We start from the raw sequence: 71207 nt of genomic DNA, 5'->3' as shown, positions 1-71207 counted from the left end.
CCAAGCTTTTGGATGTACCGCTTTTTATTGAAGGAAAACCAGTCCACATTCGTGAGCTCCTACTGTGCAAAGTATACAGATATACACAAACAAAAACTAACACTAGGTAACATGCACCCAGCCCTGTTCGGGGTACACAGGGACAACACAGCAGTTTAAATAGCCCCCCCCCCCTTTTTTTTTTCCCCTAACTCTACCCCCTCCCAAGTCCCAAAGGTATATGAAAGCACGAACTATGCTACATTTCAGAGGAGTTAAAATTCTGCATTGCTCTCTAGAACTGCCATTTCCTCCATCCTTTCTTACATCCGTAAGACATATTGGTCTGGGCATTTTACCAGTCTCATCCCCAGAGCTAGATAATATTCTGTAGACGGATGAATGCTGGGAAGCCTGAACTGAATACGGACACTGCAACAGCCTTCCTTTTACGCCACCTCCGTCGTGGTTTAAAGCCCCAAGCACCAGTCACAATGCACTTAATGAACACGGACCAAGGGCATACCCGCTAAGCCTCGACTTTCTCATCCGTAAAATGGAGCCAAACCAATCTCCTAGTGATGAAGATGACAACGCCTAACACAGTGTCCTGGGTAAACTAAGAGTTCAAGATATCACCTCCAATACCGTTATTCCGGAAAAGCCACCTTTCCCCCTTCTTCCTAAGACACACAAGCGGGTGTGACCGAGGGGGAGGAACAAAGGATCCAAAAATTTTTTAAGAATCAAAACCAAGACAGCTCAGAAAACCCCTCTTCATTCTTGGGAGCGGAGAGGAGACACCAAAAGGAACCGATTTCCTCAGTTCCGGCCGCAGAGGCTGGCAGAGCAAACAGGAACGGTCGTGCGCCGAGGTAAACAAACCCCGTGGCGCCGCCCCGAGCTCCTGGGGCTGAGGAGGTGGCGCGGGGCCGCCCTGAGGCGACTCGGGCCGGGGCGCCTGGAAAACCCTTCCCCTGCCCGGTTCCCGCGAGACCCCCGAGACCCCTCCTTCACCTCCACCAGCTGGCAGTTCCCGGGAACAAAGTGGACGGAGAACTCCTTCTCCCGCCCCACCATGCCTGCCGCCTTCGCGTCGCCGCGGCAGCGATGACCACCAGCTCCAGCCCAGAACCGCGCCAGCCGCCGCTCTGAGGCCTCGGCCCGCCTCCCCTCGGTCCCGGCCGACCTGCTCACAGCTTCCGGCTTCCGCCGCCAAGACCGCTTCCGGTGATTGGCCACGCCGTGCGGAAACCCCGGAAAGGGGCGGGCACGCTGGGGGGAGCTCTCCGCCCATGCGCCAACTGTTAAAGGGACACGCAAAACAAAGGCCTTGGCCTCAAGCCATGAATACAAGCTTTGTTTGGGTGTGGGAGGAGGAAGGCTGTTTATTTTATGTATTTTCCTTTTTTTTTTTTCTTTGACTAGGGGAGGATTGAATTGTATCGCGTGGAGTTTCAAGTCTGTAGACTGCGCAGTGCATAAAGAATCAATCTGAAACTAATACAAATACAAAATAATACCGAATATAAACTGCCATTGAAAAACATAATTTTAAAAAATCAACTGGGCGTGTAATACATAAAGTGGGATAAGACGTTTTACAAAGTCATAGCGGGGGGCGGTGAGGCAAGAGGGAGAAGGAAAGCACAATAGACATGCATCCCTGGAGCCTTAGGAGTGTTTTTTGAGAGATTCAGAAGAGACAAGAAAAATACAAGTGTTGGCAAATGAGCCATTACCACCTCAAGAGCCTGTTTGTCTTTCGGGGATGCTAAAAAGTAGGACCAAGAGTTGAAGAAGGTACCAAGGGAGGGGAGAATAATGCTGAGCACCCTGCATCACGCTTTTTAAAGTGACAAATCAGGTGACTTTCACTTCAAAACGCTTGTCCTATTTCCAAAATCCTTTTTGCTTTAGAGCCTAAGCAGCCTTTTGCAAAAGTCCTGTGACTTTCCTACCCAGCCCCCCTGCCCCCCAACAAGAACTCATGCCTTATTTGTGGGAACAGTTAACGTTAGAGAGCCCGAGGACCCTCACTTTTCATCCAGACTGTCCCTGTTCATCACTGTAGCATTTATTTCGAGTGAGAGCACTGCCCCAGCCCCAAAGGGCAGTGGGGGACTGAGGGAGAAGATTCCAGATCCTCTTAGTTCTTACTTTAAAAACTGGGGAGTTTTAAAAAGTCTCTAGTTGCCATCTAATCTATGAAAAATGAAATTAAGTATTCAATGTGGAGAAGAGTTAAGGGCAAGCCCATGCAATTAGCGCTTTGATTCTCAGAGAAGAGAGAAACAAAAAGTTTACTGCCTGCATTTGAGAATCTAGTTTTTTGATATTTGCAGGAAAAACGTAGGGGTAGTTCTAGGGGTACATGTGTGTGTAATCATATTCTTTAAAGATGGAAGTTTCTGTGTGGAAAAAAAAAAAAAGCCATCATTTTACAGGCACTGTCCAAGTTCGTGCTGTGGCTAAGTCTATAAATTTAAAGAGAGCGACCTGGAGCTAAAAGTTATGTTAGCAGATTCCATTCACGCCAAGACAAAGAAAGGCTGGAGCGTACACTGTGGATAGAATCCTCATTTATACAGACCCTGCACCTGCATCACTGCATTCAATCGTGTAAATGAAATTGCTGTTCTGTTCTGCATTTCCCCCTCCCCCCACCCCCCATTAATGAGACTTAGCTGAGTTCTCCATACAGGGTCAATAATTAAAGTTAGTTTATTCTTTCATGTCCCAAAGTTCTATGTTTTAAAGAAATGAATGGCACCCATGCATTTCGGCTTTTAGCAGACATTCACCAAGATGCTTTTAAAGAAACTCCAACTCCAGAATGCCTCATTTCCTGAACTGTTAGCTCTTACCTGTTCCATGTTCTCCGGCATTTCAGGCATGGTTCCAAAATGATCTCAGGAAAACAGATTTGGGGTGAGTTTTCAGCCTCTGGTCTTCTCTGGCCGGCTCTTTGTTCTTTCTGCCGAGAGTGCAGGCAGGGAAAACGTGAGCCGCGGTTTCACTCTACCTTTTAAATTAGCATTTTGATGCCAATCCCAGAAACTCGTGCAGTTTTCAACATTGCAGTAAACTGGCAGCTGATTCCCCGTGGCAGTCTTGAAAATACCCAATGAGAAGTTTCCTGTTCCATGGCCAGACTAGTGAGGGTCCATTAGCAAGACCATTAGGAGAACCAACTTTTTTTTTTTTTTTTTTTTTAAAGAAACAAGAGCAATAAAACCTCTCAGTGAAGACCTTGCAATTTTCTCTTGCAGAAGAAAAGCAAGAGCCAGCCTTTGGAAAGCACTCACACCAATGCAACTGATTCCCGTTTTGAAATATTGTATTATTATGCCTCCTTACAACAGAATCTATTGAGCAAACTTTCCCATTGTGTTTCCCCCTCAGTGCTTTTTAACTATTTCAGAGGTCAGCAGAAGTCAGGTGGCAACAGCATGCAGAAATTCAAATGCAACAGGTCATTTCCACTGATATTTTCCTGCCCTCTGTTCCAGAAAATGGCATGTGGTTGAGCCGTAAGTTTGGCCAAGCATGACCGACTTAGAGATCAGTGATTCCTAAACCTGTCTGCACCACGGAGCAAATGAAACATCAATCTGAAGGAATGGCGCACAGTGGTCTTACTTTTAACTATTTCAAGGAAGATGAATATGCTCAATTAAATTTTGAACCACTGCTCCGGATTATTGGCTCTCTAACAATTGAACAACAAAATGGCTATTCAGATAAACCTAAAAATATCACTTAACTCTTGATATATTACCCACTTAGAGTACACACCTGGCACACGGTAAACTCTATGTAGCATGCAGAGAGAGAGTCTGAGCAATGAAAAACTTACAATTTTTTTAAAAAGTGATGTTAAAATTCAACAACATTTAAAGTTCTGTTCATCAAAAGATACTATTTAAAACATGAATCAGAAAAGCACAGACTGGGAAAATGGTCTTGATACATATATCTGCAAAGAACTAATATTCAGATAAAGAACTCCTACAATTCAGTAATTTTTTAAAAATCATTTAAAAATGAGCGTAAGTTTTGAACAGATATGTCACAAAATGAAAACACAGAATAATCACATAAAATGTAACACAGGACAAGGGTCTCAAGGTCTAGATGGTTCTTACTAAATACTATTCTTGCTAAATATGAAAATGTAGCGCAGTATTTTGCAGACTCAGCTGTAACCAGATGAGCTTGACCAGAACCAAACCTGATACCTTTTGCCAGCTCCAAAGAAGTCGACATGTAATTAACCAAATAGTATATACAGTGGAGTTTAATTCATTCCAAGACTAAGGAGCTCGTTAACTCAAATTACTCTGTCAACTCAATGCAAAAAATAAGACAGCTGGTATCTCAAAAAACTCGTTAGTCGGGACACTCATAAGTCAAGGCCCCACTGTACAAGCAATGGCTGAGCCTCCCCTTCTGGGAGGCAGAGCTTTGGATGTGAATCTCCTGTCTCCTTTACTTGCTGCAAGCAAATAAAACTACCTAAGGACAATCAAGTCTTCTCAAATAAAATACCCCAAGCAGCGAACCCCTATGTTCAACGTCAGGGAAAAGTAAATTATAACAACAGTGAAATGCCATTACACACTTAGCAGAACGGCTAAAGTTAGAAAGACTGATACCATCAGATGCTAACAAACATTTTGAGCAACTAGAATACTCACTCACTGCTACTGTGAGTATAACATAATAAAACCACTGTAGAAAACTGTTTGGCAATTTATTATAAAGTGAAATATATACCTACCCCTTGATCCAGGAATTCCATTTCTAGGTCCTTACCCAAGAGAAATGAAAGCAAATATCCCTAAAGACTTGCACAAGAGTATTTATAGCAGCTCAATTCAAATAACCTAAAGCTGGAAACAACCCAAACATCTCTCAACAGATAAAGGGGTAGACAAATCGTGGTATGTCCATACTGTGGAATATTGCTCAGCTATACAAAGAAATGAACCACATGAATTAATCTGAAAATCATTATGCTGAGTGAAAGAAGCTGGACACGAAGGAGTATGATTTCATTTATGTGAAATTTTAAAGTAGGTGAAAGAAATTCTTTCCTTAGAGGAAAGGTAGAGATTGACTGTGAAGGCCAAAAATGAACTTTCTGAGGTAATGGAACTGTTTTACATCTTGATAGGGGCGTGGGGAACATGGTTAAATATGTTTACCAAAACTCATCTAACTAAGACAAGACCTGTTCATTGCATTGTCTGTATGACTGTATGTAACTTATAGGTCAATTTTAAAAGTGATAGTCACATTTTGAATCATTTGGGTAACAATCTTAGACTCAGTCAACAACTTCCAAAATACTAGGTTAAGGTAATGTTATCCATTGCATTGGTATTGAGTGATGAACTAAATGAACAGTATTAAATTTCTGAACTCATTAGGATCTAAGAAATCAAAATCTTTTCCTCTGATAGGATATCCATATTTTTTTTTTCAAGTTTGAGAAATATATCTCGAAGTTATTATAATACCCCAAGGGTAGGAACAACAGGTTTTGTTTTTTCTTTTTTACAACCTCCCCTCTCTTTGTAAACTACATTTGGCTTTGACCATCCCAGCTGTTCCCATTTCCATTACTGTGACACCCACCCACATGAATGGCTTTGACCTTAATTCTCTCCCAAGCTAGGGTTTTCCTATTGCACATGCCTCAAAGGCATCTTTACCTGTATGTTCCTCTGGCATATCAAACTCGCAGGTCCAAGAAACTAAAAGTAAATCTAATATCAATTCATTATCTTGTTCTCCAAAGCCAGTCTTCCTCTTAACCTTCCAGGTTTGTGTGAAAGATGTTATTGGAGGGACAGGACAGGGACCTGCCCTGAGCAGGTCTGCCTCCGGCCAGCCTGTAGTGAGTGGGTTCTTGACTTCGTGTAGGAAAGATTTCACAAGACGAGTCCAGATGGATTTGACAATATGTTTAAATGCTGGGGACAATGAAACAAAGGAAGACATTAGGGTAGAAGGCACAACAGGGAGAGCCTAGACGGGGCTCTGCTTTGGCTTTCTAGAAATGTTATTGGGAAGAAGTGGACCAAGGTGGGGCTGCTGTTAGCTCACTGGGAAGTGAAGGTCACTGTGATAGAAGTGAGCCAAGGCAGGGACAAGGGGGCCTTGGAGACAGGATCAGGGGGTGAGCCTGGGTGGAGCTGCCCTGCCCATTGCTCCCCTGGCTGCGGGTTTCATGGGGACCTTTACAAATCAAAAGTTCATGCCTGGGAAGGGGAATGGGCCTGCTCTAGAGTGAGCCTGTATTTGCTATTGAATAGTAAGAAGCTAGGAAAATTCCAGGACAAGCAGAATAGGGAAACTAAGAGAGTTAAACAGCAGTTTGCAGCCACCTAGGAAATCCTATCTTCCCTAAACTAAGGATGCTTAAGAGTAAATGGTTTGCATATCTCCCCAACCAGAGGGTAAATAGCTTAAATCACCCTACTTGGGGAGACAGATAACAGAAATCCAATTAGTGCCAATTGCCACCCACACCCAAGAACAGATAAATTAAGAGAATAAATCTCACTTTGGTACATCAAAGCTGATGAATAGTCTATTGATCCACACCTAAGATCTTCCCTAAATGCCCAGCCTTTAAAACTCCTGAAAACAAGTCCATCACTCTCCCTCCAGCCCTCCAGGGAACATACCTTTTCCATTCCCTCCTCACCACGCATGGGGAAATAGGAGGCTGGGGTGGGACTCCACTGTCTGGGGAACAAGGTTGTTAATCTTTCCAGTTCTTGAATGAGAATGGTTCCAAGGTTGATTCCCAGGTCCAAGGTTGACTCCCAGGTCCTGGGGGCCTACAACTCCCAGAAGGTCAGAATGTCCTTTAACCAACACAAGGCAATCATGGTTAACAGAGCATGATTACTATTTCTCATAACCATAGCTAGTCCCAATATTCTATTTTTGCCCTAACAGTATTAAAGATATCTCCCATTTCCCCATCTTCCCCCTTACTCCCCTCCTCCCAGCCCCTACCAAACACCCCCCCCCCACCGCCCACCCCAAGTCAATAAATTCTTCCTTGCTTTTCTACATTTTGTCTCTTTTTTTTTTATATATATATATTTTATTGATTTTTTACAGAGAGGAAGAGAGAGAGAGAGATAGAGTTAGAAACATCGATGGGAGAGAAACATCGATCAGCCGCCTCCTGCACATCTCCTACTGGGGATGTGCCCGCAACCGAGGTACATGCCCTTGACCGGAATCGAACCTGGGACCTTTGAGTCCGCAGGCCGACGCTCTATCCACTGAGCCAAACCGGTTTCGGCTACATTTTGTCTCTTGATTGAAATCTTTCCTTCAAGAAGAAAAGAACATTGAGTCTTTGTCCTGAGGGCTTTTTATACTTTTTTTTTTTTTTCTGCAGGTGAGAATCTTATGGGAGGGTTTCAGTAGAATCTTCATCAGCTTTCAAGTGCATTTTCTTTCTTTTTTAAAAAATTTCTTGATTAAGGTATTACATATGTATCCTTATCTCCCCATTACCCCCTCCCCACTCATGCTCTCACCCCTCTGTTGTCTGTGTCCATTGGTTAGGCTTATATGCATGCATACAAGTTTTTTGGTTGATCTCTCCGCCTTACCCCCACCCTCCCCTACCTTCCCTCTGAGTTTTGGCGGTCTGATCAATGCTTCTCTGTCTCTGGATCTGTTTTTGTTCATCAGGTGCATTTTCAATATGCTGATGTATTAAAATGAGTGTATAAGGGAGTTTTGATTATTCTTGCTATGTTTTACTTTTATCTTATGTCTGTTTGGCATTAATGGGGTTTTTGTTGCTTGTTCCCAACTTCATCTGTCCTTGGGTTTAACGGGCACAAATGGCATTTATTGGGCCTTTGTTCTCTATTTTCCCAGACCAGAGTGATTTAAACTATGTATTCTCTGATTAGGGAGGAGGATACATACCATTTGCTCTCAAGTGTCCGTGGTTAGGGAAGACAAGGTCTTGCAGTTCACAAGCTGGGTGAACTGTTCGGCCTTGTTTAATTTTCTTGTCTCGGTTTCCCCATTCCACTTGCCCAGGGATTTTCTAGCTTCTTGCTATCCTGCTACAAAAGATACTATAATGTTAAGTAACTCGGCTAGACTTCAATATGCATATGGGAGTTTATGAGGGGATAAAGAAAACAATTAAAAAATGAATCATTAAAACCAACAAGGCTGGATTCCTAATTTACTTATACTAAAATAAGTTCTTGACAGATTAACAATGTTTAAATTAAAATGTGGAACAAAATTACTGAAGGAAGGCTTTGTTAAACAAAACAGTCTTGAGCCCTGGCCAGATAGCTCAGTTGGTTAGAGCAGTGGTCGGCAAACCGTGGCTCTCGAGCCACATGCGGCTCTTTGGCCCCTTGAGTGTGGCTCTTCCACAAAATACCACGTGTGGGCGCGCACGTACAGTGTGATTGAAACTTCATGGCCCAGGCGCAGAAGTTGGTTTTCAGCCTGGGCGAGTCTATTTTGAAGAAGTGGCGTTAGAAGAAGTGGGGTTATGTTCGCTGAGGTCGACCCCTCAGATTGAGGATGTTTACAGGAAAGGCCAGCTTAGGAGTACCCTAATTAATAACAATGTACCTGCCTATATAGTTTAAGTTTAAAAAATTTGGCTCTCAAAAGAAATTTCAATCGTTGTACTGTTGATATTTGGCTCTGTTGACTAATGAGTTTGCCGACCACTGGGTTAGAGCATTCTGCCAATGCACCAAAGTTGAGGGTTAGATCCCCTTAGGACAGCGGTTCTCAACCTGTGGGTCGCGACCCCTTTGGGGGGCTAATGACCCTTTCACAGGGGTTGCCTAAGACCATCGGAAAACACATATATAATTACATATTGTTTTTGTGATTAATCACTATGCTTTAATTATGTTCAATTTGTAATAATGAAATTGGGGGTCACCACAACATGAGGAACTGTATTAAAGGGTCATGGCATTAGGAAGGTTGAGAACCACTGCCTTAGGGCACATATAAGAATCAACCAACAAATGCACAAACAAGTGGGATAACAACAAATCTCCCCCCACTTCCCTTTCTCTCTCTCTAATAATCTATCGATAAATAAAAAATCTTGAGTCCAAAAGTTGTCCTGAAAGAAAGGGTTTATTGCCCAGCTGGTGTGGTTCAGTGGTTGAGCATCAACCTATGAACCAAGAGGTCACAGTTTGATTCCCAGTCAGGGCTCAACCACTGAGCCACAGCGGCCAGGCTAAGTCTAACCCTTTTGAGTTGTTTTTCCTATGTATGGTTTAAGGTAAGGTTCCCATTTCATTCTTTTGCATTTGGACAGAGTTTCCCCAACACTATTTGTTGAAGAGGCTGTCCTTTCTCCATTGTGTGTTCTTGTCACCCTCAGCTAGTTTCTGGAATTCTCTCAGTTTCTGTATTGTGGTTGAATCAGTGTGTCCTTGGGGAGAAAGAGGATCCAGGGCTTCCTGATCATCTTGTTGACGTCACCTCTCAGTTGGTGTATCTTTTCACATCCTTTTATTTTTTCATCTATTTTTGTCTTTATACTTGAAGTGCATTTTATGGGCAACCTATAGTCAATTTTGCTTTTTAATTTAATTTGGCCATTTTTGTATTTTAATTGGAGTATATGGACTATTTATATTTAATGTTAACGATTGAAATAGTTAAATTTAATTTAATTTTACCATATTGCAATTTGATTTCTTTTTGCCCATTTGTCATTTGTTTTTGTTTTTATTAATTCTTTTTTTTTTTTTAAGAGAGAGGAAGGGACATAGATCAGCTGCCTCCTGCATGCCCCCTACTAGGGATCAAGCCTCAACTAGGCATGTGCCCTGACTGGGAATCGAACCCGGTGACCTATGGTGAATGGGATGACAATCAACAGAGCCACACCAGCCAGCACTGTTCTTCGTTTTCCTTTTTTTTTAGAAGTAAAAATTTATTTTTTTCCAAGAAAAACGATTTTAAATATAAAAATGTTACATGCAATAAACATTAATATTTCAAGAAAAATGATCTTAAATATGTTACATGCAATAAACACTAATATCTCAAGAAAAACAAATTTAAATGTTACATGCAATAAACACCAATTATTAAAGAAAAAATGATCTTACATATAATATTACATGCAATAAACATTAATATTTCAAGAATAAAAGGATTTTAGGTATAATAATATTGTCAAAACTGTACTAACATAGTATGATATCACAAAAGTTGTGGGAAATATTAAAAATCTGCAAATAACAGGATTACTTCTATTAGATTCTAAAATATTTCCCCTCCACTGGCTCTATTTTGTTCATCAGTTTATGTTCTTCATTATATTCCACAAATGAGTGAGGTCATGTCATATTTATCTTTCTCCATCTGGCTTATTTTGCTTAGCATAATGCTCTCCAGGTCCACCCATGCTGTTGCAAATGGTAGGAGTTCCTTCTTTTTTACAGCAGCATAATATTCCATTGTGTAGATGTACCACAGTTTTCTAATCCACTCATCTGCTGATGGGCACTTAGGCTGTTTCCAAATCTTAGCTGTTGTAAATTGTGCTGCTATGAACATAGGGGTGCATATATCTTTTCTGATTGGTGTTTCTGATTTCTTGGAATATAGTCCTACAAGTGGGATCACTGGGTCAAATGGGAGTTCCATTTTTAGTTTTTTGAGGTAACTCCAAACTGTTTTTTCCACAGTGGCTGCACCAGCCTGCATTCCCACCAGCAGTGCACGGGGGTTCTTTTTTCTTGTTGTTTTCCTTTCCCTCTTTTTCTGCCTTCTTTTGAATAAAAATTTTTTTTCTGATTCTATTTTATCTTCTGTTTTGACTTCTGGCTACAAGTTTTTTATGTTAGTGATTTCCTTAGGGTTTACCAAATACATTATTAACATCACAATCTATTCCTAGATAACATACCACTTTACATATACTTAAGAACGTTACAATCACATACTTCTATTTTCCCCTCCTGAACTTTGAGCTTGCTGTCATGCTCTAATTTTAAATATGTGTAAACTCCAAACTACGTTATTTTTGCTTAAACAATTATCTTTTTAAAAGAATAAAGTAGTAAGAAAAGAAGACCAAACGAGTCATATATTTACCCATGCAGTTACTATTTCTAGTGCTCTTCATTCCTTGGTGTATTCTTTTATTAAAAAAAACCACTTTATTGATTTCAGAGAGGAAGGGAGAGGGAGAGATAGAAATATTATGCTGAAAGAGAATCATTGATCAGTTGTCTCTCACATGCCCCTTACTGGGGATTGAGCCCATAGTCCAGGCTTGTGCCCTTGACCAGAATCTAACCCGGGACGCTCTACCCACTGAGCGAAACCAGCTAGGGCATTCCTTCGTGTATTCTTATTTCCATTTGGCATCACTTTTCTCCTGCCTGAAGGACCTTTCAGATTTCTCCTAGGGTGGATCTGCTGGTGATAATTTTTTAGTCTTTTTATGTCTATAATAATTTTATCATCTTTGTTCCTAAAAACTATTTTGGTTCTAGGCTGACAGTTTTCTTCATCACTGCTTTTCAGCAATTTGATTGTGATGATCATATTTCTTATTCTTAGGATTCATTGTGTTCCTTGGCTCTTCAGGCTTACAGTTTTCATTGTAATTGGAAAATGCTTCCACCAGTAATTCTTCAAATAATTTTTCTGTCCCCTCCTTTCCTCCTCTGGGAATTCCAATTACACATATATCAGCCTGCCTGAAGTGGTCCCAGAGCACCTTGGTGCTTTGTTCATTTTAAAATCTTGTTTCTGCGTTTCATTTTGGACAGTTCCTACTGCCGTTGCCAAGTTCACTAATCGTTCCTTTTGCAATGCCTAATCTGCTGTCATTCCCATTGAGAGTACTATTTTTCCATCTCACACATTGTAGTTTTTGCAAGTTTGATTTGGGTCTTATTTCTGTTACATGTTTTTACTAGGTGTGGGTATGTATGGTTTTGATGCCCTCTGGTAATTATAACCTCTGTGTTAGCCCTGGGTGGATTATTTTCTTCATTAGGGGTAGTGTTTTCTGCCTTTCTACAGAACTGGATGTTAGAAACTGAGAAATTTACCTTTGTAAGTGCTTCATATTTTAATAATCCTGTACTATTCTTGAGCTTTGTTCCAAGGTGTAATAGCATTGTCTAAAAAACACACAAACGTACCTTAATTAAAAAACACTTTATTGCTTAAAAATGCTAATAATCATCTGAGGTTTCAGCAAGTCATAATCTTTTTGGTATCAATAGACTTGCTTGACATAGGGTTGCCACTAACCATCAATTCGTAAAAAACACATCATCTGCAAAGTACAATAAAGTGAAGTGCAATAAAATGAGGTATACCTATATTCCCCAATACTGAGGCTAAATCCTTCTGTACATCCTACTCAACGCCTTATACATCCTTAGGTTTGTCCAGCTTGGCTGGTAGTCACAGGCAGTATTTCTAGCCTTGTGTCAGCTTTGAGCACTGTTACTTCTAATTTTGGGGGGTGCTTCTCTCCCTGGCCTCAAGTAGTTTCCTCACATGCACAACTGATGAAAACTTAAGGGACCCTTGGCTGACCTCGAGTTTTCTCTCTGTGCAATTTTCTCCTTTCTCGTACTCTGTCCTGCTCACTCTGGCCACTTTGGTCTCCTCCCATCTCAGCTCTGTCTTTTCAACTCTGGTCCTTGGGTGGGCTCTGCCTGCGTTCCCCTCTCCTACATCCTTCGAAAATTCTCTCAAGGCTGTAATCAGGGAACAATGATAGGGCTCACCTTGATTTTTCCCATTGCTCAGGGATTGTTGTCTCATGCCTAGCATCTTGAAACTCATTATTTTGTATATCTAGTCTAGTTTTTGATAGTGTTAGGTGTGTGTGTGTGTGTGTGTGTGTGTGTGTGTGTGTGTGTGGGGTAGGGTGAGGAACAATAAATTTGATCCCTGTTACTCCATTTTTAGTAAAAGCAGAAGTCTTGGAACTATTTGATTTTATTATACAAATTTCCTAATTTCTACATTTCCTCTGAACTTAACTAAAATGACATTTAAAAATTCAACTATGTATTAAGTTCCAATAAAATCATTTATTGTGGCCCTAACCGGTTTGGCTCAGTGGATTGAGCATCGGCCTGCAGACTGAAGGGTCCCAGGTTCGATTCCGGTCAAGGGCATGTACCTTGGTTGCGGGCACATCCCCATTAGGGGGTGTGCAGGAGGCAGCTGATCAATGTTTCTTTCTCACCAATGTTTCTAACTCTCTATCCCTCTCCCTTCCTCCCTGTAAAAAAAATCAATAAAATATATTTTAAAAAATCACTTATTGTGAAAAGCTATTCTGATTGTAATAATCTTTGTTGGTCCCTCAAGGGGGAGATATTATTTTAAAAGGTGGATTATAATGTACTAACTGTGTAAGTCAGAAACTTTAGATGGAGTATTACCACTCTCTAAATAGTATACTGCCATTTGTAATTCTAGAGACAAGGTAGGTCGGGGAGGGCAGAGATAATAAATATACCTTAAATGGAAGCATTAATGTAACTTCATATAATATGAGTTAATGACTTAATGTGTGATCTTTATTTCACATTTCAGAAATACTAATCCACCATCCAATAGTCAGGCCGATGCCAAGCAATAGAAGAATAATTCTATTTAGTTAAGTGCTCTCCCCCTCCTAGGAGCATGCTGGTGCCTTTCCCTTCCCCCTGTTCTTCCCACAGGCCTGCATCTCCTAAACTTGAAGGGTCCCCATGAAACTTGCAACCAGGGGAGCAGTGGGCAGCAACAACTCGTCCTGGGCTAACCCCCTGTACCTGTCCCCAAGGGCCCCTCTCCTCTGACTTCTCAATGAGCCAAAGCAGCCCTTCTGAGGCTCTCCTGTTGTTTCTTCTGTCCTAAACCCTTCCTTATGTCACTGTTCCCAGCTTTAATAAACAGCCTCTCAAAATAAAAAAAGTTATTTCAGATTTTTAGTGTTTCTCAGGTTTTTTATGCATTCAAGAATTAACTGCAGAGTTTGTTTCAAATGCAGATGTGTTTCATCCCAAAACTCAGATTTTAATTTAGTAGGACTGGGATAGAGTCTAGAAATCTGCAAATTATTGACCAGCTCAGTAAGATGACTATGGAATTAGGCATGCCCTTACTTCTTGCTTGAACTGGATAAATGGGCGATGGGTAAAACACACTGAACATTTTTTTAGGAGAATAAATGTAGAGGCAAGAACAAGCCAAGGTATTTTGTCTTAGCTGAAGAGATTCAGATCAGAAAAGCCATCCAGGATCAAACTAAAAAACTGGGTATTAGAATCTTGAAACCACCTTTAGTTTCAGAATAGGGGAGTAATAACATAAAAGTGATTTTTAAAGGAAGGCTAATTGCTGGGACGAGTTGTAAAGCTGGAAAGCCAAGCAGAAGGTTTACAATGAAGTGATGAAAATGAACATCAGGGAGGAGGTACTGACAAGAGAAAATAAAATGTCAGAAGACATATGGGTAAAAACGTTGAACTTGCTTTCAGATACCTAAAAATAGGAAGTTAATATTAAATACATTTTTAAAGTATGCATTACAAACAGCAACAATAACAACAACAAGAATAAGAATAAAATAATCTTCAACTTGGTTTTTCAGATCTTTACTTGCATGATTCTTGAAACTCCATAGGAGCTCAGTAGCAGTTTGTATTGCCTGGAGGGATTATTAAAAAGAGGTGTTAGTGTCCTAAATCAACACCAGTTCATCAGTCAGTATAAACTAAAAACGGGCATCTGCTATCTTTTGTAAGGTGGACGAAGCAATGTTCACATTCTGTAGCATGGTTTTATTTATATTTCTTCATTCACTGTTTCAACCCATTTTGATTTATTGTCAATGATACCAAGATTCACAATCAAGAGAGAATACCTACTTCTCCAAAACTACAAATTAGACATTGAGGTTAAAATGCTAAGGGTGTGTTACAGGGAATAGTTCTGGTTGGGGGGCAGGTAGGAGCAAAAAAGTCAGACAAGGCTTCAAGGAAGCTGGAGTTTCAATGGGCTTGAGGGACAGATGGGATCTGGAGACATGGAAAATATAAAGTATGGAAGGAGGAAAGAAAAGGCATCTCACACAAAAATTTCAGAATTTCTTTCATAACAGAAACTGTAAACAATTTTTCAGTTCATAAAAATGATTAATTTGCTAAATGTTCTAAAAGCAAATCCAAAGGAAGATGACACTTCTATGCATTCATTTCTTACCTTCTTTTAATGGGGTTTTCAGAACAAAATTTTCTTTACTTTCATGAAGAAAAGCCTTTGAAGGATCAAAGCGTCTGATGCCCAGAACTTTATTCAACTCCTCCTGAAGGTTTCTCTCACTTTGCTTTATTTTAGCAAGCTGAGAGCGGAGTTTTGACACCTCCTGTGTAAAAAAAAAAAGTAGACAATAAACAATTATTTAAGATCACGTTGGTAAAATGTGTAACCAATGTCACTGACAAATTCCAAAGTCCCTCAGATATCAAACCAAATGGCAAAAATCACTACTAGATAGAGGCTTTCAGACTATGAAGTTAGCCCGGCCGGCGGGACTCAATTGGTTGGGCATTGTCCTATGCACCCAAAGGTTGCTGGTTCTAATCCTGGTCAGGGTACATGCCCGAGTTGCAGGCTCCATCTCTGGTAGGGGGTGTGCGGGAGGCAGCTGATCAACTTTTCACTCCCACACCAATGTTTCTCTCTCTTCCTCTCTCTCTAAAATTCAGTAATAAATGCTGAGATCAACTTCCAGCATGAGGACCTGAGGGGCTCCACTGACCTGCTTCCTAGTGAAACTAAACATTAGAAAAAGGCAGAAAGGGAGGAGTGGATGAGAAGATAGGGAGATAATAGCTAAAGGGTAAGGGGTTTCATTTTGAGGTAATAAAAATGTTCTAAAATTGATTGTGGTGATTGATGGCTGTAGCTATCTGTACATATACTAAAAACCACTGAGTTGTACACATTAATGGTGTGTGAATTATCTATATGTGTGAATTATCTATATATGTAAAAGCCTAAGCGACCGTTAGGACTGGACAACTGGACGACCGGCCAGTAGCTATGATGCGCACTGACCACCAGGGAGCAGATGCTCAACGCAGGAGCTGCGCCCTGGTGGTCAGTGTACTCTGGCAGCCAACCTCCTGTAGTCCCTCCCCGCAGCCAAACTCCTTTGGTTCCCCCCCTCCCCACCCTGCAGGCCCAAATCACCCCGATTGCCCACTAGGCCAAGGGACCCCACCCATGCACGAATTCGTGCACCGGGCCTCTAGTATTTCAATAAAGCTGTTAAAAAACTTAAATGCCTAACTAGTTTTGAACACTGCCTATTGTTATAGTATTTACTTACATCAAGGATTTTTCTACTTTACAAATAGAAATGGATATGTAAACCTTTCTGAATCTTTCCAATCATTTTTTAGAGAGAATGGAAGGGAAGGGGAAAGACAGAGTGAAACAGCGATGTCAGAGAAACACATTGATTTGTTGCCTCCCACATGTGCCCCGGCCAGGGCCAGGAACCGAGCCTGCAACCGAGGTATGTGCCCTTCACCAGAATCGAACCTACAACCCTTCAGTTTGTGGGGCGACACTCTAACCACCAAGCCAAATCGGCTAGGGCTCTAGTAATTTTCAACATACTAATGAAGTAGTTAGAAAATCTGAGAACATTAATACCCATCTGGTCAACACTCTAAAATAAAATAAAATAAATCCTTAATTGTTAGATGGACTATCACTTTTTTCTGATACCAAAGTCCTTCATTTTACTTAAATGTTATAAATAGAATAAAAAATACCCCACCCCAATATCTTCAGTAGGACTGTGTTATTTTACAAACCGATTTGAGTTGGCTATTTTCATCTTTCAATTTCACAACATGCTTGATTTTTTGCTTTAGATTCTGATGGCCCAATAATTTAGCATAAGAATCTCTTAGTTTATTTAGTTGGTCCTGAGCTGCACCATGTTCATTCAACAAAGCCTGTTTCTCTGCTTCAAATGCATCCAGTTGTAGCTGAAAAATAGTTTTTTTTTATATAAAGTTAAAACTTAAAACTGTTAAATCTTACTTGTCTATATAAATTATATAGAAGACAAAGTTAAAATAAAATTTAAAAATGAACAAAAACAGATTTTGTTAACATATTCTCAGAGCTCTCCATAAATGAGACTTTAAAAAATTTTTTTGTGTTTTTCATTTCAAATATCATAAAAACAGGGAAAGAAACAACAAGACTAGGCTGGCCAGCCTAATTTGTATCAACTGGATCATATTATAACCAGAACTCCTAATCTACTGAAGTGCCAAGATTAGCATTTATCCTTTGGCTATCTTAAGATCAGTGTATTAACTTGAGATACACTGAGAAAGATCATAACAAAATAATTATCACAAATTTACATAGATTAATGATCAAAAGAAACTTCTAAGCTATTAACTTTAAGTCTCTTATTAGGAGGTATTTTCTAGACCAGCCGTGGGCAAACTACGGCCCGTTTGAAATGAATAAAACTAAAAAAAAAAAAAAAAAAAAAAGACCGTACCCTTTTATGTAATGATGTTTACTTTGAATTTATATTAGTTCACACAAACACTCCATCCATGCTTTTGTTCCGGCCCGCCGGTCCAGTTTAAGAACCCATTGTGGCCCTCGCGTCAAAAAGTTTGCCCACCCCTGTTCTAGACTATAAAGGCTTTACTAAAATATGTATGCATAATAATTTGACAAAATTTATAAGCCTTCTTTAATAGGAAGTTAAATTGGCACTAGATGCACAGCAAAATGGTCTTTCAGAAAAACCAAGTCACTGTCGTGATAAAGCGCATAGCTAAAACAAACATGAGTTCAGTTCAGTCCTATGTGACACACCTGAAAAGGCTTTGTTTTATTATATAGCTCTTCATAAAGGAGACGCCACTTATTCATTTCCTCAGTTAATTCTGCCACTGTATTTTCTTTTCCAGCTTTTCTGTAACAGAAAATTAAATTAAAGACACAGTGTATTCGAAAAAAATAAATTGAGGCGTGTGGCACCTGGGTTCTGAAGCGTGATTACCTCGCTGCTTCCTCTTCCAGCTGCTTCTTAAAGTCTTCACCTTGTTGCTTGAGCTGGTTCTCCAAATCACTTATTTTTTGGAGAGAAGAAACTGTGATTTCTTTAATTTCTGCTTCTTTAAGTGCTGCTCTGGTCTGCAGATCTAGAAGCATCCTAGATGTTTGAGAGAGAAGAGTCCACTAAACATTTTACAGCCATTTAATTACCTTTTGTCCTTTTCCTTCATTTATTTTTTTAAAATTTAAGGACTTCTTTGAGAACTTTATATTTTTACCTAAATTCTTTTTAAAATATATATTTGTTATTATTGATTTCAGAGGAAGGGAGAGGGAGAGAGAAATAGAAACATCAATGATGAGAATCATGGATTTACTGCCTCCTGCACGCCCCACACTAGGGATCAAGCCCGAAACCCGGGCATGTGCCCTGACTGGGAGTCCAACAGTGACTTCCTGGTTCATAGGTCGATAGATGCTCAGCCATTGAGCCACGCCGGCCGGGCTTAACTAAATTCTTTATTTGCAGTTTGAGATCACCCAAAGCAAGCCATGAAACGAACTACAACTCCTTGCATCACTTGGTAGCTGGCTTTCAACAACATTGTCTTAATGGTTTGAGGGCCACAAGCATGGTTTTATTTTTACTACATACCTTGCATATTCTTGATTTGAGCTCTCAGTTGCCAATATCTGATGCTGAACATCCTCTGCACTTTTCTCGGCCTTGGCCACTTTTTCCTTAAGTGATGAGTTCTCCAGCTTAAGATCTTCTATCTCACTAGCTGTTAATGCTTTATAGCTTATTAACAAGAAGAATAAGTTAACATACACATGACAAATATGTAGCTCATAAATTTATAGTTTATAAAATTTTAGGTAAGGCAAAAAAATTTTTCAGTATCTATTTATGCACTTGTATAAGTAAGAATTCAATGTTCTGAGGTCAGTGCTAATGAGCTTATACTGCATAGGCTTTTCATTCCAATAAAAAAAAATCCAGTGACTCCTATGTGCAGGAAGTATGCATACAGAGATTTAAAAAAACCAACTACCAAACATAAAAATTACTCTAAAACAAAAATTCTACAATCCCTGCACTTTCTGTCAGAGTTATGGTCTTGTGGGGAAGATAGGAAAATGCCTCTCCAGGTTTTCACAGAATATTTGAAAAAATAAGTATATAATTAAATTTGTGGTAAGAATTATGAAGAAAAACTACAGGGCTCCTTAAGCTAATAAAACAGAGTAGACTATATTTTGGTTGGTGATTCAGAAAAGGCCTGAGGAATTCAGTTAAGTTGAGACATGATGGATAAGGAAGATTTTGCCAGGCAGTTAGGGCGAAGTATTTCAGAGGGAAAAGATGCTCAGAGGCAGGTAGACCATAGGGCATGAAAAGATGAGACTGGAATGCTACTAAAATTGGAATGATACAGAGAAGATTAGCATGGCCCCTGTGCGAGGATGATACACAAATTCCATATTTTCAAGCCAAACAAAGAAACAAAAAGAAAAAAGATGAGCCTGGAGCCTAATAAATAAGAGAGGCAAGAGCAGAAGCTAGTGAGGACTGAGGCCACTCATCACTGCAGGGCACCATGAGGTTACCTGAGGTCTCTAAGTGTGTGGACTACTCTGGAGACATGTGGAGAATAGACTGGGGAAGGTGCACCGGTGACACATTGGAAGATTAAATACAAGATAATTATCAGTCCCGGTGAGTGAAAAAGGCTTTGACCAAGGAGCTGGCAATGGAAAGATGTGAGATCTCTTTTTGGAGGCAGAATTTTAAAATTCCAGAAATAGATTAGGTGTTAGGAAAAAGGGAGAGAAAATGATCAAAGATGACACTAAGATTTATGGAATGAGAAGGGAGGAAGATGTCACTGACTGATATAAAAAAGAATGAGAGACTAGAGGTAGAAAGAGATAGAGAGAAGATCAATAGTTGTTTTAGACACATTGCTATTGGAAGATAGTCAGATATCTACTTGGAGATGTCAAGTAGGCAGCTGGGTAGGTGGATACAGAGCTGAATGGAGATGGTGATGGTGAGTGGATTCACAGAATGGCTAAGGCACTATCTTTCAAAGTAGCAAGACGGGAAATTCCTTTACAGGATTGAGAACAACACTAAAACTTGCCTAATATAAAATTTATATAACTTATATGTCTGCTGTGACAGAAAAATTATAATTAAAATAGATACCTACATATATTAGTACAGGATATGTGTGTGCATATGTGTATTATATGTAATATATCACATGAAGATCACTAGGAAAGAAGGTACTATTCAATGAATGGACACTAGGCAATTCATTATCCACATGGAAAAACAAAAATAAATTTCATCCCAATATCACTACACACAGAAATCAGTTCTAGGTGAAAAAGTGAAAAGAGAAACTGAAACTTTTAGAAGAAAAACAGGTGACTGTCTTTATGTTCTTTGGGACAGAAAGAAGTTCTTAAATGAGATGCAAAAGTGTTCACATAAGAATCTACAAACTTAGCCACATTGAAATCAAAGGGAAATTACTATACATACTAAGACTAACATGCAACACTAAAAGCCCATTTATGGTTGGTCATTATGGAATTTAAAGTGATTCCAATAATTTTATTTGTGCAATTGATTTTGTTGTTCAGTTTTTCCTAAGTACCTCTCCCTGCTCTTATTATGTTTGAGAGTACAGGCTCCCAATAAAAATACCTTTCGAATTGAGCAGTAACATCTCCAAGGTTTTGCTCTGCAGTATTACACCTTTCCTGCAAAAGCAGGGTGGCCCGAGTGTGAGCAGCACTACTTCCCTCCAGTTCAGCTTCTTTCCTAAGAAAAATGGAACAATGAAAAGATAAACTACTAACTACAATCATTGCCCTAAAAAAGAGGTTAGTATTTACCTTTGACACTCTTGGTGTCAAAGGTGAATCCCAAAGCTTCCTGTTTACATTAGCTACTGGATAGCTTAGATGTAAATTTATGAACGACTACATCTAAAAGCATGGTTACTATGTAGGACTTCATATTATCTTTCCTGTTCTTTTTTACTTTTGTTGTCATCCTCATTTACTTATTTCCACACTTATCTTTTTATATCACATGTATGTATGTAGTTAAAGATTTTTGGGGAAGTAGGATAAAAAGACTCAAATAGAATCTTAATAGCAACAGCTAAGAATGTGAATTACTAGTTAAAAAGCATTTGTACTAAATAAAATTTAATTTTCTGCGTGTAGACTTTTAAGAAATAGTTAGTACAGTTAAAGATACTTTATTTTAAAAGTTACAGGATTATGTAGATCTATTTTGATTGTATCAATAACCCACATTATAAATTGTTATTCAAAGATTCAACAACTTATTAAATAATATATATTACAAAATGATGATATAATTTTTAGATATGCATATGAGCTTATGAGATCTTTTAAAGAACATTTGGAACTAAAAACTATAAATGAGAAGCATTATTCACTTACAGACTAAGTTTGACACTGAGACAAGATAACAGCTGGTCGAATTCATTCTGTAATGAGTAGGGACTTAAAAAAAATATACACACAGCAGCTAAAAGCAATCAAATCATACTAATGGGTTTATAACAAAATATTATATTTCCTGCCCCCTAGAGGAATCACTTTCAACCATCTTAGTTTTCCTTTTTAGCATAAAATTTCCAGGCTGGAAAAGATGGACCACAGAAACCATCTCATAAAACTATTTTATATATAATGAAATAGAAAAGTATGGAGATTAAGATTATCTTCCTCATAGTTACACAGCTAGTAGCAAAATATTTATCTCCTGACCTCTGGACAGTTCTCTGAGTCAGAATAAATGATTGTGTCCACTTTCTTTCTGAAACTGAAAGCATCTACTCAGGCACTTAAAGCACCTGTCCCCTGAGACTGGCTGCAATATCGAACAATCCCCTAATTACATTCGGTACTGCTCCTGCAAAAGCAGGTATATATATAAAACCTTTATGTGCTTTTTAAAATTTTACTTATTTATTTTACTTTATTTTCTAAAACACCATTTCCCCCCTAACTTTTTCTTTTTTTAAATCACTAAGCATTAAAAAAAGAACAACGACAACAAAAAACACAGAAAAGAAATTAATAACAAAAGTATCCAACAAGAGATACACACAGTTCTAGACATATTACATGTAGGATCATGTCTAGTCTATGCTAGGAAATTTTATAGTGATGAAATCCCAAGGATTCAAGTAATATAATTATTTTATTTGTAATTTGAACTTAATAGTCAACTTGGACATTTTAATTTAAGTAACTGTAGTGGAGGACACATAACATGATGAAAGCAATATGGAACTGGAGTTAAAAAAAGCATGAGATCTCAGTCTATTTCTAATAATACATTTCTTATTACTTTTATATATATGTTATTTATTTCAGAGATAGTAAGGAAGAGGGAGAGATAGATAGAAACATCAATGACGAGAGAGAATCATTGATCGGCTGCCTCCTGTACCCCCGCCGTACTGGGGATCGAGCCCGCAACCCGGGCATGTGCCCTGACCGGGAATCTAACTGTGACCTCCTGGTTCACAGGTTGATGCCCAAACACTGAGCCATGCCGGTGAGCCATTTCTTATTTTTTAATGTTTCCCAGTTCTAGTTGTTTTTTCCCCATTTTGCTTTTTGATTGCTATTTTTGAAGTGTTTGTTCTCCTTCAAAACAGGTAATTAAAGATATAACTCACACTATGTAAACTGATGTACACATATACAAAAATGGAAGTGTTGTCTTATTAAAGGATGGGAAACTTAATTTTGCGGAGTATTTTTCTAAATCTATTATTATTGTAACACTAATGTCCCTTCATTTTTAGAAAATATGAGAGTAATTACAGGATCCACAAAATTTTGGTCATTTAAAAAAAATGTATTTTATTGATTTTACAGAGAGGAAGGGAGAGGGATAGAGAGAAACATTAATCAGCTGCCTCCTGCTCGCCCCCTAGTGGGAATTGAGCCAGCAACCAAGGTACATACTCTTGACCAGAATGGAACCCAGGACCCTTCAGTCCACGGACCCACACTCTATCCACTGAGCCAAACTGGTTAGGGTTGGTCATTTTTGAATTAAAACTCTTAAACCACTGGCTTTAAGTAAAGAAAGGGCTTGGCTTTTATTTTGGCTGTCATACTTAGCTAGATGTACATCCTATGCATGTACTTCTCCTTACTTGCAAAATAATTCTAACCTCACCCACTTGCATATGAGAATCCCGAGAATGTACTGGAAAATACTTTGTAAAATCTGAAGTCATATGTGTAAAGTCCTATTAATACAAACCCCTTCAGCTTTTCTTCCAGAAGTTTCAGTTCTTCAGCTCTAGCTTTTGTCTCTTCTTCCAGCTGTTTGATCAACTTTTCAGATTTTTCCTCCTTCTGCTGTAATTTATCTAGCTCATCCAGAGCTTGCTTTAATTCTTCCTCAAATAGATTCTTCTCTTTCATCATGTCCTCTTGAAAAGAACAGAGCTTCTGCTGAAGACTAGAAGATAATTCCTACATTCAACAGAAAACCACCAAAATAATTCAAAAGGTTTAAATAACTTAATTTAATAATTTATGAGGTTTTATTAAGGACAGAAAAATGTACAGCTAACGAAGTAAGAATATCTAATTCAAGATTCTCAAGGAATTTGAAAATATATGAAGATATCATATTCACTTTGTCAGGGAGTATATCCTATAACTTGTCAACATTGTGATAAATGTTACTTTAGTCTTTTTCCTATGCAACACATATACACAAACCTACTTCTTGTAAAACTAAAATCATAATTCTACAACTGGTGTTTATATCATATTTTTGTCATATGACATTATATAAAAAGGACTGTGATTTCAATGTTATATGAAAATATTTTATTTAATAATCTTTAAATTCTTTATTAGTTAAGGAATTACAAATGTGCCCTCATCCCCCACCATTAACCCCCATCCTCCCTCCCCTCTCCCCCCCACTCATGCTCTCATCCTCCTGTTGTCCATGTGCATTGGTTTGGCTTATATGCATGCATACAAGTCCTTTGGTTGATCTCTTCCCCTTACCCCCACCCTCCCCTACTTTCCCTCTGGGGATTAATAGTCTGATTGCTGTTATATGAAAATATTTTAAAGTTATATGAGTACACACCAATAAAAAGATAAATATAAGTCAATCACAATTGTAAAAATTGTTGACATCATCAATAAAGAGAAAATTGCCTTGACTGCTTCCCATCCCAATCTTACTTTTCCCATTGCAGAGATAACCACTACTTTGATATATATGCTTTAAGGTCTTTTCTTATTACTTATATAATACTTCTTAAAATATGAAAGATATATACTGCGTATATAAAAGTCATTTAAAAAACACAAAATGGTTATTGAGATTTTTAAGTTGGTATATACAGATTTACTTAATTCCTTTAGTCTTTGTAGGTTCCTCAACAATACAATATTTATATAATATTGTCCAACTCTCACCAAGCGTCTTTTTCTATCAAACGTTTAAATTTGTGCCAATCGTATAAGTGAAAAAGAAAAAAAGGATTTCCATTTCTTTGATTACTACTAACGTAGAACATCTAGTAACTGTTACAGGCTATATGAATTTCTATTTCTAAGAATTATGTATTTCCATCCTATGCCCATTCTTTCTTAGTGGACTATCTTTTTTCTCATTGATATGCAAAATGTTTTTTATATAATCTGGACTATAAAAAATTGTCACTTTTGTTTCTCATATAATCATATGCTTTTTTTCAACATAACTGTAAATGCCTATGTAGTACTCTAACAAGAGTGGGCTGGTAAAGATCTTTAAACAGTTTCCTTAATTTTGCTTTCTCTGTTGCTTGTAATTTTTTCACATTATCAATACCCCTGAGGTAAACATTAAAAAAAATGTTGTTTTTTTTTTTTATTTCAGAGAAGGGAGAGAGAGAGAGAGCAATAGAAACATCAATGATGTGAGAGAATCATCAGTCGGCTGCCTCATGCATGCCCCCTACTGGGGATTAAGTCTGAAACCCTGGCATGTGCCCTGACCAGAATTGAACCATGACCTCCTGGTTCACAGTCTGACATTCAATCACTGAGCTATACCAGCCGGACATTAACCCTTTGCAGTTAAATCTGCTGCATAACCATGATTATTTCCTCAGGATAAAATTCTAAAAATAGAATTGGTGGATCACAGGAAATATATACAATTTTAAGGTGTCCTGACCACAAGGAAATGTATGGCATAAAATAAGTACTAGTTTTATTTTCATTATAGAAAACTACCTTCTCTTGTTGCAGAAGTGAATCAATTTGCAACTCCTTTTGTTGTAACTCCTTCTCTTGTTGCAGAAGTGAATCAATTTGCAACTCCTTTTGTTGTAACTCCTTTTCATGTTCTTGTTTTTCAAGAATTAACTTCTCTTTTAAGTTTTGCATTTCAGAATTCAGATGTTCATCCTGTTCTCTGTCCCTGCTGATGAGGTCTTCTAGGAAAGAGAAACGTTAACAATGCTGTACACAGATATGAATACTAACTTTGGACCCAGATTCCCATTATATTTCATTATACATAAGTTTCATTAACATACATAGCATGTTAACAGAGATCAAGTATTTTCAAAGGAAAAAAAAAACCCTCTACAGTTTATATCAGTACTCTATATATCATATAATAACCCCCCACACCTACATCTATGTACCTACCAATTTTAAATGGCTACCGAATGGAGAAGTCAAATAATGCAAAATTGTATATATTTACAAGGTAAGCAACATATTAAATAGAATATACATTATAAAAGACTAAATTCTCATACTAGAACAGAATTTTTTGTCATTTACATAATTATTTTAAAAAGTTGTTTTTAAACATAGCAGTGCTTTTCTTAAATGCTGTATATAGTACTTAGCTGAAGACAGTAAAACTACAAACACTTGAATACCTTTTTCTTTTTCAAGCAGCTGACATTTAGCATTCAGGTCTTTTACTTGTTCAGACAACGTAACAATATTTTCTTCAAGAGACTGCTTAAGGCTTAAAACTTCATAATTCTTCTCTTTCAAATTTTCTTCTAACTGGGCAATGTCTAACTTGTATTTTTCCACTTGATCTGAGGCACAACTGCATTAAAACAAACTATTTTGAAGAGCACATCTATTTAAGCATAGAAAAAATTAACTGAAAAGCGATGAAAATGATGTATTCATCACATTTCAACAAAATGAGGGCTGATTTAAAACTACTATTGATATTACCTTATTTCTTCAATGTATTCCAAGAGTTTTTCCGTTTCAGATTTTTCATCAATCTTTTCTTTCTGTATTGAAACACTAAAAAAAGGGTGTATATATTAATACATACAATGATCACATGATGCTTACTCTGTACCAGATACTGCTGTATCTTGCAGGCTGATGCAAGAGTCTAAACTCTGAACTATTAATTTATGTGACATCTCAAGTTGGCAATTTAACATATGCAAGTAGGAGACCTAAGTTTTTTTAGGTGAGAAGCTTTCCAAATATATACTGATACAAGGGCTGTGATAATGAGAGTCATCATCTACAGCACTCCAAGTGTCAGAAATAATCTTTTTTGTAGCTTTCCTGGCTTCCCCACCCACCACACATACAAAATAGCATCTGTGTGCCATAAAGCCTTTGTTCCAGGCTGCCTTATCTGCAATTACTTATGTGTTTACCTCCTCCAAACACCTCAATTTAAGCAATGGGCAAAAGGCTTACATAGAGACCTTACAAAAGAATATATACGAATGGTCAATAAAAATATAATTGACAGTAATAGCATATAAATTAAAACCACAAATGAGATACTACTTCACAGGGCTGAAATCGCACTGACGTCTAATGTTGGTGAGGGTGTGGAACAACTGGAACTATGATACATTGCTAACTGGGAGTGTAAAATGGTTCATCTACTTTGAGTTTTTGAAAATGTTATACACGTACCCTATGACCCAGGAATTCCATTCCTATTTACTCAAGAGAAATAAAAACATATGTCCACAAAAGGGCATACGTAGCAGTCTCATTCATAATAGTCAGAAACTGGAAACCTAAATGTTGATCAACAGGAGAACAGTAAACAGATGGAGGTTTATACACACATGCCTGCAATAATGAATGTGCCCCCCAAAGCCAAACTAACTTATGACAATGGAAGTCAGAAAGTGGTTGTGGTGTGGGGGGCATTAGCCAGGGAGGAGCAGGAACAGCAGGCATGGAGGAACTCTGTGAAGGGATGGCAGTATTCTCTACCATATTTGGGTGGTGTTTATTCAGGTACATACAACTGTCCAAAGTCATCAAACTGACTACTTGTGATCTGTGTATTTTATTGTACGTCAGTGAGAGCTCAGTAGTAAAGACAAGGCTAGATTTGTGCATTAATCACAGCCTCCTATACCAGTGCTTCTCAATTCGGGTCCACTTTACCACTTCCACAAGATTAGGCTACTAGAAAGCTAGCTTACGAGGCCTCTCCTCATCATTGATTCAGAAGATGTACACAAGTAATAATAATCGCGTATCTTTTCAGCCTAAATTGTTTGGGAATGAGTAAATCTCAACTATTACTTAGGAAAAGAAATAAGGCAACGAGAGGAGGGCCATGAGGTAAGTATTGTGGGAACACTTTCTCTTTCCTTTAGGCACTCACAGTTTCCCCTCGAGCTGTGCTACTTTCCCTTGAGACTCTTCCAGATTCTTCTGGGTGGCCTGCAGTTTCACCTCCATGCCTTGTTGTTTGGCCATCATACTCTACACAACAGAAATATGTTGCAGGAAATAAGGAATCATTCAGATCCACAGAACCAGACGCAGCACACTCAGCAAAGGCATCACTCACCCTCATCTTAGTTTCTCTTTTGTTTCTAAGCTTCATCAGCTCAAGGCTTAGAATTCTCAGGTTCTTCTGGTTACTATCTTCAGAAAACTAAGTACAACAAACGTGAAAGCTTCAGAAATATGTTCTGCTAAGTTATATAACAAATCACTGAAGTATTGATTAATATTGATTAGTACCAGTTACTGGGACTGTTATTTGCCTGCAGCATATTCTAACAGAGCAAACAACCTTTGGCGAACCACAATTACTATTTACACTACTTATTGTTCTTGTCCCTCCTACTTCATGTGACTTTCTGGTTTATTTCTGAAAGTAGTTTGGGTGGTCACCTGCCTCTATATACTGGAAAGTTCATTGCAAGGCTCTAAAATAAACTTCTTGGAGGAGATTTCATAAAGGGTGTTTGCTTAACAAAATGCATTTAAATTGCCTGTTCTACTCTGAAATATGTGAGGGGCACGGAGTCCATCCAAAGCCAACTAAATCAGCTCTTCCTGGATGGGGCCCAGGAATCTGTTCCCTTTCCCATGGTTAATTCATATGCATCCTCACTCCCTTTGTAAGCAAAGAGCCCAGCACATAGGCTGTGAATCGATGGCTCTGAAACTGAACAGTGATTTACAGCCTCCTTCTACTTCAGTAAAAAGTGAAATGACCATGCTAAGACCCATTAGTATTGATAAACACAATTTATTGATTGAACATATTCATTTTGCACTTCATTCCCAAAAGGATTTGAGATGGAAGCCGGCTATCATCCTACTCATTATTTCAAAGAAAGATCTTTAAAGTGACTTCTAGATGCAAATCTGCAACTTTGATTAATGTCCTTATTTATGGAGGTTACTTTGAAAGAGGGGGAGAAAATGTCAGACACTAAAACAAAAAGTAACGTGTTTGTTTATAAATTCTCATGTGCTAGGCAACATAATAAAAAAGATACAATAATAATTCCTATTGGAAACAGCTTAATATTTAAGGTACATTTAGTGAAGGAAAAAAGACTAAACTAGAGTCTAAAATTCCCCCAAAAAATAGTGTATGAGAAAAAACATGTTTATTACTTATTCAATTGTCAATATTATCATGTGGCCCAAATACCTTAGATTTGAGTAGCTCATTAGTCCTGGTTAATTCAGTAAGCTGCTTTTCCAGCGTAGTGTTGCTTGCAGAGAGAGATGTTTTCTCCCTGACTGCAGCGCTGAGCTTTGCTTCCATCTTCTCCAGCTCAGCTTCCAGATCCTGGAGACGCTTGTCCTGAGTACCCCGCTCCTGCAGGAGGACACGAATCTGGATGGAAACAGATGAGGAATGAACGATTCACAAACACGCCAGCGTAACTAGCTGCTACTGGTAATCAAAACATTAAAGTTCTAGGAAAATCTCTTACTGTGGCACGATGCTCTGTGTGAACAATCATATTTAATTTATGACACATCTTAAAAATCTGTAAGCATTCCCAGCCACTGTAGCTCAGTGGTTGAATGTCAAACCATGAATCAAGATGTCACCGGTTCGATTCCCAGTTCCATGCAAGAGGCAGCCCATTGATGTTTCTCTCTCTCTCTCCCTTCCTCTCTTTGTATAAAATCATTAAAAATATTTTTTATTTTAAGAGAAAGATCATTTCAGGAGGAAGACATAGGCTTCAGTTTGTTGTGCACTTATATAACTTTAAAATATAAACAGCAAAAACTGACAGACTTAAAAGGGAAATAGATGAATTCACAGAACTAAAATTTTAAAAGTACCTCTTAGTAACTAATAGAATAATATCAGTATAAATATTTGAACAGAACTATTAACCACCTCGAACTGACATATATGGACCACTATACCTAACAAGTGCATACATATTTTTTTCTAGTGCACAGAAAACATCTACCAAACTAGACTATTTGCTGGGTATAAAAGTATCAAGAAAGCATAGCTGTAGTAAGTCGCATGGAAAGTATTTTGCATTCTTACTGGCTTTGTATTCATACTAATCTCAGTATTTTAAGCCAACATTGCTTAACTAAAAATGTATTAAGCACCACTTATGTGAACTAGAGGCTAGGAACTGACTGGGCTTTAAGAGTCCCTACCATAAGATTCGCTATGCTTACATTATTGCTTTATCAGTGGTGTTTTTAGCATAGTATGATACAGTAGAAAAATAAACACTGAGATAATCTACATCATACTTTTTGCAACTAAAGAAGCTTAAGTTAAAAAAAAAAAAAAAAGGTTTGTAAACTCAAATACCTACATGGCTAAGCAGAAAACATAAACAAGTGAAGAGAGCCAGGTGAGGGCCGAAGTGCAAATGTGGGGATCTAAAGAGGCAGCCCTGCACAGGCCAGGAGGGGAAAGTGGAAACAGTGTTTTCAGATCTGATTTTGCAACAGAAGGCAGAAATTTGAATTTGTTTTGCATGAAACTTTCCATTTAAACACTAACAACCAATTCAAGTTAGAAAAACAACAGCAAATATTTTGGGGCTTAAATAAAATAGAGCTTTATTTGCTAAAAATCTCCATTCTAAAATGCCGGGGTCCAACCCCAGCGGGTCCAGGGGTTCCCCAAAGGTGTGGACGGAGTCGGCGAAGAAGGAATGACATGGAGACAGCGTTCAGTTGATCAGCAACCTAGCCAGGATCTCTAGCCCGGATCTCCAGCCAAGTTCTGGTCTGGATTTCCAGAGAGGTTCTGCTTCGGATTTCCAGCGAGGTTCTGTAGCCATGTTCCCTCGCTAGGTTCTCCAGCCAGGTTCTGTCCAGGCTCTCCAGTCAGGTTCAGTGTCCAGGTTCCAGTCAGGTTCTCCTGCCAATCTCTGTAGTCAGGTTCAGTCCAGGATCCCTTGCCATGTTCTCCCGCTAGGCTCTGTCTCTAGGCTCCGAGGCCAGTCCCTCTCCAGGATCCTCCGGCATGCTCTCTCCAGCAAAGTTCTTCTGTCTCTAGGCTCCGTGTAGGTTCTGTCTTCTTGATTCTGTTCTAAGTTCTGAGTGTTTCTGTCTTGTTACAACTGTATTTATACCAGTTGATTCAATCCTATCAATCTCTATTACAAAGGTTAGGGCGTTTCTTATCTCCATTCCAGGGAGAAAAGATTATGTAGTTTAAGCATGATTGTTCGTAGTTAAAGGGATTAATTACCCGCCTGGCACTTAGTTGAGGGGTTTTATTCCCTCCCTAACTTCAGGGGAAAATCCCTACCTGGGGAAAACAACCTTTCTCAGAGACCTTGGTTAAAACACATAGTGCCAAGAAGGTGAGCAAACATATTAAGAACAGTATGCCATATATGCCAGGTCCCTTGAAACAGCAAGCATGGACCGGCTCCCGGCACTAAAAGATTAACTACCATGTAACAGGGCAGCCCCAAGTGACCAGTTCTAATCCTGGCACTGCCACTTACCTGCTATCTAACTGAGATTCACTGATTACTACCCCCCCCCCCCCCCCGCCCCACCTCCATTCATCCCTTTCATGTATCCTCAATAAAATGATAGCCTGGCCAGCATGGCTCAGTGGTTGAGCATCGACCTATGAGCCTGGAGGTCACAGTTCTATTCCGGGTCAGGGCATATGCCCCGGTTGCAGAATCGATCCCCAGTAGGGGGCGTGCGGGAGGCAGCCAATCAATGATTCTCTCTGACCACTGATGTTTCTATTTCTCTCTCCCTCTCCCTTCCTCTCTGAAATAAACTTAAAAAATAAAATAATAAAAATAAATAAAATGATAACCAATATTATTAAAAATAAATACAAAAGGATCAGATCAACCAGGGCAGAGATTTGCAAAGTTACCTGGATATTTTCTTGGTCCTAAGCCAATATTTTACTGTAATCAATGAAAAGTTTTAATAAATCAAAAGAATATGTCCACCAGAAAGAGTCAGTAATGGAAACATGGAGAAATTACTGCCGGAAAAGCAAAGCTGGCAGTGACCAGCTTAGCCCTGCTTAGGGAAGTAAGTGGTTCCTTAGGTCAGCTCAGCTCAATAGGAATTTCTGCCATGGTGGAGATGCACTGTCCAGTATGGTTGCCTCCCCTCACGTGGGGCTATTGAACACTTGAACTGTGACTAGTGCAACTGAAGAACTGAGTTCTTAACTTAATTTCCTTTAAATAGCCACATGTGGTAAGTAAGTACCATGTAACAAGGCAGCCCTAAATCATTTTATCCTTGAGGGAGGTGTATGCCACTGGTGCAGATGAATACATCAGATTAGCAGAACTCCATTTAACTAACCTGCTAGCATTTTATGCTCACTAAGCAATTCTCCAGTTAGTCATTGTCTTAACATGCAGAGTAGCATACAGGAAAAGTAAATGTAAATACTGGATCTACATATAATTGTAGTAAACCAACATATTGATTTTTCATTATCATTTTTTCATTAAATGGGTTATCTTGAACCTGTCCCTTAGTAGGCTAACAACTTGACTTTGTCAGCATGCCACACAGACACCCAGGCTCTGATACAGGGTCCAAGCCAAGGGATGATACCCTGTAGGCACTGGTCTGAATGGTATATTTGCCATCCAGTGTGGCTCCTCAAACTGCAACAGAATCCCTGTCTCTTAATTCTATGTAACTCTTTCCATTATACACAGCACATTTGTTTTTCAATAAGTTGAAAGCATTGCTTACCTCTTTTTCCAACATCTTCAAGTCTTTATCATTCTTTTGAGATTCCTTCTATTTAAAAGTCAAAGAATAGTGATGATCAAATTTTAGTGCCACAAACATCAAAGCTGAATTTTATTTTTAGTTATCAGAAAAGATTAAGGATTCCAAACAGTTCATTTCTATTTTAAAAATTTCCCTGAGTCTATTACATACTTTGTAGGTGAGTTAGTAAATGAGGGAAAAGGTTCTTTAAATCTCAAAATATTTTAGGCTTAAAAGTTTTTATCTCAATAAAATTAGATTTGTGGGGATTTTTTTGTTTTTTTTCTTAAAAAGTCCAAAGAACAGAGGCGGAGCTTTATGAATAAAGCTACTCACTGCTTCTTTCTAATGTTAAACAGCAATTCATTTTGAATTTTTAATTATGCTATCTCATAAAGAAAAGAATCTTACAAAGAGAAATCAACTTAAACTTACAGGCCCAAAGAAGGGGGAAAATGCAAAGAAATAAAGACAAACTGAAATGGTACAGTTCATAAAACAGGTAGAACGTAAGATCACCTCACCTTTAATCCCAAAGTCTTAACTTTTCTTGCTGAAGCAGGCAAGGTAGTATCTTTGTCAACAGTAAGATTTTGTTGAGATTCTGCAATAAATTGTATCACAGACAAAACACAATTTCAAAATTTCTTATTGCAACTATTAGTGAAGCAATATGTTATTCTTTTCTTGGCTGTACATTTCTAAATAATTAGTTGCACAATATATTTTACACATCTAACATTTTTCTGATTTTCCTAATGTTCCCTGACAGAAGGCTAAGGTAATTAGCAAAAGGGAAATGAGCCCTAGTTGGTTTAGCTCAGTGGATAGAGCGTCAGCCTGTGGACTCAAGGGTCCCAGGTTTGATTTCGGTCAAGGGCACATGCCTGGGTTGTGGGCTTGATCACCAGTAGGGGGCGTGCAGGAGGCAGCCAATCAATAATTCTCTCTGATCATTGATGTTTCTATCTCTCTCTCCCTCTCCCTTCCTTTCTGAAATCAATACTATATATATATAAAGGGAAACAACATATCCTTGTAAGTGTTTTGTATAATTTTCCTGATTATACAACAGTGTAATGATAAAAGTATTATTCTGTAGTAGAATCCATCAAATACAAAACATTTATTTTTCAAATACAAAAATTTAACTATACCTATAGTTTCACATTTTTAGAAATACCATAACAGCTTTAAATGTATATACAATTATTCATAACTTTAAAACTTACGAGATCATATAACCATTATTGTATTTTGGGATCCAGTACCTTTTTGTTTTTTAAATCTTTGTGATTTCTGAAAGGATACTGGTCCTTTCAATACTTCTGAAGTTTTCACATCATAAGCACCTGGAGATGGTGCACAACCTAGAGAAACAGAAAACATTCATATTTCTTCTAACGTCACTTAGAATCCTAAGTTAAAACATGCAAAGCAAAGTGAGTGATATAAATGTAAAAAATGCTATAAATAGACACTTTGTTCTTTCAAATGTAAAAATAGCACCCATTTGATATGAGAAACAATATCATCTTCCCAAATGCCCTTTATTTCAATTGGGTCAAAGGAATACCGGCAACTGAACAAAACAGCAAAGACAGTCTTGGGATGAACATTATGAAAGAACAAGCAACATGGTTTTCTTTTTAAGGATTGACTATAAGAAATTATATATTTGGAATCAAGGCTACTCAGAGTCACTGAGGTTAACTACCATCAGATTCTAGAAATGAAGCAAATGAAAGTGTCTAGCCCTCAAGATTTAGCCTGGAAAAAAATGTATAGTGATAATCCATCTCTGCCTAGTATCAATATATCAAAAAATTTATATCGCCATAGACTATATTTGTATGTCTCAGAAATTTATATTTTATAACCTCATGTAAGTAACTGGAGTCCCAAATTAAAGGCATTTCAGAGTGCTTATGCGTAGCAAATGTAAGATCTGACTTTCAGGACTCATAACAAAAATATCATTAGCATAAACCTTTATTTGATTGGAAATCAATAGAGTTATACTATTCTCTGAAAAGCTATTTACTTCAAAGTTTCATGCAAATAAAACTGGTACATCTTCACCAGCATTTTTTTTTTTAAAGTGAAACAACAGAAAATATCCGTGTACTCACACATAGCAAATTTTTCTCTGAAATCAATAAAAATATATTTGAAAAAAAAAAGCAATAATCAGAAGCTAACACAGGCAGTTCGGCGATACTTTTGTATGCACATAAACATTCTATGCATTGCATTAAATAAATGCTTCAAACTTCCAGAACTTTTTAGTTTCTTTTCCTTCCACCTCGAATGGCTAGTTCACCTGCCATTTTGCCTGGCTAACTCTCACTTATCCTGCAGATCTCAGCCTGATGTCATCTCTTCCAGTTTTCTCTGCATCCTCCAATCAGGTTATAACCACCACACAGCAGCCTGTGCATATCATTCCTCTCATAGAACTTCCCAGGTTTGCAACGGTGTATGGACTTATATAGTGTACTTCTCCACTTCCCCACACTAGACAATGTACTTATCCATCTCCCACATTAGGCAAACTGCTTGGAGGGTAGAGACTGTCTTAATCACGACTGGTTCCCCAGTATTGAGCTCAGGGCTGAGGTGAGCAGTGTGGTGAAAACACAGAAAGTCACTAGGGATGTGGCAGACGGAATAGGGTTTTGTAATCAGCCAGATTAGGATTCAAATCCAGCTTTGTCTGCCAATCAACAGGCATTACTATGTGCCAGATACAGTGTAGTCATTGGGAGATGGTGAATAAGAACATTCCATTTCCATACTGTCTGACGGAGATTAAAGACAGTGACCTCTAAGTGTATGTTATAATGGATAAATCGTGGTTCAGCTCTACCACTTACAGGCTGCTCAGTAGTACAGTTACAAAACCCCCCAATTCCCTCATCTGTAAAATAAGGACAGTACCAGCACCTTCCTCATTTGGCTGTTGGAAAAAATAAACCAGACCTAGGAGGAAAAATCTTAGCACAGTCCCTGCATAAAAAGTCAGCCTGTAATAACTGATGGTCTTACCAACCACATTCAAGGTTTCCTGGTTGTTGCACGTATGCACCTGCAGTGGTTAAGAGCACCGGATGGATTTCGAGAAGGCCCAGTTCGGTTGTGTAACACAGGAAATCTAAGTCTTTGTCATTTTATTAGTAAAATAACGAATAGGATCACCTCTCCAGGATGCTGGGGCATTAAAACAGAACTAATCATCTATGTAAAGATCGTCCCTATTAACTGCCATCACTTCATTTATAGTGTTTCCGATACCACCACAAACTGCCTTTACCAGCCTTCTTTCCTTTATGCCTGAATGGAATATCCAAAAAGAAATCCACACGTACAGACAAAAAGCATGGTCAGGTGTTTCTTTTTTTTAACCGCAAGGCCTTCCGCACTGGACCATCCAATAGCTACCAACGTTTTGTCACACCTATTCCTTCTCTCTGCTTCAGTGTCTACACAGCACCGTTTATAGGCTGTATTCTTATTATCCTAAGTTATGCTTGGCATGTAGTAAATGCTTAATATGTATTTAAGAAGAAAAAAAATTAATCAATTGAATGATCCCCATGTCAGCCCCAAAATCGCCTCCAATTGCCCTCTGACAGGGGGAACCGCCGGGGGCAAGGGGCGTGAGAGCAACTCCGGTCCCCCAGTCCCTTCCCCCGTACGCACCAGAAGGGTCATTGAATCGCTTCAGGGGCGCCTTAGGAAAGGACATGATGACCACCAGCTCCACAAGCCGCTGGGAACTAGCGTTCCTCCACAACTTCCGGGTGCTGAACCTGGCATTACTGGCTTTCAAATTCAAATCTCCCGGCTCGTTACCCGCCCACCCCGACGTTGGCCAATTGGAAAACCAAAAACCTGAGCACACCAATCCAGGAAAGGAACAGGAAAAGAGCATGCGTACTCAGTTCTCGCCGCATCCAATGAGGTAGCTTGTGAGTCTAGGCTACCAGCCTATAGGAGAGCATGACTGTCTTCGCGCCCCGCCCCCTCCCGTGCCCAATCACGGCTGGCGTTACTCAATTGTAATCGACACACTAACAGCATTCGCGCAAGCGCACTTCAAATCGGAGAACTTTGAAAGACGACCAGTGGCGTCACAAAGGTGGCGGTGAGTTCCCGCCTCGCTGGTTCCAACCGTCTCCTATCGCTCCTGGAAATGTAAACTTTTCCGGATTTCACTTGTTTCAAATTTGGCCCTGCCAGCGTCCTAAGTAGCCAATGAAAAGGGAAATACGCGCTGAGATGTCAGCTTACATTCGTGCGCATGAGCGGTGACCCGAGCGGAAACCGGAGCCGGGAGGCCGGGGCGTGGCCCGAGCGTGGGGATTCGGCGCATGCGCTCCGCTCGCTCAGTGCCGCCGCCGCCGCCGGGAGGCACCTGGAGTATGTCGGCCCCTTTCGAGGAGCGCAGTGGGGTGGTTCCGTGCGGGACGCCTTGGGGCCAGTGGTATCAGACTTTGGAGGAGGTGTTCATTGAAGTGCAGGTGCCGCCAGGCACTCGCGCCCAAGATGTCCGGTGCGACCTGCAGAGCCGGCACGTGGCGCTGGCGGTGGGTGGCCGCGAGATCCTCAAGGTAGCGGCCGGTCGGGCTGGTGCCCAGATTCCTCGCGGCCTCCCCAAACCCCCGAGCCCTAGGGCTCCCCGTTTCCGTAGGAAGACTGTGGCGAGGCCGTTGGGCTTTTCTGATTGTGGTCTGGTCGGAGCCCCCACCTCCAGGGCCAGTCCTGATTTGACGCGGAAATTCGAGGAGCCTATTTTTCTGGCTTTATTTCTAAATCGAATGAAATTGCCCCTGTTGTGCCTCTGCGGGTCTTCAGCCGAAGCAACTTAACTAGATCGTCAAAGAAATAAATATTTATATTCCATACACACGCTTCCAGGCGCCGCCCTGTGTGCCGGGATGACAGCGTTGAATGAGACATAACGGCGCTGGTTATGGCAAGTAGGGAAGCATAATGAAAGTAGCATTATTAGTAGCATTTATAGTTAAAATCAATTAAATCCAAGCTAGATTTCTTTCTCAGATTAGCTGCTCCAGATGTTTGACGGCAGCGGTGAAGACTGTTTGCTGGGATGCCTGGTTCTGCCATTTTTCTAGTTTTGAAACCTTGGGCAAGAGATTTTTCAGTGTCTCTAACTTCATCCATAAAGGGCAGTAATTATAGTACCGTTTTTATAGGACTGTTTTGAGCATAACATGGCATCCATGTGCATGAAGAGCTGGGAGGAGTGCCTGCTATGTAATAAGCACGCAGGACATGTTAGCTGTTACTCTTCTATTAAAGTGCTTCAAGTACCTTTGAGAAAAGCACGATTGATTTAAAAGACTTTGATTTCTATCAACGTGGACCCAAATGACCTTACTGAATAGTTATTGCAATTCGTAGTTTCCTGAACAGTGGTTTAAGGTTACAATTCAAATTTCCAATCACTTGGGAATTTAGCAATAACTGTTTAACCCGAGGATTTTAGGTGTATATTTAGACTACTAGGATTTTTTTTTTTTCTCACACGTATTGACATGTGAAAGGAAATATATATTTGTTAACATGATATTTTCTAAAACAAATTTGGCAAAGCAACAAATAAATGGGTTTCAGCATATGCATTCTCTTTTAAACTTACATTTTGCTCTTTACTTAAAACCAGTTTCTGAAGAAAATCAGGAACTACTAATCTTAGATCTGTAGTATGTGCTAAAGTAATTTGTTAATGCCAATTTGCCCAACAAAGAATGAGCCAGTTTGTTTTTGACGGTTTTTTTTTTTTTTTTTTTTTTTTTTAGAATGAGCCAGCTTTTAAAAGTTTATTTTAAAAGACATAATTTCTTCTTAATTTCATCAGGAGAGCTCTTGTATTTTAATTCATAAAGCATTTCGGTTATTCATTTTATATTTGGCTAATCAATGATCAGTAGTATTTCTTTTTTTTTTTTAAATTTTTTATTGCTTAAAGTATTACAAAGCGTATTACATGTGTCTCCCCCCGCTTGACATTCCCCCGGCCTCCCCCAAGTAGTATTTCTTAGTCTTCTAAAAATTAAGGATCCCTGATCTTTCTTTAAAGAGCCCTGTGTTTTCTCTCATAGTAAATATTCCAAGCAGTGCAAACCAGGCTTCATTTCCCTTGCTAGGAGGAAACTTAGGGTTGAGCACCTTTCAATGTGTTGAAATGGTGTAAAAATTTATCTCCCTGTTTTAACCAAATTAGACAATTTTATGTGAATTAGATAGGAGATTAGGTAAGTCTTAAATCATGAAAGCTTTATAAAAATTAATGAAGTTTCTGTATTTTTAGTAACATATGTTTATTTTTCAGGGCAAACTCTTTGATTCTACAATAGCTGATGAGGGAACATGGACTTTGGGTAAGGGCAATCTATTATAAATCCTAGGGTCTTTTCATCAGTTAATTTTGTCTTGGAACTTAGTATGTTTTCCCTGTTGCATTAGGTGTTTTGTCTTTGCAGTTTTGAAAGATATACTAATAGAAATGTATTGAGAGTAATTTTGTGTCAAGATTACCTAATGGTTTTTGAAAATATAAAATTGAATGAACTCTAATTTGTGATTCTTGTTTGTTTAGAGGACAGAAAAATGGTTCGTATTGTTCTTACAAAGACCAAGAGAGATGCAGCAAATTGTTGGACTTCTCTTCTAGAATCTGAATACGCAGCTGATCCTTGGGTGCAAGACCAAATGCAGAGAAAACTTACATTAGAGAGATTCCAGAAAGAAGTAAGTCAGATAAATGTATGCCTATGTGTAGTAAAACATATTAGAAACAGAATAAATATTTTTTGAAATAAAGCCGAACCAGTTTGGCTCAGTGGATAGAGCGTCAGCCTGCGGACTGAAGGGTCCCAGGTTCGATTCCGGTCAAGGGCATGTACCTTGGTTGCGGGCACATCCCCCGTAAGGGGCGTGCAGGAGGCAGCTGATCGATTTCTCTCATTGATGTTTCTAACTCTCTATCCCTCTCCCTTCTTCTCTGTAAAAAATCAATAAAATATAAAAAAAAAAAAGAAAAAAAAAAAAAGAAATTAAAACTCATGAGGTTATAAAAATTACCAAAGTTCTGTAGAGGAATTTTTAAAGTTAAATGCTTAGAAAATGACTGGCCTTTTAATGTATGGGATTTGGTTTTTTTAAAAGATTTTCTTGAGAATTTATGCTATCATGACTTCTAAATTTAAATTTATTTAATGTGCACAGTAATGGCTGAATAATCTCATAAAACTCAATCAACAGAGACCTACATAGTGTAAAAATTCACCAATATCTTTGCTTTCCATGCCTGTGTCTCAGCCTCATCTCATCAGTATATTGACTTGTTTGTTTTGTTTTAACATAAGTGGAGACTCACACTGTATATTGTTTGTATTTCTTTTTTAATAATGCGTCTTGGGTCTCTCTTTTAGTACACATAGAAAAACTCACTTCTTTAACTGCTTCAGGGTGTTTTCTAGTTTGAATGTATTGTAATATTTAGCTATTCCCATTCGATAAGATTTAGATTTCCCTATTTATGTCTGCTATTTGAAAGAAAGTTTATACTTTCATCTCTGAAACTATTCAAACATTCAAATATACATCTTTAGCCTAGACTTTTCCCCTGAATTTTGGACTCTGATATCCAATTGCCTATTTAATAACTCCGTTTGGCTAGCAAACATTAAACTCAGTACATACAACATGAGCTTTCTAACATCTGTCTCACATATGTTCAAACTCTAAGCTTCTCATCTCAGTTGATGGACATGAATTTTTCAAATAAAAAAGTATGTGTGTGTGTATACACACACACACACACAGAGTCCTCGGGTTACGTTGTACTCGCTGTACATTGTTTTGTGGTTACGTCGCCATCTCCCATTTATTTATAAAAAAATAAAAAAGTTCCGTCATTTTGATGTATGTACATATGTGCTTTATGTTTTTTATTATTTATTTACAAGTAAAGGTCAGGAATTGTTATCTTTCTTTCAAAATTTTTTACTGTTTCACTTCATTACTGCTGTGTATGTGCTCCATGTGAGTGGCATAGGTACTTATGTAGGTGGGTTCCGACTTACAGTGAAAATCGTGTTACGTCACGCCATAGGAATGGATCTCTGATGTAACCGAGGACCTATTGTGTGTGTGTGTGTGTGTGTGTGCGCGCGCGCGTGCGTGCGCCCGCAAATATATATACCAGAGGCCTGGTGCACGGGATTTTTGTGCTGGTGGGGGGAGTGGCTTGCGGGGATCAGCCCACTGTGGGAGCACTGCTCATCCCCATCAGTTGAGTGGCTATGGACCCACCCTCTGAGCAGCTGCTCCTGCTGTTGTAGTGCCGCTCATCCCAGTCAGCTGAGCAGCACTCCTACTGTGGGAAAACACTAACCACCAGGGGGCAGCTCCTGCATTGAGTGTCTGCCCCCTGGTGGTCAGTGTGCATCATAGTGACTGGCCGACAGTTCATTCTGGTTGTTCCGCCATTAGGTCGCTGGGCTTTTATTATAGGATATATATATCTATATGTAGATATACACACACACATATATTTATATACATATACGTATGGTATATGTATGTGTGTATATATACACACACACACTGATTGACCAGATTATTATGACCACCTGGCGTTTGTAGGCAAATTAACTATAATTTCTCGCTGAAGTTGCTAGAGGGCCAGACCATTATAAATGTCTGAATAGCACAACATACCTAAGTATTGTTGCTGATCAGGTTCATCCTATCACGTTGATGGTGTATCCCAATGGAGGTGGCTTCTTCCAACAGGACAAGGCACCATGTCACGGTGCTCATATTGTGCAGGAGTGGTTTCAAGAATATGAGGGAGACTTTACCTTGCTTAGGTGGCCCCCACAATCACCAGATCTCAATCCAATTAAGCATTTGTGGGACTAAGTTAAAAGAGCCATCAGGCAGCTGGTTCCACAACCATCAAATCTCACAGAACTGGATAGTGCTATTCATCAGGCATGGTGTCAGATTCCTCGCATCACCTTTCAACATCTCGTGGAGTCAATCCCAAGAAGAATTGCCGCAGTATTGAAGGCAAAAGGTGGCCCAACAAAGTACTGATGGGGTGGTCATAATAATCTGGCCGGTAATAATAATCTGGCCACTCAGTGTATATACTAGAGGCCTGTTGCACGAAGATTTGTGCAATAGGCCTTCCTTTCCCTGGCTGCTGGCACTGGTTTTCCTCCAGCACTCGGGACCCAGGCCTTCACTCTGGCCACCGCCTTCCGTCTTCACTCCGACCGGAGCCTTCACTCCAGCGGGAGTCTTCGCTGCGGCCGGAGCCTTCAGTCTTTGCTCCAGCTGGAGCGCCGCTTCTGTAGTTCCCTTCGCCCCCTGCCCTTCCCCTCATAGCAGGCGTCCTGCCCTGCTCAGCCGCTCCACGCCTGCATGCATGCTGCCCAGAGGCCCAGAGTGGCTGGGAGGCGGGGCCGCCACCATCTTTGTTGGGTTAATTTGTGTACCCACTCCTGATTGGCTGGTGGGCATCGTGAAGGTATGGTCAATTTGCATCTTTCTCTTTTATTAGTGTAGATGTATGGGGTCCTTGCCAGATAGAGCGTCAGCCAGAGGACTGAAGGGTCCCGGTTCGATTCTGGTCAAGGGCATTGTTCCTTGATTGTAGGCTCCATGTCGATCCCCAACAAGGGTATGTGCAGAAGGCAACCAAATGATGTGTCTGTTTCTCTCTCTGTGTCCCCCTCCCTTCTACTCTCTCTAAAAAAATTAATGGAAATGTATACTCAGGTGAGGATTAAAGAAAAAGGGGTGTGGGGAATCATCCTCCATTCCTGTCTGTGTCTTACACCCTATTCATTTTGTCAGGAAATCTTACTGGTACTACCACTGCCACCCTTATCTGGACTACCTCTAATGTCTTGTCTAGATTACTTCAATAACCTAATTGTTCTCTTCACGTCTACCTTTGCCAAGCTATAGTCCTCTCAAAATAGCAGTTAGAGCAGTTCTTTTAAAATGCAAGTCAGATTACATTACTTCTCTTGTCAGAACTTGTTCACTCTAGTAAAAGACCAGGTCTCTTACAGGGCTCCATCTGATCTGGTCTTCCATGATCTCCCTGACCTCTTTTCTTAATGCTGTACCCCTTGGTCATTCTGCTCTAGCCACACAGGCCATTTTGCTGTTCTTGAACATGTCAGGCCATTCCTTTTCTGTCCTTTTCTTTTCCCAAAGCTTGGCTAACTTCACAGTTTTCAAGTCATTGCTCAATGAGCATTCTTTGAGTTTTGATCATTCTATTTAAATACTGTAACCTCTTCATTTTCCTTATTCTGTCCTACTTTTCTTTCTCCTTTCCTTTCCTTTCCTTTCCTTCCCTTTCCCTTTCCCTTTCCCTTTCCCTTTCCCTTTCCCTTTCCCTTTCCCTTTCCCTTTCCTCCTTCCTTCCTTTCTTTCTCTTCTTTCTTTCTTTTTCTATAGTACTTGCCAACTTTTAACTTACTGAATACCAACTCTTAATACACTAGATCAGGGGCCTGCAAACTGGCTCATGGGTCAAGTCCAGCCTGTTTTTGAGTAAAGTTTTATTGAAACACTGCTATGCTCATTTGTTTGTGTATTGTCTTTCATAAGAGCAACAGCAAAATCGAGTAGTTATGACTGAGATTATATGGTCTTCAAAGCCTAACATATTTACTACCTGGCTCTTTACAGAAAAGTTTGCTGACTCCTGCACTAGATAACTTTAATGGTTTATTATTGGTCTCTCTCTCTCTCTCTCTCTCTTTTTTAATATATCTTTATTGATTGCAGAGAGGAAGGGAGAGGGATAGAGAGTTAGAAACATCAATGAGAGAGAAACATCAATCACCTGCCTCCTGCACACCTCCTACTGGGGAGGTGCTGGCAATCAAGTTACATGCCTTTGACCAGAATCGAACCTGGGACCCTTCAGTCTGCAGGCCGACACTCTATCCACTGAGCCAAACCGGTCGGGGCTATTATTGGTCTCTTGTTTGAGTGTAAGCTCCACTGAAGCAGGGATCTTTGTCTGTTTGTTCACTCTTGAATTCCACATGCCTCTAATAGTGTCTTCCAAACACTAAGAACTCAATTAATGTTTGTTGAAATGAAATGTCCTCCGAAAGACTACAGCCTGAGGTAATGCTTACTTCATAGGATTGTTATGAGGATTAACTATGTTAATATATGTATAGCTCTTAGAACCCTGCTTGGTATATAGCAGGGTCTCAAATAATGGTATTAAAACCTGTTTGTACACTGATACTAAAGTGTTCAAATAAGAAAAGTGTTTTTTATCCTATTTATTTCATCCTATTTATCTCCTTTTTGCTAAAAAAAATATTTTAAATACTCTCAAATGTGTATGTGTTTGTCCATACACTTGTTAACATTGTAACATGCATATTGGATCTTCTAAATATTTGTAAGTCTGAACATTATAAAATTAGAGTTTTAAGTTTCATTTTGGTGATTACAGTGAAGTTTGGTACATATTTACATGTTTATTGGCTATTTAGATTTCCTTTTTTTGTCACCTGCCTTTCAAGCTTTTTATCATTTTCCTTTGAAGTTATTTATAGTTTTCCTCATAAGTTTTGTCATACATTTTTGTTTATATCTTTTAGAATCCTGGTTTTGACTTCAGTGGAGCAGAAATCTCAGGAAACTACACGAAAGGTGGACCAGATTTCTCAAATCTGGAGAAATAGCTGCTATTTTTTGCTGCATTCTGTGGACCCTAGCAGATATTGCCAACTTGTTCAAAGGAACAGATTATATGGTAGAAGAAAAATGTGGATGCCTACAGTTAACAAATTGCAAAATATATTTAAGTATGGTTCTAAAAATTGCATTCAAATATGATTTACATAGGAAACCTCTTAAATACTGTGGTAACTATTCTATCAATATATGATAACTTTTTTTGGACTTGGTTTTGCTCAGCATGAAGTTTCATATGATGCATTTTGCTAATTTCATATTTAACCTATATTTTTAATACAAAAATTGTTAGGATATAGATCATAATGAAATATACAGGGTGCCTTCAGGGAAAGTTAATTTATTTTCTTCTAATAAGTGTGATGTACGAGTAATGTTCAATAAACTTTTTAAAATAGGAATTTTGTACCCTTTTGGCTAAGTATACCAGTCCACACAAGGAAATTGTATTAATGAAAATTTTAGGAAAGAAAAAAATCCACAAGTATATTCTGAGTAAGTGAACTTTAAGAGTTAATGAAAATCTCTGAACTATAGTATATTATTTCTTGAGAGATCACTTTATGTCAACAAACTGAAAAGTAGTTAACCTCACAGTAGGAATGGATTAATATGAAAAGAGATTTGGTGAAGTGAGTATGATTATTGGCCAAGTGTATTGTTAGCACCATAAAACAAATTATGGTCAGTGATTATAAATCAGTGATATAATTTTGATCTTCAGTGATCGAGGCATAGAAGTAAGAATTGTCTTGACATTTTATTTCATCCTTTTTATCTTTTTTATATAAAAAAAAATTTAAACAATCTCAAATGTATAGAATAGTTAAAACTAAAGAACATAGAATTGTTTTTTTTTCCTCAACCAATTTGTGTAAGTTGATGACATGATGTCCAATTACCTCTGTGTACCTTAATGTGTATTTCCTTGAAAGGAAACTCTTACATACTACAATACAACCTTTAAAAGCAGGAAATAATCATTGTCACATTACAACTATCCAATTCTCAGACCTTCATTCCTTTCAAGTTCAATTGTCCCAATGTCTTTTATAGTAAAGGGGTACAGTCAGAATCATGCCTTTCCTTTAGATGTCACATGTTTTAACTGTGCTTAAATCTGGAACAGATCCTCATTTTCTCCTTGACTTACAGCCTTGGCACTTTTGAAGATTATAGACGTGTTTTTTTTTTTTACAACATTCCTCAATTTGAATTTTGTCTGATATTTCTTCATTAGGTTCAGGTTTTGCATCTTTGGTAGGAATGTTAAAGAAATGATGCTAAGTTCTTATTGTATCCTACCATGAGTTAATTTGTTGTTCTTATGGTGATTACTTAGATCACTGTTTAAGTGGTATCTGCTCGTCTTCTCGATTGTACTCTCTTTATGTGTATAATTGAGTACTTTGTGGAAGTTAGTTTCAAATTATTATCTTGTTACCAAACTTTCATTTTATTGATATCTTTATGGACTCATTATTTCCTACTTTATTCAGCAGGTTAAAATCTATTATTCTTATTACTTTGATTCTCAAAATTTTTCTAGATTTGTCCAGTGCCAGACCATTCTAGGTGGCTTCTATGTCCTTTTGACATGTTCCCATCATTACCTGAGCAATTTCTTAATCCTTCACAAGTCATATGAGGCTTATTATGCTTTCTCTGCCCTAACCCAAGAATCAGCAATTTTTCCACGGAATCTTGGTTTTCATTCGTGGAGAATGGTTTTTAGAAGTGAGCAGTTACTGTTGATGTTTGTATAGTGTATACATTTACATCTATATTTATATGTATAGAAAACCATGTGTTCACACTTGGTTTTTAGTATAGTCACTTTCATTTCTAATCTCTTAGGGTCATTTTTGTTTTCTCTAACTCCTTTCAGCAACAGTGAGAAACCTGATTCTATTATCCTTAATGTATTTGGTTCCCTATTCTAGGCTATGTTGGTATGAATGAATGCCTTCTCTCACTGTGTTTAGGCTCTAGCACCCTATGCCTTCTCATCTGGGATCCTAACCCTCCACAGTGGGCCACTGCAGTCCAGCCACTCCCTATGTTCATGTTACCCAATAACTTTAGGAGTGAAATTATGGGGAAGAGGCTTTTTTCTTTTAATTGGCTTCTCATTTTAACATTTTAAAAATATTTTGTAATTTGAATAAACATAAAGTAAAATGAACTTTTTTGTTTGTAGTTTTTTGAATTTTAACGTAGAAATATGTTACCTCTAAAATCAGGAGTTGAACAGTTCAGTCACAAAAATGCCTTCACACTAGATTTGTCTTTTAAACAAGTTCACATGAATGGAATCATGTGCTATCTTTTTTAAAAATAGCTTTATTGTGATAAAATTCATTTTACCCATTTAAAGTGTATAATTTAATGGTTTTTAGTATACTCACATATTCAGCCATCACCATGGTCCATTTTCATTGCCTGAAAATGAAACCCCATGCCTTTTAGCTATCATCCTCCCCAGTTCCTGACCTAAGCAACCACTAATTTACTTTCCATTTCAGATTTAACTGTTCTGAACATTTTATATTTATGAAATAACTAGAGGCCCAGTGCATGAATTTGTGCACGGGTGGGATCCCTCAGCCTGTCCAGCGATCGGGGCCGCTGGAGGTTGGCCAGTGGGGGGAGGGGCAATGGGAGGTTGGCCGACTCTATCAGGTGGAGGCAGAGGAGCTACGGAGCGCTGTGGGAGTGCACTGACCACCAAGAGGCGGCTTCTGCGTTGAGTGTCTGCCCCCTGGTGATCAGTGTGTGTCATAGTGACTGGTTAACCAGTCATTTAGTTGCTTAGGCTTTTATATATATAGATAATATATGATCATTTTTTATTGGCTTCTTACACTTAACATAATGTTTTATTTTTTATTTTATTTATTTTTTTAAAATATATTTTATTGATTTTTTTACAGAGAGGAAAGGAGAGGGATAGAGAGTTAGAAACATCGATGAGAGAGAAACATCGATCAGCTGCCTCCTGCACACCCTCTGCTGGGGATGTGCCCGCAACCAAGGTACATGCCCTTGACGGGAATCGAACCTGGGACCCCTCAGTCCGCAGGCTGACGGTCTATCCACTGAGCCAAACCGGTCAGGGCTACACTTAACATAATGTTTTAGAGGATTTCCACATTGTGTGCCAATGCTTCATTTTTTAAAAAAGATATTTTTATTGAATGTTTTAGAGAAAGGGAGAAAGAAAAACATCAGTGTGAGAGCAAAACATCAATCAGCTGCCTCCTCCACACACCTTACCAGTTCATTTGTAAATTGGGATAACTTCATACATTTTGAATGAAGATGATTCATATAAAATATCTGGCAATAGTACCTGAAAATAAAAACTTATTGCTAACCACAAATATTAGATCAGAAATGTCTATTGTTGAGGTAGTAAGTAGCTTAATTGGAAATACAGATAAGGTTCAAGTAACCTTTTTAAAAATAACACTTGTGAGAAGAGAGCTTATTAAATATCTAATCTGAGTTGAGTGCAAAAGGGGACATTTAAGTTTTTCTTTCATCGGTAATCCCTTGTAGTGTCTTCTTTGGTTCCTTTAATTAAATGTGAACAGTTCAAAATTAAATATTGTTTTAGTTCAGTAATAACCAGTTGATCTAACACAATACTTGGCAGTTAACTACCACTATCTGGAATATTGTCTAATTAGGTAAAGAGGGTTTACACAAAACTTCAGGTGGGCTGAATCTAAGGGTGAAGTTGTATTAAGGATATCCATAGTAGTGATGAATCCAAATGATAAAAATAACCAAAGTGCAAAAAATCAATTTTTAATGCACATTAAGCATATTTGTCATCATGTCTACTTTAGAAAACCATTAGAGTAAAAGCTTCAAGTAAATAATGGCTACATGATTAAAGAGATTTTTTTTCTGCTATCATCTTTACTGAGTAGAGCCCTGGCTGGTGTTGACCAATGGTTACAGCATTGGCCCCGGGCACCATAGGGTCACGGGTTTGATTCCTGGTCAAGGGCATATGCCTGGGTTGCAGATTCCAGTCCTGCCCGGTCATTTGTGTGCAGGAGGCAACCAATCAATGTGTCTCATGTTTCTCTCTCTCTTCCCTCCATTCCACTCTCTAAAAATCAATGGAAAAAGTATCCTCTGGTGAGGATTTAAAAAATAGACTGAGTAGAGATAGCTTTTTATTGTGGTTCTGCCATCACATTGCCAAAATAGTTTATTGAATCAGAAGAGAAACACATTAGAAAACCACCCATCAAAGAAATGCATTTCAATCACTTTATTGAAATGTATATCCCCCTTAGTACTAAAACACAATGGTAGTTGGTTAGGTTACCTCTGCAAACTCAGAATTAACGTGGATGTAATTAAAATATTGAAATGTATCAGCCTTTTGGGAAAACTGAAAAGTTATCTACAAAACATATTGTTTACAAAAGTATGAGATATACTGTGGTTCTTTGGTTTATTTTCCAGTGTATATTTATTCATAACATGATGTCAACATTGGGCACAATTATCTTGGATGGACTCAGGCTACACATTGCACTGAGTAGTTTATAACACTTCTAACACTGTAGATCTCCTTATATTCACTGACTTACTAGCAAGTCCTGAACACTTTCCAGCAACCTCATGATTATAAAGATGGGTATTTACTTAAGACCTTCTGTTGGCACAGTAGGGAAAATTAGTGAAAGTATAGTCCCTTCATTTTAAACAGAGTTGTAAATTAGAAGCAATGGCAGTTTTATAAAAACAGTCCTTAGTAAAAACTTCTGGAGTGTGAAATGAGCAAGTTTTCAGAGTGATGTTAATTTGAGTCACTAGTACAATAAAACGAATTTTCTCGATGTGACTATATTGAAGCAGATTTTGCATAAAAACTTTTTTCCCTGGACACAAATATCACCTGTCTTATAGAAAAAATATTAAAGATAATACTCCAAGATTAACAGGTATGTAGTTTTGCTTTATACAAAATGAATGTAATTCCCATGTAGCAATCAAGTCCACATCTCTGGATAATCTATTACTTGCATTATTATGGGTGCTAAGAAACCATATTCACTGCCTAAAATAGTGACCCTTATAATGTCTTAAAAGTGCATTTGTGAAATATTGGTTTTGATGTAAACCTCATAATTTAAAATTTAAATTAAGTAGGTTACCATTTTTAATACCTCCTAAATTTACTGACCCAATATAGAAAGTTGGATCAATGTTAGAAATGAAGATTCACAGTTTACCTTCCCAGATTTTTCATTAACATTTCACATTATGGACTTGGCTTTGTTTGTATGCCTCAGCTGAATTCAAATTTAAGCATAATTCCACTATAGCATAATGTTAATTAGGCAGTTTTCCCAAATCTGAGAACATCAATGCTAATCCAGTTACGATGTTTTGAGGATTCACAGCTTAAATCCACTATAACATTATGGAATCCATCCTTCAGGATTGTGGCAAAAGGCTTCAGAGAAGTTTTTGTTGCTGTAATAATCCTATTTAAACAAACAAAAAATCAAGTTATCAGAAGTTTGCCAAACACAAGTATTACTGTTAAAAATGACTTACTGCTCATATGTAAGATTCATAATCAGGTCACACGTAGGTGTGTTAAATGTTAACATTGAGTTTTGAATAGGAAAATATCACAGTGAGTTATATTTAGATGGCAAGAATATATGTCAGTGACAATCAGGCATGTAACAACTTTTCAGGGTTCCAACTGCTATAGCAATGATACAAACTATAGTGTAACCTGCTGGTTTCCAAACACCCAATGTGAAGACTATCTGGCATAACTTAACGTTTTCTTTAAATACAACATCCTAGACCATACTGATTTTGCATATAAGGTAATCTCAAACTAGTTCATATATGGTTCAAACTTTTGGTCCTATTGTCCTACTCAGGCTTGTGTAACTTTAAATGAGCCAGAGTTTGAGTCTACATAAAGCAAAATGAATGATGGTCAATTAAATATTACTGTTTTAGTGCTTTTATTTTTTATTATTATATTTTAAATAGATTTTTATTGACTTCAGAGAGGAACAGAGAGAGAGAAACATCAATGATGAGAGAGAATCATTGATTGTCTGCCTCCTGCACTCCTCACATTGGGATCGAGCCCACAACCCGGCCATGTGCCCTGATCTGGAATCAAATGGTGACCTCTTGGTTCCTAGGTCGATGCTAAACCACTGAGCTATGCCAACTGAGCTTAGTGCTACTTTTAAAATTCCAGTTATTCAACAGGATGCTGTTTCCTAGGCTGATAATGTAATGAAATGGCTAAATTGCATACCCAAGGTTGGATATTTCCTTATTGTTAGGGTGTTGTGCTTTGAACGTAGTTAATGCCCTAAAATATTAGCTCACTAGATCAGTGAAGTCATTATCCCCTTTGTAGTCCAATTCCATTTTTGTTTGGAAAACAATTCCGATTTTAATTCTTGAATTATAGAAGAAAATTATAGCATTATAAAAATTTCTCTATATGGGAAATAACTATGAACCCAATTTACCAATTAAGGAACCGTTTCAGGAATTGTTGGAAGGTGGGTTATTCTGTAGTAACTATGCTTCAATTGCCGTGCAGTCCGCCCAGAAACAATCCATTTCAACTTCTGAACATTTGGTTTGGAGCACTTGTTTGATGAATATTCAGTTAAACACTTGGATACAAGCTCTTGCCAGAAGGTCAAATCTCTGCCATTTATCTGTGCATAAATTTTAAAAAATTACTACTCAATTAAAAGTTTTATGGTATTTAACTACAGTAATACTTGTAATCTTATTAACGTGTCTTTCCTTGTCAAAATATTTGAAGCTACTCAAGTTTCAAACACATGATATCTCATTTTAGTTCAGGAGACAGTACAAGTGTATTAGTTTCTTTTACAGCTGTTAACAGGAATGACCTTGACATACCTTGGAATGTTTCTGAAGACATTCTACGACTTCTGTTAACTCTACACACTTCTGTGCTTGGATCTCCAATGCAATGATAGACAATGCCAACACAGAAGGCTAAAAGAAAAAAATTTAAGGTAAATGTTGACTATAAAAACAGGTACATAAATAGGTACATAAACAGGTACATAAAATATTTACCCTTGCTTTAGAAAATAGGATCCTGCAGTGGCATGCCTTAAGTTGAGCTTCTAATCTTTCAAAATTAAGGCTATTCCTCCTTTAAAAAGAAAATGAGATTAATTTTATGTAGATAATTTTACATCTAGTCAAAAGTCAAATTTTTAGAAAGACACTGAAGTCAATTTTAAAGTTTAAGTTTATACACACAGAAAATAAATTATTTGAAGTAAACAATTCCTCTTCCCTCAAAGACATGAACTCCTTAAAAATAACTAACTCCTTAAGGATAGCAAACATAAATTTTAAGTCATTTGGGGCAAAAAAATAAAAAGTATCATGCCATAACTAACAAGGTTCCTTTTTATCTTTTTTAACTTAAAATAATCTTTATTGTTTAAAGTATTACAGATGTCCCCGTTTCCCCCCATTGATCCCTTCTAGCCCGCACCCACCTCCTACCCCAGGGCCTTCACTATGGTTTTTTGGATTTTAATCTATTTCTGAATCTACTGAAGTTTCTTTTTCCAGTAATCTGTTAGATGCATACCTACTAGTTCTATAAATTAACTAGTCTATAAATGGAAAGTGAAATATAAGTAAAAGGTGAAATATCCTTTAGTCTCAAGAATTAGCCTTCACATACTTCCAGAGGCTATTGACAACTGAAAGTCTCATTTCTGCGGGACAGTGAAGAGAAATTCAAGGAGCTGCAGGTCCTTTGATAGGAATTCTCCCAGGATATTGATTTTAAGCATCATCCAGACAATAACATTCTAATTTCCAAAAAGCCTTGGTTCAAGACAAGGATTACATACCTTTCAAATGGCGAGTTCTCTTGAATGAGTGAGTAATAGAGTTGCAGAAATTGAAAGGCAGTAGTAGCTTTAACTTTCCAACACACTTTCTCCAATACAATCTTCTCCATTCTCATCAGGTCTGAAACGGTGAACCTGTACTGGCTTATTCGGATCAAGTCACTTGCCAATGGGACATTCCTTTCCTCTTCTATTGATTTTACAGCCAGGTAGAAGCAGCTTAGTCCAACACACCCAAGGTGCTTGGGCTGAACCTAAAAAAGACAATAAGTCCATGTCTTTACCTTATTTCAATTAAAAAAAAAAAAAGATAATCTAGAACTCAGACCCATCATTATGAAAATGAACCTTTGAGGTATATTTGTCATCTCTAAAGGAATTAACAAGTCAACTGTGGCCTGACAATACAATGCACCCCACTTGGAACCAAATTTGGAGTAACTGGACTAAGTTGCAGTATAATGTTTGGGTTCAGCAAATAAAATTTTTTTTTTAAATCACTATAGAACTAACTAAGTGCTCTGTTCTAGTTGGACTAAATAAGTTAACTGGTCAAAGGCTTAGATGAGGACTGAAACACCTTACAGCTTACACACGAAATTTCTTTCCAGAATGTTGTGTTTTTCCAGGATGTTTTCTTTGTAATAACACCTGTTTAAAACACTATAGCACATAAGGGATAGATGTATCTTACTCATCTGTGCAACATTTATAGATTTAAAGATAATGATTGCACATGCTGTCTAAAGAGGTGCATAATTAACCTATTCAACAAATTTCTTGAGCCATCCAATTCAACAAATACATTATTGAGTTCCTCCTATAGAGGAGACATTGTGTTAGGTATCGAGAACTAAAAGATGAGTTTTATTCCAACTGTCAGATTATCTCATTATCTACCAATGACCATGGGCACACAGAGAAGGCAGATGTATTTTTAACAGCTAAAGTAGCTCTGAAAGATACATCGATATCCTGCTTATCCAAATATAGGGAAATAATTATGTAAATGCTGCTCCACCAGAAGATACTCTATTTAAGCAGATGCTGGAAATGCCAAACATAAGCAAGACTTGAGTATGTCTAAGGCTAAAACAAGTATAACTTTATATATGAGTGGAGATCAATATACTTTATTGACCAAGTGGTTGATAACATCTCTAATTATTAATCACAACCTAGCATTCTGATGCTAACACATTTTTGAAAATAAAAAAGTGAAAACACCCAACCTATCAAGAAAGATTTTTAAAAATAACAGCCAACTCTCCTACTGGGAGACTGCAATTAATGATTTGGTACTAGACTATGTTTCAGTGTCAGAAGTTAAATCTAATAAATAATACATTACTCTTGATTTTAAAAAAAAGTATTCATCAGTGTTGTAGTACAGAGAATTCTTGGGCTACCTGCTGAAAATAAAAAAGGTCAAGTTTATAAATACCAACCCAAAGCTAGCAATTCCATATCTAAAACATTGAGCAAAACTAAGAAACACTCAGGGTAGCCCTGGCTGGGTGGCTCGGTTGGAACACTGTCCCATACACGAAAAGATTGCGGGTTCAATTCCTGGTCAGGGCACATACCTAGCTTGTGGGTTTGATTCCTGGTCTAGGCACATATGGGAGACAACTGATCCATGTTTCTCTCTCTATTTCTCTAACATCAATAAAACATAACCTCGGGCGAGAATAAAAGAACAAACTACTCAGGGTAATGTAGCTTTAAACATACCTTCATTTTGGACAGGAATCTGTCCAGTAAATTCACAGCCAGAGAAAACGTCTCTGTGTCGAAGCCGAAGAACTGAGTTAGACTAAGGAGATCCTTCACTTCAAAGTCCCTCAGTCTTGCAGTCATCCTGAGGCCTTTATCATAAGCAGATTCAATGAGTCTCAAGCCGCAGACCTTTGGCTGGCATTTCGGCTCCTGTTCCAACAGGGCATTCAGCTGGTGTAGCAGTTTCTGAGAGTCAGTTGTTGTGAGGACCTCTATCATCTATATATAGAACAAAGCCCAGAAAGGATAAGAATAGCCCTTCCTGCACTGTATTGTGCCAAGTGCTTGATAACATAAGTTTCCCCTCCCCCAGCGCTGCTAGTGAATCTAAGTCATTGCAATTTTAAAATATTGCAAACCTTCCAAGAGATACTTACTCAAGTCATTCACTGTCAAGAGATGACTATGAGTTGTTAGACAAGATACCAAAACTTTGAAATTCTGCCATGTATTAACAGTGGGGACTGTTCAGGTTAGATAATTTTTCTTAGGGCTCAGTTCCTCATCTGTAAAGTGGGTATGAGGTTATCATTACCCACCTCACTGACTTGTGTGGAATACATGAGGTCCCCTGGGTATAGAGCTTAGCATATACAGTAGGTGCCTAATCAACACTGGGCAATATTAATGACCTTACTTCTACGTCTGTAAAATGAGGCAATAATATGTCTCTCTGGCTGTGAAGATTAAATACGACGATTCATGTAGAATTTAGCACAGTGCCTGGCCCACGGTGCTCAATAACTGTGAACTTTTACTGGTGTTAGGAAAGGAAGCGTAAGGAGTGTTATAGGAGCACAGAGGGAGTGGGAGGCTAATCCAGCCTGCAAAAGGAAACTGGGAGTTTTCTAAATTAATAAATTGAAGTGGGTTGATAATTTTATTGCTTATTAATAATATTGCACATTTGTGTCCCAGGCACCACGCTAAGTCTTGGACGCGCACACACGGTCCCTCGCTACCCAACGGAAAGACAGGAATGCCGGGGACCTTCAGCGCCGGGTTACGGAAGGAGGGCGCGGATGACGAGCCACTAACTTGATGGGTTCAACTCTTTCTCCCGGGGCTGGTCCCTGGGTCCCCGCCTGCCCGCTTTGACACTTGGACCCCGCGGATCTGAGACAAGTCGGACCGGGCCCCGCCCTCGGGGCTCGGACTCGCCCGGACTTGTTGCTGACAGCAGCGGATTAGCCACCCGAGGGTAAGGACGCGGCCGGACTCACCCCCCATCCCGTGCCCCAGCCTGGCGCCCTCCCCGCCCGCTATACCAGCCCCGCAGGCCCAGCTCACCTTGATCGCGAATGCGGCTCCTTCGCTGAAATCTTCCCTCCCCGGGCCTGCTCGCACCTCCGCCCACGATATCAAATCCGAGAAGTCCTAGAGGCGCGGGGACTCGCGGGCAAGAGGGCACAGGCCCGGGGAGGGGGAGCTGTCCTGGGTGGAGGTCTCCGCAGCGCCGCCCAGACGACACTGCCCTCCTCGGGGTCCGCTCGGAGCCGAAGGGACCGCGACGGGCCTCCCGAGGAATATATCGGAGGGCGGGGCCTTCCTGCTAGGCAAGGGGAGCTTTGTCGCCGCTAATTGGTGCAGTTCGTTTGATGGATGGCCCCCGCGGACCAAAGAGGACGGGTCTGTAGAGAGGAGGCCAAGTCTCCGCCCCTCGAGACCACGCCCCCTCCCACTCAGCGTCTCTTATTGGAGACTTTTCCAAGGTGTCTTCAATGAAGAGGAGGGCGAAGGACATGCGGCGCGCACCAATCCTGGCCGGGCCAGGTGTCTGCGGCGGCCGGATTGGCTAGCGTGCCATTCCCGAATGTACTGGGACTTCTTGTTCCTTGAGGTTTAGCAGAGCGGTTCTACCCCTCCTTCTAAAGTACCTCGGCTAGTTACCAAAAAAAAGTAAAAAAAAAGTCTGCGTTTTCATTTCAAATGGAGAGGTGGTGGGTTTTTTACGGGCTAGTTTATTAAAGTCCAGAAACTTCTCTTGGTGAGCTGTGGAAATCAATGGATCCTTGCCTTGTTTTGCTTTTTTGTATACTTGGTCTAAGAGTGGAGTTGGGCTACATAAATCCTTGGTCTTATACCGGTTTTCTGAGTTTGATGTTTTAAGCCAATTGAAATAGAAAAATTAGTAGTTTTTCAATGGCTTAAAATGAAAAGCTGTGGTTGACTCTTAAGCAGGGGTCCTCAAACTTTTTAAACAGGGGGCCAGTTCACTGTCCCTCACACCGTTGGAGGGCAGGACTATAGTTAAAAAAAAAAACAACTATGAACAAATTCCTATGCACACTGCACATATCTTATTTTGAAGTAAAAAAACAAATGTTTTCGGCGGGCCACATGTGGCCCACGGGCCGTAGTTTGAGGACCCCTGCTTAAGAGGAATACATGGGCAAAATAATTGTAGTGACTGTGAATCTCAGTTCACAGGTCTGTGTGTGAAGCATTGTTGTTCTTTTTTTTTTTATTGTTTTATTGCTTAAAGTATTACAAAGGGTATTACACATGTGTCCTTCCCCCCCCCCCCCCCCCCCCGCCCTTGACAGTCCCCTGGCCTCCCCTACCCCCCAGTGTCTTATGTCCATTGGTTATGCTTATATGCATGCATACAAGTCCTTCGGTTGATCTCTTACCCCCCTCCATTGTTCTTTTTATTTACTGTAAGTGAACTCAACCTCTGATTGTGAGTCTGTGCTGAGTTAGTGGGAAAATAATGTTTGAAGCCTTTCTGAGCTCCCTCCCTCTCTTCTCTCTCCCAGATGGCCACAAATGAGAAAGGTCTACATTAGAAGGACTCGTCAGCAAGGAGTCATTTGTCAGTTTTCAGGGTCTGTACTTGAATGTCTCTATTCTGATGGCTTCTTCCTAGTTAGTGATTATCTGGGTTTTCACAAAGTGAAAATCTGAAAGACTTGCTGGCAAGTCTGTTTGCCCTACCTTGCCCTTCCCTGGGGCAATGCCACAGAACCAAGTCCTGAAATGAGGACAGAGTTGTGGGGAGGAGCGGGAGGGACAACTGGGGAGGAAAAGTTAATGCTACAGCATAATATTTCAACCACATAATCAGGTCAGTTTGACAAAGTGCGGCCTTGCAAATGGGGAAGTGGCCTTGGTTCTCCTTGAAAATAAACTATGCAATGAGTATTAGTGGGCAATGTAAAACACTTAAAAAGTACTTATTAAAATAATTTGTGAGTTTACAAAATTATGTGTTTCTCTTTGTGGATTTTAATAACAAAATTAGAAATGTACATACACAGGCATTTGTTCACTAATATCTTTTGAACACATAAAATGTGCCAGTGGAGAACAAAATATACTGGTCCCTGGCCTTGTGGAGCATATAGTCCTATGGACAGAATAAACATTAGACTTTGGAATAAAACTGACTTATTTTCAAATCACAGGCTATTGACTAGAGAAAACATTTCTAAAAAGAATAAGTAAAAGTATTTTGTTCATATGGTTACTGAGAAGATTAAATAATGTGCCCATAACACAGTAAGTACTTGATAAATTATTAAATCACTAACATTTCTTTTGAAATGTCTTCCTTAAACATACAGTTGATTGTGTTTTCTCTATTGTCTTAGTCTTCTATTCTCAGCCTAGAATCAGAGTATTAGAATTATTTATATGACACTAAAAGTATCTAAATTGCATATGTTAATTTCTAGACCTTACTGGTACTGGAAATTTTCACGTGAGATTTTAGATAATAAAATTTTATGTAATAAAATGTTTTTTTCTCACATTAGGATCGTTTTACTTTGTATTAAGATAGAAAAATTCTGTACATAAAAAACAGTTTCAATAGCACTGAAGAAAAATTGATTAGGCAAATCAAATGGACACTCTTTACCTTTTCTCTTCCTCCCACCCTCACCGTCATTTTTATTCCATAATATTGGAATACAGACTATAATTTAAATAATTTAAAAGACCTAATTAGCAAAATGTGAAAATGTAAGACTCAGTTATGTACTCTTGTAAAAGGAAATAAATGAGTCCTTTATTAACTATGACTTTAAAGATGTGTATATTTAATAATGAATTTCTCTGAGTCAAATGGCTGACTTGTAGTGTATTTCCCAGACTCGATGAAATATTCAGCTGCCATCTTCATACTTTTTTCTTCATCAACAACATTTAAGTACAGGAGAAGTGAAGCTCAGAAGAAAATGGCCTTAGGAGAAATCATGGCCTAGAGACTGAGCAACAAATCTCTCTCTCTCTCTCTCTCTCTCTCTCTCTCTCTCTCTCTCTCTCTCTCTCTCTCTCTCTCTCCTCCCTCCGTCCCTCCAATCTAAGGCCTCTATGACACTAAGACGATTTATATTCGGTTCACTGTATTGTTCTAGAAGCTTCTGGTCAAATACCCACAGACTACAATGGAAACAAGCAGCGTAAAGGAGCAGAAATTCTGTGTATTTAGCTTGCTTAAAAATTTTTTAATAGATGTAAAGAATATCATCAAATCCTTTATGTGTTTGTTTCTACATTGATTTTATATTCACAATTTCCAGTTTCAAATTATTCAAAGGACTATTTTTTTTAAAATTTAAAATATCCTGTTCTGTCAAGTTTAGGAGCTTTATATCAGAGCTGACATAAGAATAACAACAACAACAAAAAAAACCCGCATTTTTTTTGTACCTCTATGTAGTTAAAATATGATAGAACGAGGCATCAATTGGCTCAAGACGTCTTAAAATATCTAGCTTTTGTTGGAAGTCACCCATGCACAGATTTAGCTCAAACAGAATAAGCACTTTAAGGCACATTATAGAAGTTTCTATTTCCAATGGAAATGTACATGTATTTACATTATGAAGCCATAAATACAGTTTGTGTGAGCATGAAAATATTTGCATGTGATAAATAATACTGCCAAATAGCCCTGAAACAGTTATAATTATTATTTTTGAAATAAGTAAATCTCCTGCCAAGCCTGGCCTTGTAGAAGAACGTTTAATAACGAAAAGCAGTGGTTTGGTTGAGACACGAAGGGATAGGCTACAGTTTGGATGTCAGTTTTCTCAGTTCCGAGTTCATAACCTCAGTACTTGGCGTATTTTGCCGTGGTCGCCCCCACCTGCAGTTTTGTTCTCTGAGGTTTCGGTTTTCTGTCTGAAAATATTAAACGGAGAACCCCGGAAATAGACAATTCGTGTTACATTGCGTACTGTCCCGAGTGGCGTGATGAAATCTTGCGAGTCGCGCTCGGCCCTGTCCTGGACGTGATTCCTACCCACGTCAGCGTGCCCACGCTGCAGACGCGCCCATGTCAGCGTGCCCACGTCAGCGTGCCCTGCCCACGTCAGCGTGCCCACGCTGCAGACGCGCCCATGTCAGCGTGCCCACGTCAGCGTGCCCTGCCCACGTCAGCGTGCCCACGCTGCAGACGCGCCCATGTCAGCGTGCCCACGTCAGCGTGCCCACGCTGCAGACGCGCCCGCCCTCAGGCCCCGGGATCAGGCCCACGGGCAGGTGCAGCCGAGCTGGGGCCAAGTCGCCCTCATTTACTTAATAACGACCCCAAAGTGTGAGAGCGGCGATTCTGGCAACTCGGATATGCCAAAGAGAAGCCGTCAAGTGCCTCCCTTAATTGAACAGGTGAAAGTTCTTACCTTAACAAGAAATGGGGAAAAAATTGTATGCTCAGGTTGCTAAAATTTAGGGTAAGAACTAACCTCCCATTCGAGCTGTGAAATTGTGAGAAAGGAACAAGAAATTTGTGCTAGTTTTGGTGTCGCGCCTCGAACTGTGGAAGTTCTGGTCACAGTCTGTGATAAGTGCTCCGTTAAGATGGAAAAGGCCTTGCCTTTGTGGGACGGAGGGTCCTCCTGACGATACATCCATCCCGGCCTCATGCTTCGCCACAGCCTGTGTCACTCACCTCACTTCCTCTCATCACGTCGGCGGTGCGTCATCTCACAGCATCACAAGAAGCGGGTGAGTACAGCACAGTAAGTTATTTTGAGAGAGAGAGACCATGCTCACATACATGTTATTACAGTGTGTTATAATTGCTCTATGTTATTAGTTACTAGAAGCCCGGTGCACAAATTCATGCACCAGTGGGGTCCCTCACCTTGGCCTGCGGGAATCAGAGGAAACTGGCTCTCCAACATCCCCCGAGGGGTCCCGGATTGTGAGAGGGCACAGGCGGGGCGGAGGGACCCCACCCGAGCATAATCTGCTGGGGAGGGACTAGGGAGGTTGGCCAGTTGGAGAGGGATGGAGGGAGGGCCCCAGGGCTGTCTGGCCTGTCTCAGTCCGGATTGGCTGGACCCCCAGCAGCAAGCTAACCTACTGATTGGAGCATCTGCCCCCTGGTGGTCAGTGCATGTCATAGCGACTGATCGACTGGTGAACTGTCTGCCCCCTGTTGGTCAGTGCACGTCATAACGAGCAGTTGAGCGGCCTGAGCATATCATTAGCATATTACACTTTGATTGGTTGAATGGACAACCAGACACTTAGCATATTAGGCTTTTAATATATAGGATTATTGTTAATCTCTTACCGTACCTAATTTATAGATTAAACGTTATCACACATATCCGTGTATAGGAAAAAACCTAGTATATCTAGGATTCAGTACTATCCATGATTTCAGGCATTTGTTGGGGGTCTTGAAACATACCCCTGCAGATAAGGGTGACTGCAGTAGTTGGGAAATAATAACCGTACCACCTCAAAGTCAAAGGTTGTTGTAAGAATTAATTGAACTAATGCTTGAAAAGAACACATACATGTAAGGGCTCAATAATTGTTAGATATTATTTTCTGTAGAAATAGTAATCTTTTTTTTTTTGTTTTTTGTTTTTGTTTTTTGTTTTTTTTTTAATTAAATCTTTATTGTTCAGATTATTACATTTGTTCCTCTTTTTTCCCCCCCATAACTCCTCTCCTCCCAGTTCCCGCCCCACCCTCCGCCCTCACTCCCCACCCACTGTCCTCATCCATAGGTGCACGATTTTTGTCCAGTCTCTTCCCACATCTCCCACACCCCTTTCCCCCCTAAGAATAGTCAGTCCATTCCCTTTCTATGTCCCTGATTCTATTATAATCAACAGTTCATTCTGTTCATCAGATTATTTATTCACTTGATTCTTAGATTCACTTGTTGATAGATGCATATTTGTTGTTCATAATTTGTATCTTTACCTTTTTCTTCCTCTTCCTCTTCTTAAAGGATACCTTTCAGCATTTCATATAATGCTGGTTTGGTGGTGATGAACTCCTTTAGCTTTTCCTTATCTGTGAAGCTCTTTATCTGACCTTCAATTCTGAATGATAGCTTTGCTGGATAAAGTAATCTTGGTTGTAGGTTCTTGGTATTCATCACTTTGAATATTTCTTGCCACTCCCTTCTGGCCTGCAAAGTTTCTGTTGAGAAATCAGCTGACAGTCGTATGGGTATTCCCTTGTAGGTAACTGAGTTTCTTTCTCTTGCTGTTTTTAAGATTCTCTCTTTGTCTTTTGCTCTTGGCATTTTAATTATGATGTGTCTTGGTGTGGTCCTCTTTGGATTCCTTTTGTTTGGGGTTCTCCGCGCTTCTTGGACCTGTAAGTCCATTTCTTTCACCAGGTGGGGGAAGTTTTCTGTCATTATTTCTTCAAATAGGTTTTCAATATCTTGCTCTCTCTCATCTTCTGGCACCCCTATAATTCTGATGTTGGTACGCTTGAAGCTGTCCCAGAGGCTCCTTACACTATCCTCGCATTTTTGGATTCTTTTTTCATTTTGCTTTTCCCGTTGGATGTTTTTTGCTTCCTCGCAATTCAAATCATTGACTTGATTCTTACGCTCCTCTGGTCTGCTGTCGGGCGTCTGTTTAATACTCGTTATTTCAGACCGTGTGTGCTTAATTTCTAGTTGGTTCCCCAATATAAGATCGAGGGTCTTATTAGTTTTCGTGTAGATCTCATTAAGTTTATCGGCAGCTTCTAAACAGTTCTTGAGAGACCTTAAAAGTGTGGTTCTGAACTCTATTTCTTCCATTGACAATTTTGTCCTGTTTCTTTGTCTCCGCATTTTGTTATGCTTCTTTGGTGCACCCCCTAGTGGTCTTTGTTCGCAGTCTTATAGATAAATCTTGATTGTTGTAGCTAATTCCAGGGAGGGTTTGACCTCCAGGCCAAGTGGCTATGAGAATCAGCTGTGTCAGCAGTGAGAGAACTTCTGTCCTCTAGGGAGGTGCTAATCTAGCCTTTGCCTGAGGCTATCCGGTAAATGCCTCTGTGCAGGGCTTGGGCAGGGCGGGTTGCACAGGATCAACAGGGTGGGCCGGAGAGAGCAGTTATGGCGGCTCTCAGTCCTGTCCCCAGGGGCTCTGCCTCTCTGAGTCCCAGCACCCGCTGCAAGGCTCGGAGAGAAAGCTGCACTTGCTCTGATCGAAGCCAGACAGTCCGCTTCTCCCGTTTGAGCCTGGGTCCCTAAAGACTCGCCTGTATCTGGAGCTCAGAGTCTGCGACTCCCTCCCGATTGAAAACAACAACCGCGTCCTCCGCAGCCAGCCCGCTCCGCGCACTCCGCACCTCAGAATTTGACTTCAGCACTGCGCCTCCTCTGAGTGTCCGTATGCGTTTCTCTTTCCTCCTAGTTGTAGGACTTCCACTCAGCCAGCGTTCCTGTGGTTCTGGGTGATGTCCGTTCCGTGTTTTAGTTTCACTTTTGAAGTAGTTGTTCAAAGCAGCAAACTCCGGCGTTAACCTATGCCGCCATCTTGGTTCTCAGAAATAGTAATCTTAAAAGATAAATTATAACTTACGGCACTGCTGACAGCAATGACTAAATATATTTATTATTTTTTATTTTTCAATTACAATTTACATTCTATATTATTCTGTATTAGTTTCAGATGTACAGCAAAGTAGTTAGAAAATCATGTACTTTACATTCGCGTGGTCCCCCGGATGTTTCAGGTACCCACCTGGCCCGTTACATAGTAGCTATCATGATATTGTTGACTATATCCCTTTGCTATAAGCTACATCTCTGTGACTATTTGTAATGACCTATTTGTACTTCTTAATACCATCACACTTTTCACCCAGCCCCCAACACCCCTCCCCTCTAACAACTGTCAGTCTGTTCTCTATATGTGTGAGTCTGTTTCTATTTTGTTTGTTTATTTTGCTCTTTAGATTTCACATATACATACAAGCATGGGCAAAGGAGGTTTACAGTTGTGAGTCCATGAAACACAGTTTATTCTTGTATTATTATAATCATAACCTGCATATCTTTTTCCATAGGAACAACTGTAAACCTACATTTGCCCACCCCAAAATAAACCCCATACCCATTATCAGTCATTGTTCATTCTCTCCTTCCAGTATCCCAGCACTAGGCTATCAATGATTTATGTTTTGTCTATATATTTGCCTATTCTGGACATCTCATACAAATGGAATCTTACAACGTATGGTCCCTTGAGATTGGCTTCTTTCACTTAGCATAATGTTTTCTAGGTCCATCTATTTTGTGGTATGTATCACTACTTTATTCCTTTTAAATAATATTCCAGTGTATGCATATATCACATTTTATATTTTCATTCATCAGTTAATGGGCAGTTGGGTTTGTCTCAGTCAACTCAACTGCTATAACAAAATACCACAATCTGGGTGGTTTAACAACAGACATTTATTTCTCATAGTTCTGGAGTCTGGGAAGTCTAAGATTAAGATGCTGGCAGATTTGGTTCCTGGTCCAAAGTAGCTGTACCATTGCACACTCCCACTGTGTGAGGGTTCCAATTCTCTACATCTTCTTCAACGTTTCTTGTCTGTCATTTGATGATAGCCATCCTGGTGGCTGTGACGTGGTCTCTCATAGTTTGTGTTTGCATTTGCCTAATGACTTATGATGTTGAGCATCTTTTCATATGCTTATTGGTCATTTTAATATCTTCTCTTGAAAAATGTTCAAATCCTATGCCCATTTTTAAAATCGTGCTAAAATATACATAAGATAAAAATTACTGTTTTAGCCATAACCAGTTTGGCTCAGTGGATAGAGCATCAGCCTGCGGACTGAAGGGTCCCAGGTTTGATTCCAGTCAAGGGCATGTACTTTGGTTGTGGGCATATCCCCAGTAGGGAGTGTGCAAGAGGCAGCTGATCGATGTTTCTCTCTCATTGATGTTTCTAGCTCTCTATCCCTCTCCCTTCCTCTCTGTAAAAAATCAATAAAATATATTTTAAAAAATTACTGTTTTAACCATTTTTAAGTGCACAGTTCAGTGTGATTATGTACATTCACATTGGTGTGCAACCATCACTGCCACCTATCTCCTGAACTTTTTCATTTTCTTAAACTGAAACTTGTACCCATTAAACAGTAACTCCCCATGCCCTCTTCCCTAGCTCCTGGCAACCACTATTCTGCCGTTTGTCTATGAATTTGACTATTCTAGGTATTTTATGTAAATGAAATCATATGCAATATTTGTCTTTTTGTGATTGGCTTAATTCACTTAGCATAATGTCCTCAAGGATCATCCATGTTGTAGCATGTATCAGAACTTCTTTCCTTTTTAATGGTGAATAATATTCCATTGTATGTATGTATCATACTTGGTTATCCATTTATCTATCAGTGGACACTTGGGTTGTTTCCATCTTTGGTTATTGTGAAAATGCTGCTGTGAATATTATTATACAAATATTTCTTTGAGACCCTATTCTCAATTTTTTTTATGAAGGTATTTATTCCACTATCAATTCTTTTGGGTATACTGAAGTGGGATTGCTGCATCATATGGTACTTTCTTTTTTAATTTTTTTGGTAACCACCATACTGTTTTCTATAGTGGCTATGTTGCCAGTGGAAATAAGATTCTTCCACAGATCACAGGAAATGAATTTCAGGGACAAATGCATGGGAGGATTTGAGGTATCATGGTAAGATTTACTGGAGAGAAAACAAAGGAAGGGCTTAGGTGCACTGACTCATCCACAACTCTTTTTTATTTTTTTGCTCTCTCAAACATCTTTATTTTATAACTAGAGGCCCAGTGCATGAAAATCGTGCACAGGGTGGGGGGTGGGGGAGTCCCTCCCTCAGCCCAGTCTGTACCCTCTCCAGTCTGGGCCATCCCTCTCGCAATGTGGGACTGCTGGCTCCTAACCACTCACCTGCTTGCCGGCCTGATCGCCCCCTAACTGCCTCTGCCTGCTGGCTTGATCGCCCTAACTGTCCTCCCCTGCAGGCCTGATCGTCCCTAACTACCCTCCCCTGCTGGCCTGATCGCCCCCTAACTGCTCTCTCCTGCTGGCCTGATCGCCCCTAACTGCCTCTGCCTCGGCCACTGCCACCATGGCTTTGTCTGGAAGATGTCCAGTCTAATTAGCATATTACCCTTTTATTAGTATAGATTAAATCCTAGATAAACTAATAGGTTATCATTTGAGACATAAAGGGGGAAATAATACAAATAGTTGATTAAAATACAGTCTATTTTAACCTTGTTGCAACCTTTGTATGATTTTCTACGGAATGAGGTATATGATCTTTCTGTTAACTTCCCATTACCCCAAGATTAACAGAATGTAAAGCCTCCATAAACTATTATATCTACCTAGGGAATATAGAGTTCTTTGTATAATGGACTGCCTAGCATCTGACTGAGAAATCTAAGTACAACTGCAGATGCCAAAAGAACCTCCGTGCTTTCAGATGTCTGTGCACAACTCTTTTTAAAAAAGTATATATTTTTATTAATTTCATAGAGGAGTAAAGAGGGAGAGAGAGATAGAAACATCAATGATGAGAGAGAATCATTGATTGACTGCCTCCTGCATGCCCCCATTTGGGGATAGAGCCAGCAACCCAGGCATATGCCCTGACCAGGAACCGAACCATGGTCTCCTGGTTTATAGGTCAATGCTCAACCACTGAGCCATGCCGGCCGGGCCACAACTCCATTTTAATCAGGCTTTTTAAAAATTCTTGTTGAGTTGTAAGTATTCTTTATATATTCTGGATATTAATCCTTATCATATATATGAATTGTAAATATTTTTTTCCATTCTGTGGGTTGTCTTTTTACTGCTTTAAGAGTGTCCTTTGTTGCACAAAAGTTTTTATTTTGATGCAGTCCACTTTTCTTTTATTGCCTGTGCTCTTGGTGTCATATCCAAGAAACCATTGTCAAATCCAATGTCATTTCTCCTGTTTTCTTCTAAGAGTTTTGTAGTTTTAGCATACCCAAAATAAATAGAAAAAGTCTTCCTTTTTCTCTTCATGTTGTAATCCTGCATGGCTCCTATATCTACTGTAAAATGTCTAGATAATCTGAAAGCTTAATTTGTACCGGTATTAATGTGTTGCTCCTGTTGGTTATCTGTGGCTACATATGCAACACCTCAAAGCTAAGTGACTTAAAACAATGATGTCATTGCTTACTAAGAAATCTGCACTCAGCTGGAGTAGGCTAGAATGGCTTGCAGGCTGGTAGCTGGAATTCTCTGAAGGGTCACTTACTCGCTCACCTGTGTGGCTGTCTGGGACTTCAGCTTTGGCTGTGGCCACAGTACTTGTGACCTTTCCATGTGGCTTCTGGGCTTCCTCACAGCATGGTGGCTGGGTTCCAAGGTTGAGGAGAGAGAGAGAGAGAGAGAGAGAGAGAGAGGGGGGGGGGGGGCAGAGAGAGAGAGAAGAGGGGGAGGGGGAGGGGGAGGGGGAGGGAGAAGAGAGCAGGCAGAAGCCATATTGTTTAGTATAAATTAATATCTGAAGTCAAACCATGTTCCTTCCTTTGTTCTCTATTGGTCAAGTGGCTTAGCCCAGTTTAAGGGCAGGGAAAATGGGCTCTGCTTCTTGATGGACAGCTGCAAGGTTCTGGAAGAGCTGTAGCTATTTTTGGAAAATATAATCTCTATATCTCCCAATGGTAATATACAAATTTAAAGTGGCAACATCAAAATATAATGAAATGGTTGTTAAAGTGGGATCTTCAGGCAGTAAAGCACACCTCTGGCAGAGCTATTTAGGCAGCTCTTTCAATTACATTCAGTAGGCAAACATATATTGCACAATACATGGGCCAGTTCTGAAAGGGCACAATGAACTTTCTAAGGATTAAGTGAGCCAAGTTTTCCATGCAAAGTCTTGCGACGTAGAATTTATTTTTGCACTCATTAATCTCAGGATTTGAAGGGAATGTTCTAATAAGTTCCCTTATCGCTGCTGCCTAAACATAGGAATATTGCCATCCCAAATGGTCAGAGTGTTATCAGTGTGGGTTCTTTTTTAAAACTCCAAAGCCACCTAATTATAAAATTGGTAAAGATTAGACAGTTTGAAAAATGAATGTTGAAAAAAGTTAATATGTCAAGGAAAGTCAGAAAAGGACATGGATTTGAAGGTCTAGAATTCTATGGAGAAAGAGTGATCCTGTGGCAGTTGAGTGCCAGAATATAGACAGTGCCCTAACCAGTTTGGCTTAGTGGATAGAGCATTGGCCCTCAGACTGAAGGGTCCTGGGTTTGATTCTGGTCAAGAGCATGTACCTCAGTTGCAGGCTTAATCCCCAGCCCTGGTTGCAGTGCGGAAGGGAGGCCAATAATTGATGTGAAAGAGACATCTTACATGGATGTTTCTCTCTCTCTGTCTCTCCCCTTCCCTTCCCCCCTCTCTAAAAATCAATGGAAAAATATCCTTGGATGAAGAGTAACAACAACAATAACAAAATGAATATAGACAGTGCCTTATTCATGCTGTTTTTGAACTTCAAGTCTGACTTATATTTGTGTAACCAGGTCTGATTATTTTCATGGTCAATGTGTGCCTGTTGAGAAAGTTACTCATAACTGGGGGGAAAAGCACTACTCCAAAATGTTATCATTTGTCACATAGCCAATCAGAAAGTTTAACAAATAGATATATTGGCTGTTTTTATGCAGACTCAGGTCTAATCACTGGTACCCAATGATGACTGAAACAGAGCATTAAGTGAATATTGGGTTGTGACAGTCTGGACCAAATCCAGTCTGGTGAGCGATGGGGTCCTGGGTGTAGTGTAAGTGCAGTTTTTGAGGGTAGGATGATGGGGACATTTGACCTGGAAACTGAGATGAACCATCTTCAAGGTGAATTAAATCTTGAGCCCAGCTGGCATTGCTCAGTGCTTGAGTATTGACCTATGAACCGGGAGGTCACAGTTCGATTCCCAGTCAGGCACATGCTCAGGGTTGCAGGCTTGATTCCCAGTTGGGGGTGTGCAGGAGGCAGCCGATGAATGATTCTCTCTCATCTTTGAAGTTTCTATCTCTGTCTTTCTCTCTGAAATCAATAAAAATATTTTGTAAAAAATCTTGGCTGAGGCAGATCTCATGTTCCAAAGAAGTAGACTGAGGAGGTCTTCTTTGGGTAAATATAGAGCTGTTTATCTTGTTTTCATTAGAAATATCTTATTTTGCACGAGATGCCTCACTGCCAGGCACCGTGGAGTAAACACTATCCTGCTGGGACTCTCTGGCTCCATTTCTGGTGATGTTTGCTGCAGGGTGCGGGCTTGGTTTTGAGAAAATGATTAAAGAAGGAGGCTATTAGACTAGGGCAGCTGTAATGCTTTGGTAATCTATGTAAGCAGACCTTAAACCAGACTCAATGCACTGGAATCCAAGAAAATGAAAGCTAAGAACCACCAATCACGAACAGCAAGCTGGGGTTTCCCAAATCAGGCAACTGCTTAAGGTACAGCCATTCAAATAGTTTCCTTGCCTGTATTCTCTGTAAAAACCTATTCCCTACCTTCTGTTGGTGGCGTGCTCCTAACCATTCCTGGTTTGGGGCTGCCTGATTTGAATGGATGTTCAGATAAACTCTTGAAAAGTTTCTCTTTTATCTGTTTGCTTTTATTGCAAAGTAATGTAAAGAGCATTAGGGTTGGGGGGAGGGGACATAGGGAGAGCTGGCCTCAGAGTCTGTTTTGGTTTGAGGTTTAGGAGAAAGAAAGCTTCCACATGGTCCAACTTGATGATTAGAGGTCTTCTTCTTCTTCTTCTTCTTCTTCTTCTTCTTCTTCTTCTTCTTCTTCTTCTTCTTCTTCTTCTTTTATTAAATCTTTATTGTTGAAAGTATCACATATGTCCCTTCCTCCTCTCCCCTCCCCCCATTAATTACTTCTAGCCTGCTTCTGCCCGTTGCCCCAGGCCTTCACCATCCTATTGTCTGTGTCCATGGGTTATGCATATATGCATACAAGTTCTTGGATTGATCTCTTACCCGCCCCCTCCCCCTCTTCCCTCTGAGATTCCGAAGTCTGTTCTATGCTTCTATGTCTCTGGATCTATTTTGTTCATCAGTTTATTTTGTTCATTAGATTCCACATATGAGTGAGATCATGTGATACTTGTCTTTTTCTGACTGGCTTATTTTGCTTAGCATAATATGCTCCAGGTCCCTCTATGCTCTGGAGATAAGGTTGAAGGCCAAGGCTGGTGTAAAGTGTTCCTTTCCTATTCTATATCTAGGTAAGAGTAACGATAATAGCTAAGATTATTCCTTTATTCCTGAGACTGTTGTCCATAACAACATCCAAATATCTCTTAATATGATTATAGTTTCTAACACAGGATGAGATTCACAGCTCCTCTCAAACTGGTGATAGCCTACATTTGAGTTGACTTATTTTCCTCCATGGTCCATCACCAGACCTTTTGCCCTCCCTGGATCACAGGATATGTTCATGAGATTATACTTTTCTTCTTTCTGTTTCTTTGTCTAACAGCTTAGTTTGAACTCATCCTTCAAGGCTGTACTGGTTTCCTAGGCTGCTGTAACAATTTATCAGTTGACATACATTATTTTTTTTTTATTGAATTTGTTGGAGTGACATTGGTTAATAACATTATTCAGGTTTCAGGTATAAAAGCACACAATATAATACACAGATGATGTATTGTGAATGATAGGTGCTTTTGAAAGGATTCAGAGCTCTGGTTTTTAAATAAAAAAGGTTTGGTTTGCATTTGTTGAATCACTAGATGGCAGCCCTGTGCCACTTTTGAAGCAGCCAGAAAAGTCCAGGTTTAGAAAAAAAAAGAGCCTAGGAGTTTGTAAGGATGCCAGCTCATTCATTTCTATCTTGCGCGTGGTTTTGACATTCTGTTCTTTTGGATTTTTTCCATTAATTATGACACTCAAAGTTTTTTGTTCACTGAGAGGCAGAGAGCCAGAGCTTTAATTAAACCCGTGGGGGCACTGCTGCGGTAACTACTGTGCGCCAGGCACTTTACATAAATTGTTGCATTTAATTCTCATAACATCCCCATGAAATAAGTATTATTACCTCTCTCTTTATAATGGAGAAAACTGGGGGTCAGAGAGGTTTAGCAATGAGCCCAAGACTACCCAGCTGAAAAGTAGGACTGAGTTTGGAACCCAGGTTAACTTAACTAATCAGTAAACCACCTTCAATAAATCCTTGAGGTATATTCATTCAAATTAGTATTTTTTTTGAGATCTCAGTAAATTACAGCCCCAAGTTTTATAATATAGGACTCATACATTAGGCTTTAAAATAACTATTCTCCATATGCCAACATAAAAAATTTAAATGATTTCTTTTTTGCTGGAATGTCATTTTAGCCTTTTCTAGATTTATTATAGAAGATAAATCAGTTTAATGAGGATTGAGAAATAAAAATATCTGATTTTTGCTTCAAAGCTCATTGAAACTTAGGTGTGATTTTCTTACAGCGTACATCATACATTGCTCTCTACTTTGTGCTATAAATTTGTGTTTACAGGTGAAATCATGTACTTCTCAGTGAGTTCAGGAAAATAGGATCCATGCCTGAATTATTTCTCTATATTCTTGTCTTCACTGAGTTTGTGTGTAATCGGAATGGGTGTAATCAGGGTGTAGAAGAAAATAAATGCACAATAATCTATATGAACAAAATATCAAAATTTTACATAAACACAGAATTCATAACAAGGCCATGCTGAGTCATATTGTAACCTGAGGCAAAAGGAGTTTTTTGATGCCCTTTAAATTTTGCACTCAAGATGGATGCTTTACTTGTCTGATCCTA

General features: G+C 39.2%; 4 protein-coding genes and 1 pseudogene across 7 annotated transcripts in view; 2 read left to right on the top strand and 3 right to left on the bottom strand.

The window, feature by feature from the left end:
• The window catches only part of MAT2B (methionine adenosyltransferase 2 non-catalytic beta subunit), a 16622-nt gene extending 13569 nt beyond the window's left edge, over positions 1 to 3053 (bottom strand). The window contains exon 1 of one of the 2 annotated variants that reach the window (XM_059699129.1): positions 2847 to 3053. In XM_059699129.1, coding sequence (XP_059555112.1) covers positions 2847 to 2876 — 30 coding nt within the window. In that variant the 5' untranslated portion in view covers positions 2877 to 3053. Of the gene's footprint in view, positions 1 to 996; positions 1171 to 2846 lie in introns of those variants that run through there. The other variant, XM_059699128.1, reaches the window with a different exon arrangement.
• A 9821-nt stretch (positions 3054 to 12874) lies between these two features.
• HMMR (hyaluronan mediated motility receptor) lies at positions 12875 to 36524 on the bottom strand. Of its 2 annotated transcripts, none has more exons than XM_059699124.1 (18): positions 36370 to 36524; positions 33939 to 34037; positions 33192 to 33271; positions 32647 to 32694; positions 29108 to 29296; positions 28007 to 28093; positions 27818 to 27918; positions 26395 to 26469; positions 26082 to 26260; positions 25423 to 25625; positions 23435 to 23649; positions 20819 to 20935; positions 18755 to 18901; positions 18104 to 18256; positions 17917 to 18016; positions 16884 to 17060; positions 15259 to 15421; positions 12875 to 14704 (listed from the first exon to the last, which is right to left on the bottom strand). In XM_059699124.1, the coding sequence occupies exons 1-18, from the start codon at positions 36413 to 36415 to the stop codon at positions 14685 to 14687; spliced, it is 2199 nt and encodes a 732-aa protein (XP_059555107.1). In that variant the 5' UTR covers positions 36416 to 36524; the 3' UTR covers positions 12875 to 14684. The 2 variants fall into 2 exon arrangements, with proteins under 2 accessions (XP_059555107.1, XP_059555108.1); XM_059699125.1 differs by having other exon boundaries at positions 32647 to 32691.
• LOC132236256 (U6 spliceosomal RNA) lies at positions 19514 to 19590 on the top strand (annotated as a pseudogene).
• Positions 36525 to 36820: 296 nt separating the features above from the next.
• NUDCD2 (NudC domain containing 2) lies at positions 36821 to 45229 on the top strand. 2 transcript variants are annotated; one of them, XM_059699127.1, is made up of 4 exons: positions 36821 to 37280; positions 39026 to 39074; positions 39368 to 39444; positions 44349 to 45229. In XM_059699127.1, the coding sequence occupies exons 1-4, from the start codon at positions 37041 to 37043 to the stop codon at positions 44430 to 44432; spliced, it is 450 nt and encodes a 149-aa protein (XP_059555110.1). In that variant the 5' UTR covers positions 36821 to 37040; the 3' UTR covers positions 44433 to 45229. The 2 variants fall into 2 exon arrangements, with proteins under 2 accessions (XP_059555110.1, XP_059555109.1); XM_059699126.1 differs by having other exon boundaries at positions 39293 to 39444.
• Positions 45230 to 48718: 3489 nt separating this feature from the next.
• Positions 48719 to 55673, bottom strand: CCNG1 (cyclin G1). The gene is made up of 7 exons (XM_059699123.1): positions 55440 to 55673; positions 54105 to 54368; positions 52371 to 52624; positions 51574 to 51652; positions 51391 to 51489; positions 50985 to 51179; positions 48719 to 49958 (listed from the first exon to the last, which is right to left on the bottom strand). The coding sequence occupies exons 2-6, from the start codon at positions 54366 to 54368 to the stop codon at positions 50988 to 50990; spliced, it is 888 nt and encodes a 295-aa protein (XP_059555106.1). The 5' UTR covers positions 55440 to 55673; the 3' UTR covers positions 48719 to 49958; positions 50985 to 50987.
• Between the last annotated feature and the right edge of the window lie 15534 nt (positions 55674 to 71207).

Source organism: Myotis daubentonii, chromosome 5, assembly GCF_963259705.1.
Source record: "Myotis daubentonii chromosome 5, mMyoDau2.1, whole genome shotgun sequence".
NCBI lineage: Eukaryota > Metazoa > Chordata > Mammalia > Chiroptera > Vespertilionidae > Myotis > Myotis daubentonii.
Note: the sequence above shows the minus strand (reverse complement) of the source record. Positions and strands in the feature narration are given on the sequence as shown.

Coding starts and splice junctions, on each gene's coding strand:
- HMMR (XM_059699124.1), bottom strand. CDS start 36,415: ATGTCCTTTCCTAAGGCGCCCCTGAAGCGATTCAATGACCCTTCTG. Junction 27,919..28,006: donor AAAGAGAAACTAAGATGAGG/GTGAGTGATGCC, acceptor TCTGTTGTGTAG/AGTATGATGGCCAAACAACA. Junction 18,257..18,754: donor TCAAATCAAGAATATGCAAG/GTATGTAGTAAA, acceptor TCAAACATCTAG/GATGCTTCTAGATCTGCAGA.
- NUDCD2 (XM_059699126.1), top strand. CDS start 37,041: ATGCGCTCCGCTCGCTCAGTGCCGCCGCCGCCGCCGGGAGGCACCTGG. Junction 37,281..39,025: donor GTGGCCGCGAGATCCTCAAG/GTAGCGGCCGGT, acceptor TTTATTTTTCAG/GGCAAACTCTTTGATTCTAC. Junction 39,445..44,348: donor TAGAGAGATTCCAGAAAGAA/GTAAGTCAGATA, acceptor TATATCTTTTAG/AATCCTGGTTTTGACTTCAG.
- CCNG1 (XM_059699123.1), bottom strand. CDS start 54,368: ATGATAGAGGTCCTCACAACAACTGACTCTCAGAAACTGCTACACCAG. Junction 52,625..54,104: donor GATTCCTGTCCAAAATGAAG/GTATGTTTAAAG, acceptor TGTCTTTTTTAG/GTTCAGCCCAAGCACCTTGG. Junction 51,653..52,370: donor GAGAACTCGCCATTTGAAAG/GTATGTAATCCT, acceptor TTCTTTTTAAAG/GAGGAATAGCCTTAATTTTG.